This window comes from Oncorhynchus mykiss, chromosome 15, assembly GCF_013265735.2.
Source record: "Oncorhynchus mykiss isolate Arlee chromosome 15, USDA_OmykA_1.1, whole genome shotgun sequence".
Taxonomy (NCBI): domain Eukaryota; kingdom Metazoa; phylum Chordata; class Actinopteri; order Salmoniformes; family Salmonidae; genus Oncorhynchus; species Oncorhynchus mykiss.
This window is the reverse complement of record NC_048579.1, coordinates 2,417,137-2,485,663: the sequence shown is the minus strand read 5'-3', so window position 1 is coordinate 2,485,663 and position 68,527 is coordinate 2,417,137. Positions and strand designations below refer to the sequence as shown.

Here is a 68,527-nt window from a genome sequence, read left to right as displayed (position 1 = left end):
TAATTTAGCATTTCCTTCATGCATTTGTGAATGGTGGTTTATGTAGTGATGCGTAGAATCAGAGCCCTTTACACAGGCCTACGTTTCTGATTTCAGTTATTTTTGGTCAGGAATATACAGAAGGTTCTACATTAAAAATCGAATCAAATGCATTAGTCACAAACACGTGTTTAGCAGATGTTATTGTGTGTGGAGTGAAATGGTTGTGCTTCTCGCTCTGACAGCGCAGTAATATTTAACAAGTAATATCTAACAGTTCCACAACCTATACCCAAAATACACGTACATCTAAGTAAGGAATGGATTAAGCCTATATTCATATGTGTCAGAGCAGCATTGGACTAGGATACAGTGGCAAATTGATAATGCTGATACTGTTGTCTTCTAGACTGATGTGCTGGTAGAATACAGGACGCTCTAACACAAGAGTGTCAAACTCATTCCGTTGAGGGAATAGTCTCTGCGGGTTGTTGGTTGTTGCCTTCAATTAAGCCCTAGAAAACCAGGTGTGGGTTAAGAACCTTAAGTACCTTCATTCATAAATGAAGTGAAAGGGAGGAGGGAAAACCCACAGACACTCAGCCTACCGTGGAATGAGTTGGACATAAACCCACAGACACTCAGCCCACCATGGAATGAGTTGGACGCAAACCCACAGACTCTCAGCCCACCGTGGAATGAGTTGGAAGTAAACCCACAGACACTCAGCCTACCGTGGAATGAGTTGGACATAAACCCACAGACACTCAGCCCACCGTGGAATGAGTTGGACATAAACCCACAGACACTCAGCCCACCGTGGAATGAGTTGGACGCAAACCCACAGACTCTCAGCCCACCGTGGAATGAGTTGTACGTAAACCCACAGACTCTAAGCCCACTGTGGTATGAGTTGGACATAAACACACAGACTCTCAGCCCACCGTGGAATGAGTTGGACATAAACCCACAGACTCTCAGCCCACCGTGGAATGAGTTGGACGTAAACCCACAGACTCTCAGCCCACCGTGGAATGAGTAGGACGCAAACCCACAGACTCTCAGCCCACCGTGGAATGAGTTGGAAGTAAACCCACAGACACTCAGCCTACCGTGGAATGAGTTGGACATCAACCCACAGACACTCAGCCCACCGTGGAATGAGTTGGACGCAAACCCACAGACTCTCAGCCCACCGTGGAATGAGTTGGACATAAACCCACAGACACTCAGCCCACCGTGGAATGAGTTGGACGCAAACCCACAGACTCTCAGCCCACCGTGGAATGAGTTGGACGTAAACCCACAGACTCTAAGCCCACTGTGGAATGAGTTGGACATAAACACACAGACTCTCAGCCCACCGTGGAATGAGTTGGACATAAACCCACAGACTCTCAGCCCACCGTGGAATGAGTTGGACGTAAACCCACAGACTCTCAGCCCACCGTGGAATGAGTTGGACATAAACCCACAGACTCTCAGCCCACTATGGAATGAGTTGGACATAAACCCACAGACTCTCAGCCCACTATGGAATGAGTTGGACATAAACCCACAGACTCTCAGCCCACGTGGAATGAGTTGGACGTAAACCCACAGACTCTCAGCCCACTATGGAATGAGTTGGACGAAAACCCACAGAGTCTCAGCCCACTGTGGAATGAGTTGGACGTAAACCCACAGACTCTCACCCTAACGTGGAATGAGTTGGACGTAAACCCACAGACTTTCAGCCCACTATGGAATGAGTTGGACAGCTGTGCTCCAACAGAAAAGTCACTTTCACACAAACTAACACACACTCAAGCATCTTATGGTTGGTGATAGGAAGAAACAGGAGATGGATCTGAACTCTGACCCTTTGTGTTACACAAGGAAAAGGAGAGTTAACTTATTTAAAATACTTAGTAATGATGGGCACACGTCTCCCTTTACCCTGCCCAACCAGCCTTCCCCTTTACACTGCCCAACCAGCCTTCCCCTTTACACTGCCCAACCAGCCTTCCCCTTTACACTGCCCAACCAGCCTTCCCCTTTACACTGCCCAACCATCCTTCCCCTTTCCACTGCCCAACCAGCCTTCCCCTTTACACTGCCCAACCAGCCTTCCCCTTTACACTGCCCAACCATCCTTCCCCTTTACACTGCCCAACCAGCCTTCCTTTACACTGCCCAACCAGCCTTCCACTTTACACTGCCCAACCATCCTTCCCCTTTACACTGCCCAACCAGCCTTCCTTTACACTGCCCAACCAGCCTTCCCCTTTCCACTGCCCAACCAGCCTTCCCCTTTACACTGCCCAACCAGCCTTTCTTTACACTGCCCAACCAGCCTTTCCCTTTACACTGCCCAACCATCCTTCCCCTTTACACTGCCCAACCATCCTTCCCCTTTACACTGCCCAACCAGCCTTCCTTTACACTGCCCAACCAGCCTTCCCCTTTCCACTGCCCAACCAGCCTTCCCCTTTACACTGCCCAACCATCCTTCCCCTTTACACTGCCCAACCATCCTTCCCCTTTACACTGCCCAACCAGCCTTCCTTTACACTGCCCAACGAGCCTTCCCCTTTACACTGCCCAACCAGCCTTCCCCTTTACACTGCCCAACCATCCTTCCCCTTTCCACTGCCCAACCAGCCTTCCTTTACACTGCCCAACCGGCCTTCACCTTTCCACTGCCCAACCAGCCTACCCCTTTACACTGCCAAACCAGCCTTCCCCTTTACACTGCCCAACCAGCATTCATTTTCCACTGCCCAACCAGCCTTCCCCTTTACACTGCCCAACCAGCCTTCCCCTTTACACTGCCCAACCAGCCTTCCCCTTTACACTGCCCAACCAGCCTTCCCCTTTACACTGCCCAACCAGCCTTCCCCATCATACTGCACAACCAGCCTTCCCAACCAGCATTCCCCATCAGGTTGCCCAACCAGCCTCCCAACTAGCCTTCCCCATCCGGTTGCACAACCAGCCTTCCCTGTCAGGTTGCCCAACCAACCTTCCAACCAGCCTTCCCCATCAGGTTGCCCAAACAGCTATCCCAAACATAATTTCTCAACCAGCCTTCCTAATTAGTCTTTCCAACCATCCTTCCCAACCAGCCTTCCCAACCAGCCTTCCCAACCAGCCTTCCCAACCTGCCTTCCCAACCAGCCTTCCCAATCAGCCTCCCCTGTACTATTCACTAGTATCATCTATATCCTCCATATGCCCAACTACTATCATATCATTGAGTCTTTGAATATGCCCCAAGTTGCACCCTATTCCCTCTAATTGCACCCTATTCCCTCTAATTGCACCCTATTCCCTCTAAAGGAACGCTTAAAGTGCACATTTTATTTTTTCCAGGGGCATAGAGCTCTGGTCAAAAGTAGCGCACTGTGTAGGAAATAGAGTGACATTAGAGACACAGCCTTTATGTTGACTTTAGTCAACTACTACTACTAAAATCCTCATGAAGCTATAAAGGTGCTGACTTACGGTCCTCATGAAGCTATAGAGGTGCTGACGGTCCTCATGAAGGTATAGAGACGCTGACGGTCCTCATGAAGCTATAGAGGAGCTGACTTACGGTCCTCATGAAGCTATAGAGATGCTGACTTACGGTCCTCATGAAGCTATAGAGGTGCTGACGGTCCTCATGAAGCTATAGAGATGCTGACGTACGGTCCTCATGAAGCTATAGAGGTGCTGACGGTCCTCATGAAGCTATAGAGGTGCAGACGGTCCTCATGAAGCTATAGAGGTGCTGACGGTCCTCATGAAGCTATAGAGATGCTGACAGTCCTCATGAAGCGATAGAGATGCTGACGTTCCTCATGAAGCTATAGAGGTGCTGACGGTCCTCATGAAGCTATAGAGATGCTGACGGTCCTCATGAAGCTATAGAGATGCTGACGGTCCTCATGAAGCTATAGAGGTGCTGACTTACGGTACTCATGAAGCTATAGAGGTGCTGACGGTCCTCATGAAGCTATAGAGGTGCAGACGGTCCTCATGAAGCTATAGAGGTGCTGACGGTCCTCATGAAACTATAGAGGTGCTGACGGTCCTCATGAAGCTATAGAGGTGCTGACGGTCCTCATGAAGCTATAGAGGTGCTGACGGTCCTCATGAAGCTATAGAGGTGCTGTCTTACGGTCCTCGTGAAGTTATAGAGGTGCTGACGGTCCTCATGAAGCTATAGAGGTGCTGTCTTACGGTCCTCGTGAAGCTATAGAGGTGCTGACGGTCCTCATGAAGCGATAGAGATACTGACGGTTCTCATGAAGCGCTAGAGACACTGACGGTCCTTATGAAGCTATAGAGGTGCTGACGGTTCTCATGAAGGTACAGAGATGCTGACGGTCCTCATGAAGGTATAGAGATGCTGACTTACGGTCCTCATGAAGCTATAGAGGTGCTGACGGTCCTCATGAAGCTATAGAGGTGCTGACTTACGGTCCTCATGAAGCTATAGAGGTGCTGACGGTCCTCATGAAGCTATAGAGGTGCTGACGGTCCTCATGATGCTATACAGGTGCTGACCGTCCTCATGAAGCTATAGAGATGCTGACGGTCCTCATGAAGCTATAGAGATGCTGACTTACGGTCCTCATGAAGCTATAGAGGTGCTGACGGTCCTCATGAAGCTATAGAGGTGCTGACTTACGGTCCTCATGAAGCTAGAGAGGTGCTGACGGTCCTCATGAAGCTATAGAGGTGCTGACGGTCCTCATGAAGCTATAGAGATGCTGACTGTAGAGTTATTGACCCCAGGGCGTGGCTGTGTCTTTGTACTAGTTATATTGGCCTATAGTTGCGACTGAGGGGTGATCAATATATGGTTGTAACTGTTTCTCATGTTTTGGGCTCCCCTAGTCTAAGGTAGTAACAGACATGTATGACTTAAGTACATGCTTGCGGCTTCCCTAGTATAATGTAATAACAGACCATTTGCAGGGTACAGGGCTGAGCTGCAAAGTTTGCAGAATTTGATGAAAACGGCAATCTACTTTATTTCAATTCAACCATGCGTTATAGTTTGTTCTCTTACTACTTCTCTTTATTTCGCTCTCTCTCTCTCTCTCGTTCTCTCTCTCTCTCTCTCTCTCACACACACGCGCACACACACACACGCACACACACACACACGCACACACACACACACACACACACACACACACACACGTGTATTGGCGTACACCCTCTCCAAACATGCACGGTCAATGTTGTTTTTTCATGCAGTGCAGAAACGGTGTATTCTCACCAATAAGTATTAGTGTTGAATAATTAGTCTTTTTTATAAACCATTCTGTTAGCCCTTGTCTCCCCTTTTTGACGGCTGGATCTTAAAGCGCTGTAAGGCGCAACAGAGACGAGTCGAACACATCGGTGACAAAAGAAGGCTTTCCGTGTCATCGGCGTCGTTCGGACGACGTGGAAGAATTGCTCAGATAATAAAGCCCTGCTTCAAAGACTCCTCGCTTCAATTGGAGACCGAACTATCTTTTACCTCTTTGCAGGCACAAGAGCTGGTGCTGAGGAGAGGATTGTTTGGTTCTTTTTTGGTGTTGTAGTGTTCTTTTCTGTGGGGCACTTGGACAGAGTAAACGGCAATACGAGCACCAAAGGAACCCTAAACGTATGAGACAGTGGGGACTCCCGCCTTGTTCGTGCCTCAGAATGGCTAATGTTCTGCGGCGGGTTCCGCATACTCTCAGCCTCTAGAAAACAAGTGTACGCCTCAGATCCTAGTAAAAGCATGTATGTACCTACTTAATTAGTGTATAACATTTCCCGGTGTGTGTTTGACACGATGGAATAAATTAAGACACAAACCCATTTATAGGCTATTGTTGTATTTTATTTTATTTTAAAATACATTTTCATTAATTTTGAAATAACGTTACATTTTAGCTACCCTAAACGCCCATGTGCTCTACCGTCAGCTCAGTCGCATAGGGAAGGTTGTTTCCCAATAGGCTACCTGTTCCAAACTTCACATCTTTTGAGCGGCTTTCGACCATCTCTTCAATCACTAGAGATCACTAGAGCTTGTGCTTATCCCCCTCAGTCCAAAACACGAGGATATACCATACTGGTTTTGAAGAAAGCAGATCCCGCTAACTACAGCCTCCGTTCACAGAACCCACTAACTACAGCCTCCATTCACTTGAACCAACTAACTACAGCCTCCGTTCACAGAACCCACTAACTACAGCCTCCGTTCACAGAACCCCCCAACTACAGCCTCCGTTCACAGAACCCACTAACTACAGCCTCTGTTCACAGAACCGACTAACTACAGACTCCATTCACAGAACCCCCCAACTACAGCCTCCGTTCACAGAACCCGCTAACTACAGCCTCCGTTCACAGAACCAACTAACTACAGCCTCCGTTCACAGAACCCACTAACTACAGCCTCCGTTCACAGAACCCACTAACTACAGACTCCGTTCACAGAACCCGCTAACTACAGCCTCCGTTCACAGAACCTGCTAACTACAGCCTCCGTTCACAGAACCCACTAACTACAGACTCCATTCACAGAACCCACTAACTACAATCTCCGTTCACAGAACCCACTAACTACAGCCTCCATTCACAGAACCCACTAACTACAGCCTCCATTCACAGAACCCACTAACAACAGCCTCCTTTCACAGATCCGCTAACTACAGCCTCCGTTCACAGAACCCGCTAACTACAGCCTCCGTTCACAGAACCCGCTAATTCCAGCCTCCGTTCACAGAACCCGCTAACTCCAGCCTCCGTTCACAGAACCCGCTAACTCCAGCCTCCGTTCACCGAACCCGCTAATTCCAGCCTCCATTCACAGGACCCGCTAACTACAGCCTCCGTTCACAGAACCAGCTAATTCCAGCCTCCATTCACAGAACCCGCTAATTCCAGCCTCCGTTCACAGGACCCGCTAACTCAAGCCTCCGTTCACAGAACCCGCTAACTCAAGCCTCCGTTCACAGAACCCGCTAACTCAAGCCTCCGTTCACAGAACCCGCTAACTCAAGCCTCCGTTCACAGGACCCGCTAACTCAAGCCTCCATTCACAGAACCCGCTAATTCCAGCCTCCGTTCACAGGACCCGCTAACTCCAGCCTCCGTTCACAGGACACATACAAGAAGCTTTGCAATGCAAGTCTATTATTGTGGGAATAAGTGCGTAATTCTAGCGGCTTCTCTTTTGATAGTTCTAAAAAATATAGCAAAAGAATATTTTATCCTTATATTGGATCGAAAGACCATAGATGACCGTTTCCTACCCCATGGGCAGCAAATATTACATTCTTTTGAAGAGGCGCTGAAGTCCTCGGCCATGGCCCCATAGTATTCGAGTTTGACTCGGCTATTGCTATAGAAATCTTAATTCACCGTGAGGACTCACCGTCATGAAGAAATGGCTCTTTGTGTTAAAAGATCTTTGAAGTCTGGATGAGAATATATAGCCTTTCATCAAATGCTGCCCTCATCTTCCCTGCATAAAATCACACTTTATCTAAGAGAGAAATAGAGCCGCACAAACAAGACATGGACATGTGAATAAATATATATATTTAAAAAATAAATAAATATGGATTTTCTTTTAAAGAATTGCTTTGTATTTTTTCCACTATTCAGGGGTGAGGAAAGTTTAGAGTAAGCGAATTGTAAATATAATACCTAGGAGGTGGGATCTTTTCAATGTGTCTTTATGCGGATTTAAATGTTGAAATGTCTACACGTTGGCAAGAAGCTGTAGCAGTAGAAACGACAGCAAAAAAAACAACATCGTTCAAACGTAACAAAAATCTCCTACTGACCGTTAGGTTTGAAGGGCTCCGGGTACAACATGTTTTGTTCCTTATGGGCTCTACCTTATAGACGGTACATGAGACATAATAAGTCACCAATGGCAATAAGGCTCGCTGTTGAATATAGTGATAGAACAATCTCTCTGTATTTTGTCTCACGATTCCTTTTTTTAAAAAAGGATCGGTGATAATCTGCTCTGCTGCGTTATAAAGTTATGCACGAGTCGTCTAAACCGTGAGACTGAAAGCGTTTTACAGAACCTGTGATATATTCGTTTTTAACTGTACCCTCGTAGTATATGCATTTAAATAAATCATTGTAAATATCAATGTTAAAAAGTAAAGACCCAGAAAAGTAAAATAGCAATTTTATCATACAGGATTTATTCAAAATACTGACAAATTACAACGCAGTTGGTAACACATTTCGAGTGTCTTTTCTCGGTAGGACAACATTTTTATGAAAATGCATCAATAACAAATAATGACAAGAATGACCAAATCACAAAATGACCACGTTGACCAAACATTTATGAATGTAATATCAAATAGACTATCTGAAAACAATCAATAGGAAAAAATATGTCTGTATGAAACTCAAAACTTCTCAATTATTTAATTTATACAAATAAGAGTAGCAAACAATTAAAATAGCTGAAAGATCAAAGCTTACAACATTACTGTTATTAACACATTGAATTTTAGCAATTTTACAAATGTACATTCACTTATTTTTCATATTGAAAACACTTTGGTTCGAAAATACAAAAATGTTCATGTCAGATTCAAAAAATAAATTAAAAAGATATTGAATTCAAAACTCGATTTACAAAATAATACAACAACATACAAACATACAATTAACCAGCACGAGACATTTGAACAAATTTACAGAATATTTGTTCATACTCATCCACATGGGGAAATAAGAAAGCGATCACAAAACTACAATTTGGCAGTTTCTTATTTTGTCGATATGCCAGTGCATTGAATGATTTGGGCCTTAGAAAATAGACCTTCTCGAGATGTTTATTTTCTGAGTCCATGGGCGTATTAGAAAATAGACCTTCTCGAGATGTTTATTTTCTGAGTCCATGGGCGTATTAGAAAATAGACCTTCTCGAGATGTTTATTTTCTGAGTCCATGGGCGTATTAGAAAATAGACCTTCTCGAGATGTTTATTTTCTGAGTCCATGGGCGTATTAGAAAATAGACCTTCTCGAGATGTTTATTTTCTGAGTCCATGGGCGTATTAGAAAATAGACCTTCTCGAGATGTTTATTTTCTGAGTCCATGGGCGTATTAGAAAATAGACCTTCTCGAGATGTTTATTTTCTGAGTCCATGGGCGTATTAGAAAATAGCTTGGATATATTTTTTATTATTTTCAGGGACAATTTTGGTTAGAACGCGTCCCTTGGCTCTGGGTGTCTGTAGAGGGCCTCATCCTCGGAATCAGGGCTTGAGGAGCCGCTGGGGGGTGTCTGAATGCCGCTGGCACCAGAACTATGACAGACGTACCACTCTCTTAAATTGGCGGGCTGGGACGAGGCTGCTGGTTCCGAGAGCGACGAAGACCCTGGCTCTCGGCCTAAGTCCAATGATGGGGACACCAATGACGGGGTTGATGACTCGTAGCCAGAGCTCGGTGGCGGAGACTTGCAGTGGACTTTCATGTGTTTTCGGAGCGAGCTGGGGTGTGTGTAGGATTTGTCACAGCCTCTCACTTTGCAGTTGTAGGGCTTATCGCTGGTGTGCACGTGGGAGTGCTTCTTCCGGTCACTGCTGTTGGCGAAACGTCGGTCGCAGCCGTCAAACTCACATTTGAAGGGTTTCTCACCTGAAATAAGGGAACATAAGTTAGGCTTCAGAAAACCCAAAGGCATAAACTAAAACCGCTTCTCTATTTTTGGTGGTGACGCAAAGTCATATAATACCATACTGGCTTATAGTGTATTGCCTATTGTATGAACCAGCTGAGTTCCTTTAGGACAGCCCAAATGAACCAGCTGAGTTCCTTTAGGACAGCCCACTGAACCAGCCGAGTTCCTTCAGGACAGCCCAATGAACCAGCTGAGTTCCTTTAGGACAGCCCACTGAACCAGCTGAGTTCCTTTAGGACAGCCCAATGAACCAGCTGAGATCCTTTAGGACAGCCCAATGAACCAGCTGAGATCCTTTAGGACAGCCCAATGAACCAGCTGTGTTCCTTTAGGACAGCCGAATGAACCAGCTGAGATCCTTTAGGACAGCCCAAATGAACCAGCTGAGTTCCTTTAGGACAGCCCAATGAACCAGCTGAGATCCTTTAGGACAGCCCACTGAACCAGCTGAGATCCTTTAGGACAGCCCAATGAACCAGCTGAGATCCTTTAGGACAGCCCAATGAACCAGCTGAGATCCTTCAGGACAGCCCAATGAACCAGCTGAGTTCCTTTAGGACAGCCCAATGAACCAGCTGAGTTCCTTTAGGACAGCCCACTGAACCAGCTGAGTTCCTTTAGGACAGCCCACTGAACCAGCTGAGATCCTTTAGGACAGCCCAATGAACCAGCTGAGTTCCTTTAGGACAGCCCACTGAACCAGCTGAGTTCCTTTAGGACAGCCCAATGAACCAGCTGAGTTCCTTCAGGACAGCCCAATGAACCAGCTGAGTTCCTTTAGGACAGCCCACTGAACCAGCTGAGTTCCTTTAGGACAGCCCAATGAACCAGCTGAGTTCCTTTAGGACAGCCCAATGAACCAGCTGAGATCCTTTAGGACAGCCCACTGAACCAGCTGAGTTCCTTTAGGACAGCCCACTGAACCAGCTGAGATCCTTTAGGACAGCCCAATGAACCAGCTGAGATCCTTCAGGACAGCCCAATGAACCAGCTGAGTTCCTTTAGGACAGCCCACTGAACCAGCTGAGTTCCTTTAGGACAGCCCACTGAACCAGCTGAGTTCCTTTAGGACAGCCCACTGAACCAGCTGAGATCCTTTAGGACAGCCCAATGAACCAGCTGAGTTCCTTTAGGACAGCCCACTGAATCAGCTGAGTTCCTTTAGGACAGCCCAATGAACCAGCTGAGTTCCTTCAGGACAGCCCAATGAACCAGCTGAGTTCCTTTAGGACAGCCCACTGAACCAGCTGAGTTCCTTTAGGACAGCCCAATGAACCAGCTGAGTTCCTTTAGGACAGCCCAATGAACCAGCTGAGATCCTTTAGGACAGCCCACTGAACCAGCTGAGTTCCTTTAGGACAGCCCACTGAACCAGCTGAGATCCTTTAGGACAGCCCAATGAACCAGCTGAGTTCCTTTAGGACAGCCCACTGAACCAGCTGAGTTCCTTTAGGACAGCCCAATGAACCAGCTGAGTTCCTTCAGGACAGCCCAATGAACCAGCTGAGTTCCTTTAGGACAGCCCACTGAACCAGCTGAGTTCCTTTAGGACAGCCCAATGAACCAGCTGAGTTCCTTTAGGACAGCCCAATGAACCAGCTGAGATCCTTTAGGACAGCCCACTGAACCAGCTGAGTTCCTTTAGGACAGCCCACTGAACCAGCTGAGATCCTTTAGGACAGCCCAATGAACCAGCTGCGATCCTTTAGGACAGCCCAATGAACCAGCTGAGTTCCTTTAGGACAGCCCACTGAACCAGCTGAATTCCTTTAGGACAGCCCACTGAACCAGCTGAGTTCCTTTATGACAGCCCACTGAACCAGCTGAGATCCTTTAGGACAGCCCAATGAACCAGCTGAGTTCCTTTAGGACAGCCCACTGAACCAGCTGAGTTCCTTTAGGACAGCCCAATGAACCAGCTGAGTTCCTTCAGGACAGCCCAATGAACCAGCTGAGATCCTTTAGGACAGCCCAATGAACCAGCTGAGTTCCTTCAGGACAGCCCAATGAACCAGCTGAGATCCTTCAGGACAGCCCAATGAACCAGCTGAGATCCTTTAGGACAGCCCAATGAACCAGCTGAGATCCTTTAGGACAGCCCAATGAACCAGCTGAGATCCTATAGGACAGCCCACTGAACCAGCTGAGTTCCTTTAGGACAGCTCTACTGTTGTATGCAATAGTTTAAAGTGTTACATTGAATAAAAAGATAATGGATGATAATTTGCAGGATTTTAGTGGCTTGGTTATGGTTTTGTTGAGAATGTAGGTCCCTGTAGGTTAAGACACAAGCTGTCCTCTACCTGTAGTTATTATCATACTTGACATGTACTTGTTTATATTGCAAAGTAATGGAAAACTGTCATATATAATCAACAGTAAAACAAAACAGAAGTGTTACTGGAGCTTATTGTAAATGTTGGTGCATTGTGGGAAAATCGCTGTATTTCGGGATGGTAGGCCTACTGTAATTCCACCCCGCAGAATGAAAGCCCCGAAAATATTTTCACCACTAGTGAGTTCATGCTGATGCTGTTTCTTCGTCATTAACATATTTTCAGGCGTGTCTTATAACAGGCTGCATATGTTGTAGCCGTGAGTGAGAACTTCGTATCAATTGAATTCCTATGTGGTTACAATATCCCAGTAAGTTTAAATATTTATTGGGGACAGATTGGAGTGACAACAAGTCTTTCAAACATAAATGGGTTATCACTTTCCTTGGCCTTTTGTGTCTGTGTTGCCCTGACCTGTGTTGCCCTGTCTTTTTGGTCTGTGTTGCGCTGACCTGTGTTGCCCTGACCTGTGTTGCCCTGACCTGTGTTGCCCTGTCGTCCTGGTCTGTTGCCTTGTCCTTCTGGTCTGTGTTGCGCTGACCTGTGTTGCCCTGACCTGTGTTGCCCTGTCGTCCTGGTCTGTTGCCTTGTCCTTTTGGTCTGTGTTGCCCTGACCTGTGTTGCCCTGTCGTCCTGGTCTGTTGCCCTGTCGTCCTGGTCTGTTGCCTTGTCCTTCTGGTCTGTTTTGCCCTGTAGTCGCTGCCAGTTTGGGTGCCTTTGTTAAGGCCTCTAGAAGTGTATGTGATATTAAAATACCAAATATTCATTAATATACTGTAAGGTGTGAATGCTTTGCCTAGCAACCAACCTGTGTACACCAATCCCTTGTAAATTACAGTATAATACTGTGTAATACAAACCCTTCCTCTCGACAGATTTTATTCATTCATTCAATTCCGATTACTTTTTATTATAGTATAATGCAGTCAATTCTACGATATTTTACTGTATGTCATTACACAATACTTGCTTTGATACAATAGTTGTAATTTATATTACAGTGCGTGTATTGTAAATTACACCTTCCTAAATAACGATACCAAAGCATTTACTGTGTAATGAAATACAGCATTTTACTCTCCACAGAGCTGCAGCTTGATTGGCCTGTAATGTCTAGCTTCTATGCCTGTACAGCATAACCTGGCAAAACCATAATGGTTGAATTAATTACTCTGAAATCATCCTATGCGGATCTCTCTCCGATGCAAGGCGGCGTTGTCAGGCAGCTAGGCTCTTAGCTACAGAGAATATATAATTGCTCAGTCTAATTACACATGCACGTTGAATATCAATTTGACCTTCAGCTGTTGGGCTGAGAGAGCAAATCAGGGACATTAGTGTAGTACAAGAGCATGTCTCGGGAACACACCCCAGGGGAAGCCCAGTCATAACCACAGATCCGGGTAGGTTTTAAACATGATACCCTGGACCAGAGGCCCTTGGGAATCAACACACGCACAAATCATTTAACAGATTTCTACTTAAGTAATGTGAGCAAACGATATGAATAATACATGTGGAGGAAGGAAAGAGGCAGCAGAGGCAAATTGTTCATTCACATTAAAGGAATCAGAGTCATATTCACCATAAAGGAATCAGAGTCATATTCACCATAAAGGAATCAGAGTCATATTCACCATAAAGGAATCCGAGTCACATTCACCATAAAGGAATCAGAGTCATATTCACCATAAAGGAATCAGTCATATTCACCATAAAGGAATCAGAGTCATATTCACCATAAAGGAATCAGAGTCATATTCACCATAAAGGAATCAGAGTCATATTCACCATAAAGGAATCAGAGTCATATTCACCATAAAGGAATCCGAGTCACATTCACCATAAAGGAATCAGAGTCATATTCACCATAAAGGAATCAGTCATATTCACCATAAAGGAATCAGAGTCATATTCACCATAAAGGAATCCGAGTCACATTCACCATAAAGGAATCTGAGTCATATTCACCATAAAGGAATCAGAGTCATATTCACCATAAAGGAATCAGAGTCATAGTCACCATAAAGGAATCAGAGTCATATTCACCATAAAGGAATCCGAGTCATAAAGGAATCAGAGTCATATTATGTGCAGTTCTGACTCATCAAGGCCCTAAGGAAGGCTTTTCATTTGGGTCGCTGGCCCAACCAGGAGACACGCGGCCATATTTGTTCAGGAAAAAATGACTCTCTTCATGTCATTATCTCTAGTGGAATGAAACTACAATGGCACTAAGCTACATTACACGTGTCCATCAAGTAATAGTGTAGGCATGCTGGATAAGCGGGTCAGTGTGATTGCCCTGCCTCTTACACTGCTATATGGCTCCTCCTCCTCTCCTGCTGCCCTGGCTGTTACACTGCTATATGGCTCCTCCTCCTCTCCTGCTTCCCTGGCTGTTACACTGCTATATGGCTCCTCCTCTCCTGATGCCCTGGCTGTTTATCGACTTCTTGCTGAGGGTACTACAACCCTGATCTGAGCAATACTACAACACTTTCCTTAGCAACAACCTTTCCCTTAGTAGTAATAGATCCCTTTCCTTAACAACAACCCTGCTCTGAGCAATACTACAACCCTTTCCTTAGCAACAACCCTGCTCTGAGCAATACTACAACACTTTCTTTAGCAACAACCTTTCCCTAAGTAATAATAGAACCCTTTCCATAGCAACAACCCTGCTCTGAGCAATACTACAACACTTTCCTTAGCAACAACCTTTCCCTTAGTAATAATAGAACCCTTTCCTTAGCAACAACCCTGCTCTGAGCAATACTACAACACTTTCCTTAGCAACAACCTTTCCCTTAGTAATAATAGAACCCTTTCCTTAGCAACAACCCTGCTCTGAGCAATACTACAACACTTTCCTTAGCAACAACCCTGCTCTGAGCAATACTACAACACTTTCCTTAGCAACAACCTTTCCCTTAGTAATAATAGAACCCTTTCCTTAGCAACAACCCTGCTCTGAGCAATACTACAACACTTTCCTTAGCAACAACCCTGCTCTGAGCAATACTACAACACTTTCCTTAGCAACAACCTTTCCCTAAGTAATAATAGAACCCTTTCCTTAGCAACAACCTTTTCCTAAGTAATAATAGAACCCTTTCCTTAGCAACAACCCTTTTCTGACTAATAATACAAGCAGAGGGGTTTCCAATATAAATACATTAATACAAATAAATGTTTATGAACATGACAACTTTGCCATGATTTCATATTGTGTGTTTTATAGTGTATTACTGCTTTGTATATACTACTACTACTACTTCCACTACTGCTACTACTACTGCTACTACTACTGCTGCTGCTGCTACTACTAATACTACTGCTACTGCTACTGCTACTTCTAATAATACTGCTACTACTAGTACTACTAATGCTACTACTACTGCTACTACTACTGCTACTACTACTACTACTACTACTACTGCTACTACTACTGCTACTACTACCCCTACTGCTACTACTACTGCTACTACTACTACTAATATGATGACTACTACTACTACTACTACTACTACTAGTACTACTACTACTACTACTACCACTACTACTACTACTAGTACTACCACTACTACTACTGCTACTATTACTACTAATATGATGACTACTACTACTACTACTACTACTACTGCTACTACTACTACTAATATGATGACTACTACTACTACTACTACTACTACTACTACTACTACTGTTGCTGCTACTACTACTACTAATATGATGACTACTACTACTACTACTACTACTACTACTACTACTACTACTACTACTTCTACTACTACTACTACTACTACTACTGTTGCTGCTACTACTGCTACTACTACTACTAATATGATGACTACTACTACTACTACTACTACTACTACTACTACTACTACTACTACTAATAATAATAATAATAATACTAATAAGATATGAATCATAACCATTAAATAGCATACAAATGAAATATGACATCAACCTATGTTGTTATGTTTTCTTAGCTTGCCTGACTTATATAATAATATTAATAATAATCCTCAATTCCATTGAGCAGATGCTTTTATCCACACTGACTGAGTCATGCTTGCATACATTTTGCATAAGGTTGGCCGGGGAATCGAACCCAAAACCTTGGCAGCGCATGCGCCATGCTTTACTATCCGAGCCATGTAGCTTAAATTATTAGTAGCATTATTCTACGTGACCATTCAGTTCTAGTCTCAACAGAAGACCAAACATTATACAGAGAGTCTCGTTGACAAATCACAGTATTAAAAGACACATCCAGGGGTTGTTCACGGCGGTGGAAGCAGAAAGGGTCTCCACTACAAAAACAAACAAAAAAAGTCCATTACAACATCGGAATTTATTTCCGCTCCAAGGCTAACTTACTCCCAACTGCATTCTGAAACCAGTAGGCTTCTAGTACTTCATAGGGCGATACACAACACTTCAGAAAAGTAAGTAACAACGTTCTATCTGATATGCTTGGTTCCATGTGCCTGAAGCAGCGTGGTTTTGAGAGTACAGTTTATGCCTTTTCGTAGCAGGTTAGGAACATGTACGCAGCAGATTAGGATAATTCGAAGTTAATGTTAGGAAGAGGGTTAGCTAAAAATGCAAAAAAAAATTCTACTTTCGTCGTCAATTTGCCACGAACTGTGTAACATCTAGACTTGACCCTGCTGCAGGCAACGCAACAGTTGGACAGACCGTGTGGGCCATAGTCTCTCTTCGGACGGCATGTTTTGGCACACATCAAATCGCTGAGGGAGAGAGAACTGTTTTACCATAATCCCCCTAGCATTATCTCTGTAGAGCGCTGGCGCACTGGAGCAATTCACAACAAACACATCGGAAATGTGTTTGTCCAACAATACACTATTGCCTAATGTTTAGGCTAATCAGGCTCAGTGTCATGCCAACGTTTTGGTAGCTTAAAAATTGTTTATTTGAAATGCCATGATCCAAATATCACATTTAGAAAGAATAAAACAAACATTTATATAAACATATATATATATATATATATATATATATATATATATATATATATATATATATATATATATATATATATATATATCGAAATAATTCTGAAATAAATACTGCTTTCAGGGATTTGGCAATTGGTTCAATGTCATTTTAAATATTTTTTTTTCTCCCTTTTTGTTTTACGCCGCGGCTGCTGTACAGCATATATTCTCAAAATAACTACATTTAATTTATATGCAATTTAAAATAGAAATGTTATGCAATTTCAAATAGAAATGTGAACCGAGCTCTAGTGTTGAATGGGGTTCAATCCATAAATTCAAATCGTAACCTTCCTCAATGCTGGAGGAGGATGTAACCTTTACCGATGTCTCTGAAACGGAAATAAAGTCACTGACCTGTGTGAGTCCTCTTGTGGATCTTCAGGTTTTCCGATCGAGCAAATACTTTTCCACAGCCGGGGAAAGGACATGGGAATGGTTTCTCTCCGGTGTGCACTCTGATATGATTTACCAGTTTGTACTTGGCTTTAAATGGCTTTCCTTCTCTGGGACACTCTTCCCAGAAGCAGATATGGTTAGCCATCTCCGGGCCACCGACATGCTCCACCGTCACATGAGTTACCAGCTCGTGCATCGTGCTGTAAGTTTTTGAGCAGAGTTTCTTCGGCGACAGTTCCGGTTCATGCCACTTGCAGATGAGTTCTTGCTTTATTGGCTGCCTCATGTAGCGGAAGAATGCACCGGCTCCGTGATGCTGAGCGCCGAGGTTCATGTTCAGATGGTTCAGACCGCCGTAGCCATGTAATGTCGAGGCGGAGAACGGATCAGCCCTGGAGCTCGCCACTTGACTCAAGTGATCAGACCTAACGTACATTTCGCTAGGTATTCCTAACCGTATTTGTCCATTCATGGCTTGGCCACCTGGTGCTCCGCTAGATGACTGCTCATGGTGGAGTCCGGAGAAGAGGGCATGGCTACCAGCATCAGGGTGATGACCGTAGTGTCCAGGATAGCTACCTGTTGTTGAGACAAACATTCCGTGATGAGAGGTTGAACCGGGGCTCTGGTCGGTCAGTACCGGCATGGCTTGAGCTGTCAGATCCCTCCGAATGAGGAAATCCCTACCTGCGGCTGCGGATAACGCCTGGGCCGTGTGGGACATGGAATAAGGGACGGTCGCCGCCTGCACCGGGCCAAAAGCTCCCGTTTGACTGGAGACCACTTCACTGTGGCCTGCCATATGATGATTGTGGTGGTGATGGTGGTGTGGGTAATGATGGGCTGGGCTGATTTTGAGGGCCGCGGAGTGCCCCATGTGTTCTGGCCCAAATGGACTCGGCCCCAGGCGGGGTTTCGCAGTAATCTCCCCAGGGTGCGAGTGAGCCATTGAGTGTGGATGGCTGCTGAACCCCGGGAAGCCTGTCACGCTCTGAGGGGTATGGTGGTGATGATGGTGATGGTGGTGCGCCCCTACCAAGTCAACTAATCTCAGCGCCGTGTTCCGTTTGGAAATCGTAGGGTCCATCATAGGGCTTCCCAAAGCATTCATGTTCATTACTCCTAATTCTAGAATAACTTGACAGCAGGCAAAATAACAATGATGACAAATATATTTTAATTGCAATGAAAAATATAGAAAAACAAACTAAAACATATATTAAAAAAGTTGAAAAGTTGTGATTCTATCTCAGTGGCTGCATGGAATCCCATTCGGTTGGCCGGCAGCAGCAGGACGCTTTGATAGTGAATAGAGATTCATGGTAGGCGCTGCAGCCCGTGGAGCTAAACAATCACCCCGACTTCTAATTGGTCAGAGCCCCGTGATTGACGTCACTTGTGACAAGTCTCCAATGTGAACAAAAATGTTTTAGCGACAGCAAGCAGGCAGAGCGCCTGCGCAGAGCCTCAGGCAAAAAAAAATAAAATAATGTAGTTGTTATGCAAAGGTTATTGTACTTTAAACTGATCTCCAAAAGTTAAACCGTTACACCAAAACTATAACTGTCATATTTTACTACTGAGTGACAAATAGTTATGGAAGTGCAATATACCTAATGTAGCCTAAATTAACACCTAGCCTACAGTACACATTAAAATAATGCAGTAGAGCCTCTAAGGTTATAGTTGATAATCAATAGAGAGATATCTTCATTTCGGTACATATTTTACGAAAATATGTCATTGAAATGCATGAAATGTGTGCAGAAAAGTACCGGATATCTTTTCGAACATAGACTAGACTAGTCCTTTTCTCAAAAGCAATTTTCCGCGGTTCGGAGTTTTTCCGCGGTTCGGAGTTCACTCAATGGCCCAAAATGATCCGGTAAGATAAATAAACATTTTTTACACGTTTTCCCAGGCGCTCGCTTGTTCGTCCGCACCGCACCACCACCCCTCGTCGCTCGTTGCGCTTCGTCCTCCTCCTCTTCGCGGGATCGGTTTCTGTGTATTAGTGAATAGAGACGACGCCGTCCATTGTCCCGGGAAAAAGTAATGGAACCGACCTGTTGTTATGATCCGGGGTAATTTCGCTCACGAGCCCTGTCGGATTGAGACCCAGAACTGAAGCGGATCAGGGGCACGGGAGGTGGCGCCCGATGAACGGCACAGAACGGCACAAGAGCGGTAGAGATTTAAACCAAAATAAAACTTGCTAAAATATGAGTTTATACTTTAGAATGATACCCTGAGAGGGAAAGGGATGTCTGCTGTTGAAGGAAAACGTTGTCGAAAACATAAAAGTTAATCTTGTTGATGATTCCCTGCTATCAAACCAACACCGCTAGACAATACCATAAATCACAAAACATATTTTGCATTTATTTTGTCTTTGGACTTATGTTAGACGATGAGATTTAATTGTTAATAACGTTTTTTCCTCTCCTCTTTTATTAAGACATTGATTCAGAAACCAACGCGTATTGGAGCACCTGAAGCTGCTGCATATGTTATATAAAATATATATATTTGAAAAACATTCCGCTCATCTCTACTGTTTGTGATGCTATAGTGTGTCGTCATTATGTTCGGCCTAATATAATCAACTACATAATGAAGACATTGAGCTGCGATATGATATCATTAACATTTTTTGATCAACTTTATTTTGCGGTTCACATCTATATTAAGGGGACTATTTATTGTTGTAACCTAATTCTAGCCTATAAAACTGTTGTCATGGGTCCTCCTAGCTAAGGCCTTGAATATGTTTTTTTTTCATTCAACTTTAACATTTGGTAAACGCATGTATATTAATCGACATATACTTAAATATTCTTACCTCAATCTACATTGGGCCCTTTTATCTTAATCAAACAGTCGGAGACAAATAGGAATTGTTCTGTGAATTGACCCAAAAGGAGGTCAAACCGTTGCCATTAGATCCATGTCAAATATAGCATGTAGAATGCGTTTAACATTTGGTCGGATTATAACGTGCCCACAGTAGTCAATCATTGGGCTGTTGTCTCAGAGAGCCATGGGTAGGTTCCAGAGGCAGTAAAGCCGTCATTTATTTTGACAGTGTGTCTTGCCAATATTTGACTACTTTGTGACCATCGCCTCAATAGGTATTTGAGAGACCCAGGTTGAGTTATATTCATGCATCGGTCTCATTATGTTGAACAAACGTAATGTCCATTCTCAACGTAGAATGAATTTGTTCATCAGTTAACAAAACATTAAAAACAAGTATAAAATATTCCGTTAGTATGTCAATAACGTGGTCATTTTACAACCACAATCTATTGCAAAATAAAAAATAAAAAAAACGTTTTGGGCTAAATTTAATTTTAGGCATTTCTAAAACACAACTAGCGTACTGCACTGCACACTGCTGAACACGCTGGACACCAAACATTTCCCACCTATCTATGTGAGTACAACTCCTGCACACTCGATCAGTTACCGAAACAACATAATGATGCAGCATTCTAAAACGAGACATTTCTATATGTAGGTGAATGGGTCACATATTTATTTATGTTAGTATTTGTGACTCGATGTTATTCGGTCCACAGTAATTCAATTGATATGAACTGGCCATGTGTAGTAGGCCATGTGCTTTGTTCTTAACACCAAAAACGTAAAACCGAAATGTATTATTTTTAGGGGGATAAAGTTGGCATATTACGCACAGGCTACCATTGTAAATACTGATAGAGATAGCCCGACGGCAGTGATTGAACGTCTCTGGAGAATCATATCCAGGATTGACTTGTCAAAGTCATTTGGTGACAAAGCCACGTTAAACACGTCATGAATAAGTAAATATAATGTGAAATATGTGTGATCCTGGGAATGTTTATGAAATGGCCTCTGCTCCAGGTGCCTAGTGCAGGGTCGCAGCTGTAGTCTGCAGAGAGAGAGAGAGAGAGAGAGAGAGAGAGAGAGAGAGAGAGAGAGTGAGAGAGAGAGAGACAGAGAGAGAGAGAGAGAGAGAGAGAGAGAGAGAGAGAGAGAGAGAGAGAGAGAGAGACAGAGAGAGAGAGAGAGAGAGGGAGAGAGAGAGAGAGAGAGAGAGAGAGAGAGAGAGAGAGAGAGACAGAGAGAGAGAGAGAGAGAGAGAGAGAGAGAGAGAGAGAGAGAGAGAGAGAGAGAGAGAGAGAGAGAGTGAGAGAGAGAGACAGAGAGAGAGAGAGAGAGACAGAGAGAGAGAGAGAGAGAGAGAGAGTGAGAGAGAGAGAGAGAGAGAGAGAGAGAGAGAGAGAGACAGAGAGAGAGAGAGAGAGAGAGAGAGAGAGAGAGAGAGAGAGAGAGAGAGAGAGAGAGAGAGAGAGAGAGAGAGAGAGAGAGAGAGAGAGAGAGAGAGACAGAGAGAGAGAGAGAGAGAGAGAGAGAGAGAGAGAGAGAGAGAGAGAGAGAGAGAGAGAGAGAGTGAGAGAGAGAGAGACAGAGAGAGAGAGAGAGAGAGACAGAGAGAGAGAGAGAGAGAGAGAGAGTGAGAGAGAGAGAGAGACAGAGAGAGAGAGAGAGAGAGGGAGAGAGAGAGAGAGAGAGAGAGAGAGAGAGAGAGAGAGAGAGAGAGAGAGGCAGCTCAGGAACACACTGCAGTAATGCATATGCCGAGGAAGAGCTTTTTCTGCTCCAAGCTGCGCCCTCTTGTAAACCACAAGAAATAATGCAAATGGGTCGGGACCAAAACCAGACCATATTGAAGCAATTCACAGATAGAGACCAAGACCAGACCATATTGCAGCAATTGACAAAACGCGTAATCGCTTGGCTAATTGAGTTGTTTTGTATATGTAAAGACACAAATATGTATAAAGGGAAATAATATAATAATAATATATAATATATAATAATATAATATACTGTATATATATCTATGCTATATGCATAAACTGGACATATTTTTCGTTACAAACAACAGGGTGTATATGCCTTTCGCCAATCAGAATTAGATTGTCTATCCAAACTCAATGTATTTCAGAAAAGGCCTATTTTAAGGCATTTAATGTCAGCTGTAAGACACCGCTTACTAACATCCTGATTACGTTATGTTACATCACTATTACGTTATGTTACATCACTAATATGTTACATCACTATTACGTTACATCACTATCATGTTACATCACTAATATGTTACATCCATATTACGTTACATTACATCAATATTATGTTACATCACTAATATGTTACATCATTATTACGTTACAATACATCACTATTATGTTACATTACATCAATATTATGTTACATCACTATTATGTTACATCACTATTATGTTACGTCACTATTATGTTACGTCACTATTACGTTATGTTACATCACCATTATGTTACATTACATCAATATTATGTTACATCACTATTATGTTACATCACTATTATGTTACATCACTATTATGTTACATCACTATTACGTTATGTTACATCACTAATATGTTACATCACTATTACGTTACATTACATCAATATTATGTTACATCACTATTATGATACATCACTATTATGTTACGTCACTATTACGTTATGTTACATCACTATTACGTTATGTTACATCACTAATATGTTACATCACTATTACCTTATGTTACATCACTATTATGTTACTTCACTATTACGTTATGTTACATCACTAATATGTTACATCACTATTACCTTATGTTACATCACTATTATGTTACATCACTATTACGTTATGTTACATCACTAATATGTTACATCACTATTACGTTATGTTACATCACTAATATGTTACATCACTATTACGTTATGTTACATCACTATTACCTTATGTTACATCACTATTATGTTACATCACTATTACATTACATCACTATTACGTTACATCACTATTACGTTGTTACATCACTATTATGTTACTTCACTATTACGTTATGTTACATCACTAATATGTTACATCACTAATATGTTACATCACTATTATGTTACATCACTATTATGTTATGTTACATCACTATTATGTTACATCACTATTATGTTATGTTACATCACTATTATGTTACATCACTATTATGTTACATCACTAATATGTTACTTCACTATTACGTTATGTTACATCACTAATATGTTACATCACTATTACCTTATGTTACATCACTATTATGTTACATCACTAATATGTTACTTCACTATTACGTTATGTTACATCACTAATATGTTACATCACTATTACCTTATGTTACATCACTATTATGTTACATCACTATTACGCTATGTTACATCACTATTATATTACATCACTATTACGTTACGTTTATAACAAAATAAATGCCCTGTAGCCTGTCCTATCGACCATAATATTAATTAAATTAGCGGCTTCCACCCATAATGGATATATTATTATCTATATCATTGGTCACCTTGATGTAAAGTTCTCCATTCCCAATAAATCAGTCAGCAATGCCAATCACCGGATACTTCTGATAAATCAGTGCAAAAATAAACATGCAGATTCAACTACAAAGATGTTTTGCCTTCTGTTGTTGTATTTGATGATTCCCAGACCCCTGTTGAACCCCAAAGGTATTTATTTCTTCCCTGTTTGAAGTCACGTGGACACACGTTCCATCATGACCGTTTTCCACCTGTTGAAGCCAAGGGTCTTCCAGATTTGTATGTGAGTTGTGGTAGTCTACTTTAAAACTTGATACAACTTGTATGGAAAAAGAGAACCATGGATAATGTTCTCTTCCCTTTGGCCTGTCTGGAAGGAGTTGGAGAAGGTACGGAGCAGAAACGTGCAGTCAAAATGATATTTTAATGGTTCGTATGGCAAGTCTGTTCATGCGGCTTTGAACCAGCGAGAGCCGCAAATCCCACTTGATAACTTCGGTAACCCACAACGTTGTACACATATATACAGTCTGGCTATGGTAATGCAGTAAGTTTTTACTAGTCGGCCGACATACAACGTGACCAGTGTTTTGTTTTCAACAATCACCCGTGTGTGAGTTATCATCATAAATGTCCTTCAAGATGACTGCTTATTAACCGTCTTTGTGATGATAACTTTTTGTGTGATTTTTGGGAAAGAATTTAGGTTGAGAATGATCATGGCAGAAGGGAGTCCTGACTGCTGATGTTCCCTTTACGAGGCTGCTGCAAAAACGGACATGGAATTGAGAGAGAGACAGAGAAAGAGGGATGGGGGGGGGGGGGGGGGGGGGCGCAGAACAGAGTTCACAGATAACTACAGCCTAGGCCCTACATATGTAGGATCCTCATTTGAGACAGGTTGCTACAGCAGGAAATTTAATTCTGCAGCAAAAGGAAATGTGAATTATTATATGAATTAGAATTAATGGACATTTATGTAGGGGTTGATACATTTTACATAAGGGAAAATCAAGTCTGAATTTTTAAGTGGAAATTAGAAGCTTCAGAAGCCTGTTTAAACCTCAAACAGACTACAAGATTTAAAACTTCTTCATTGCAAGAAAGTTCTCCTGTAACAGAGTGATCAGATTAAGATCCTCCATCTGTAGATGTTCTCCTGTAACAGAGTGATCAGATTAAGATCCTCCATATGTAGAAGTTCTCCTGTAACAGAGTGATCAGATTAAAATCCTCCATCTGTAGAAGTTCCCCTGTAACAGAGTGATCAGATTAAGATCCTCCATCTGTAGACGTTCTCCTGTAACAGAGTGATCAGATTAAGATCCTCCATCTGTAAATGTTTCCATGGTCACACCTGATGTGTAAATGGCAACACATGAAGTGTAAAACTCGAGGATAGCTTTATAAAAGAGGTGCTGTGTGCACAGGAAGTGGTGAGTAAAGCCTACCTGGGATTGTGAGGCCACTTGCAGTGTTTTTCAACACTGACAATGGATTGTTATTTCGAGATAGACCTATAGCCTATTTGAACTGACAAATAAAAAATAAAATAACTTAATCGTGGCACTTGTAGGATAATTCGTATATTATTAGTCCTATTATAATGTGTTTGTGACAGTCACATATTGACGTTTTGGCTGTTTTGTAGTGAAACGTAATATTCCCTTGTGGTATGTATCCATGCAGCCTCTACTCCCTAAACTACTTGAATAGAGACGGGGAAATGGAGTCGAGTCGTCTTTTCCGTTCCCTTTCATCCTCCGGAAATTTGACTGGATCCAAAGATTGCCATGGAAATCAACAAAGACATCGCCATGCCCTCAACGTGTGTCCTATGAAATCAAACAAATATCCCGGATCAACAACAAAGAGTGTGTGGTATACTGCCTCCCCAGTCTCTTTGCTGAGCAACAACATTCAGCGACACATTGACTTCTTGGTATGCAACCGAATAGCCATGCTCTACATCAGCATTTGCCCCCCCCCCCTTCCCTAACAAAAAGTGTGTTTTAGTATGGAAAGTTGTTGCTATGCATTAGTAATAGAGGAACATGCATGCATTTGACTTTTAGCAGTGTATAGTGTGACTGAATAGCCGACGACTGTCTACATTTTCACACCGTCTATTGTTGCTTTTATTTCTCTCAACTTTCTTTCTTGTGTTATTCAGCCGTTTAACCAAAACCACAGTCAGCAATCTCACAATACCTGGGATTGATGATGCACGCGGACCAATAGGAGAGGGGCCTCGGCACGCGGATTGTTATTTGATGGGTGCATGTTAGTAGGGGGATAGGGCCTCCTCCAATGATCGTCTGAGTACCGGGTCACATGTTTGGTCCCCCCTTCCTCTCCATTCATCAGGGGTGGACTATGTTGTCTTTTCAATTCATTTATCTGCAGGAATGATTGCGACTATCAGTCTGAAGCTCACCGCCTGACTGGGGAGGTGAAAGTTTCGCCACAGGAAGATAAACCGCAAAAGACAATATTGTACATGATTTGCGTGTGCATCGGATGAGAATTAGTGTGGGGGAAAATTCCACTCTTGTTTTAGGTAAATAGAAAACCGGTGGATTGGAGTTTCTACTCCTCTGTAAGGTCTGAGAGAGACTTTTGCAGAAAGAGAGAAGGCGAGAGAGGTATAGGAGTGAGAGAATAACTGTTCGTGATTTTTTATTTCTGCTCTCAGTCGCCTCATTGAGTTGTAGACTGCCGGAAGATGCTTCTGGATGCAGGACCCCAGTACCCCACCATAGGAGTCACTACGTTCGGCTCCTCAAGGCATCACTCAACAGGCGAAGTTACAGAAAGAGAAGTGGCTTTGGGGATAAATCCGTTCGCAGACGGGATGGGAGCTTTTAAAATCAACCACAGCTCCCACGACCTGGGCTCCGGCCAGACGGCGTTCTCCTCCCAGGCTCCCGGCTACGCTGCTGCCGCCCTGGGTCACCACCACCACCCGACACACGTCAGCTCCTACTCCACCGCAGCCTTCAACTCCACCCGGGACTTTCTCTTCAGAAACCGGGGCTTCGGGGATGCCACCAGCGCGCAGCACAGCCTGTTTGCCTCGGCAGCGGGAAGTTTTGCAGGGCCACATGGACACTCCGATGCCGCGGGGCACCTGCTCTTCCCGGGACTCCACGAGCAAGCCGCAAGTCATGCATCATCAAATGTCGTCAACAGCCAGATGCGGCTTGGCTTTACCGGGGACATGTACGGCCGGGCTGACCAGTACGGCCATGTTACGAGCCCCCGCTCCGACCACTACGCCTCCTCCCAGCTGCACGGCTATGGCCCCATGAACATGAACATGGCGGCTCACCACGGGGCAGGGGCCTTCTTCCGATACATGAGGCAGCCCATCAAACAAGAGCTCATCTGTAAGTGGGTCGAGCCCGAACAGTTGTCGAACCCCAAAAAGGCTTGCAACAAAACGTTCAGCACGATGCACGAGCTCGTGACCCACCTGACAGTGGAGCATGTGGGGGGACCGGAGCAGTCTAACCATATCTGCTTCTGGGAAGAGTGCGTCCGAGAAGGAAAGCCATTTAAAGCCAAATACAAACTGGTAAATCATATCAGAGTGCACACCGGAGAGAAACCATTCCCATGTCCCTTCCCCGGCTGTGGAAAAGTGTTTGCTCGATCGGAAAACCTGAAAATCCACAAAAGGACTCACACTGGTAAGAAATGTAACACGTTTTTGTTATTCCCGACTCAAAAGCATGATCGCAATTTCCGCTCCAAAACCGATGAACTGTTATTAAATGTAAGACGTGTAAGACATATTTGACTGTGTAACAGGCTAGAGTAGCCTATCAACCTGAACGTTTTTGTTACGTTTTTACACAAACACATATTGAATATTGCATGAATTATTTAAATTGTATATACAGTATAACTTTATTATTCGTATTTTGAAACTTTCAAAAAAATGAATATAATGCAATAGGTTTGTGAAATATGTGGCATGCTGTTGCGAATTGTTTATCTTAGTGGTCCAAGTAAAACATGCGAACACAACAAAATGTGTGTGTCAATATATCAATATATAGGCCTACAAACAAATCATTAATAAGGTTATCTTTATACAATGTGCTTGAACCACGTGACAACTGAAACTCTGAAATGTTCATGTTAAATGGAAAAATGTATCATGGTTCATATTCTCCGTGTGTAAAATGTTTATTTCGTGTCATTTTTTTTTTTTTTAAGGTGAAAAACCTTTCAAGTGTGAGTTTGAGGGCTGCGACAGACGGTTTGCCAACAGCAGCGACCGGAAGAAACACATGCACGTCCATACATCTGACAAGCCTTATCTCTGCAAGCAATGCGACAAGTCCTACACACATCCAAGCTCTCTGCGGAAACACATGAAGGTACATATTAACTTACACTTTTATTTTAATCCGTGGCTACTTAACATTGTTCTGAATATTTAGCGTGCTATAAATAAGTCCATATATTGGATATTGTTGAGAAGGAAAATGCTGTGTATACATTCCAGCAAATATGAACGTATGATGCAGTAGAACTAGCTGTTGTGTTTTCATAAAACCTTTCACGCTGTAATCATTTCCAAAATATTGCATCATGCATTTTAATTTAGGATCTTGGTTTATTTATTAAAAATGTATTATCATTAGCATGTATATAATTAGCCGATGTATGTTCTTCTCACTATGGAGAATCGAACTTTAAGCCTTCATAATACCATAAAGCATGGCAGCGTATGAGTAATACACAGACACACTGTCAAGCGTAAAAATGTCCTGTTGTTAATTTTTATTTTTTCGCTCTGTCTCATAGGTTCACGAGGCTACCACGCAAGGACCCCAACCGTCACCAGCGGCCAGTTCCGGGTACGAATCGTCCACGCCGCCCACCATCGTGTCCCCGTCCACAGAGAACCATAATTCCAGTTCCATATCACCGGCAACCTCGACAGTACACCACACGACCAGCCACCACACCACGCTGTCGTCAAATTTTAATGAATGGTACGTGTAAAATATTTTCACAAAGACTGCAGAAATAGGACTGCTTGGAATCAAAGACTTTGAAAGTCAGTCTATAATGCGTGGACAGAGAAAAATACGAGGAAGCCAAAATGGTTGGTTAATGGCTACAGAGAGAGAGAGACAGAGTGATGCATGGACAAGGTGCACGACCAGCTACCAAGTTAAAGTTTTTTTTAAACATTCCCCCCCCCCCCCCCCCCCCCCCCCCCCCCCCCCCCCCCCCCTCGGCTCTTTTTTGAAAGACTGCACGCAAGATATCTCAATGCATGCTATCTGCGGTTCGTGGCCTGATTTTCTTTGTACATAAAGATTCACAGTTCAAACATGTTCTATTTTATTTTGTAAATAGTTATATCACAGTTTAAGGGCATTTGTGAAAATGTGGTCCCTAGATATATGGAAAATGAGATGGTTTTTAACAATAATATTGCGATGACTAGTGTCGGATTGACAACAGAATGTTGTAGTTGATGTGTACCCAATGTGAATTACTCAGTATAACTTCCGTCGCCACTATGACGTCGACCTTACCGACTATTAGTCTATTTATGTGCTTTTGTATTTGGTGCCACATTCCGTCTACGGTCCAGTTGGAGTAGCACAGTACTTACCATTGCTGTTATTCAATGTCATGTCGATAAGTCGTGTAGTGAAAGCCTGAAACTCCGTGTCAATCTGTTTATGTACGTGATAAAAGATTTTAAAAAAAACTATTTGTCCATTACCTTGATAATGTCAAGGCAGTATTACCTACATGTATATAGCTCAATTTTCCATATTTATCCGCATGTAAAAGGGTAACGTTAGAAATGATCGGGATTTATGGAGAAATACGCTCTTATGTAGAATTTAGTCTACACAAAATGTTTGGTTACATTTCGTACTATATTAAAGCATAAAAAAATACAACCAACTATTGTCTTCCAATATTTTTTGTTTCTCATAGCCTACTGTCTAAATATGACTGGACATCAAAATGACTGCTTGATTACCTATGTATACCATTATCATTAACAACACAGTTAAATAGAGAACCAGGCATTTAGCAAAGCATGATAAGCCTATATGAGGTATTATATTGAAATAACTATCATACTAAAAGTAACAGTTTTAAATGACATGTTCAGAGGGGCACAAATCAAATAGGTGGTGCACATTTCATAACACCTAGACTATCAATAAAGGGACATGATAGGTGGACCGTCTTATCAGGCTAGGCTAAGCTACTGCTCTATCACCCGCTTATCAAAGGACACCACCTAAATCACATCATGCTAGCCTTTTTAGGCTTGCAGAATCCAATTCGGTAATACGAATTAATGTTAAGTAATTTGATTATTCCTGTCCTTGTCTCCTGTTAATCCATAATTAACATACCAGTCCTTGCCCTCGAGTAATTCGAGAATGTAAACGGTTAATCGTGACGGATATAATTATCAGTCTGTGTAAACGAAATTGTTTATGTTTTTACTTAATTGTTCTCGATGTAATTCAGTTTCCCCAAAGCTAGCTTTGTCAGATGGATGTCATAGTGCCGAGGAAGTGTTGGGACTTCTGGAGTCAGTGTTGTAGTCTTTGTTCCGTGGTGTAGCCAGCCTGGTTGACCGGACCATTAGGCAGGGTTCACGTCAACAGACAGACGCCAGTGATCACCAGCCTGGCCTGCGTCGTTAACACTGCCAGTGCGCTAAGGCGACACAGAATAGAATCATATAATCCCCGATCTGTCAGTCTACAGCTGACAACATGACACGTTGGACAGGCCGAAAAATGACGAAACGATACTAACAGAAAAGACGAAGACAAATGGCCTGCACACAATGTTCAATTGATCAGTCATCAGTAACAATCCTCACGCAGTGTGTTTATGTGTTTTATTTTTTTTACATATAGTTTACAGTAATACTACGGGCCTAAACATTTTCTCTGAAATAAGATTTGAAATAAGATCTGTTTTTTTTTTTAATTAAAATGATTTGCAATCGTACAGGATGGAACTAAGAGTTGAAACGTGATCTGTTTTTATGATGGTCCAGGATGAAATAGAATAATTACTATGTGTTTTTCCAAGTCCATATAAAACATTTGATTTAAAATGTAAGTGTGTGCTTGTGCGTTCGTGTGTGTGTAATTTAAATGGCGGAAATTCATGATATCTGAGGTGATTTGTTTGAAATGTATTCCTATTATTTTAGCGTGCCAGGCTATTCATTTATTTTCCTGATAAATGAATGGCGGTACTAAAATGACTTTTCCGACTCTATTTAAGACTATCTATTTAGATTCTAGTGCCAATACGTTTTCATTCATGCATCATTAGACCAGCAATAGAAAGTGCTGTGTATACCATATACCCATAAATATGTTTTGGATTATAGAATGACATTGGTTTTGTTTGAAAAGACCGGTCGTTCTCCAACAAAGCTAGAAAGCTTTGCTTATATCGACTCTGGTCTTGAATGTCCTTAACATTTGTTTTGAACTAAAATATCACTAGGCCTCAAATGTAACTTTATAATATTATTAGATGTTACCAGATCATATTTTTGGAAAAAGCAACAAATGCATGTCGAGGCTGAATTCAACTGCAAAGTGTCTTGAACTACGAGACAACCATGGTCTCCTCATGCCAATATTAGCGCTACACAGACCGACACTACTAAAGCATGTATATGCAGAGATTCCATTAGGTTACTCAAGTTCAAGACGATTGTGTTCAACTAGTAATAACTCTGTCCATGCAGGGGGGGCTTTAGAACCACACACTGTGGGTCGTAGTGATAGGCTAAAAAGTAACCCAATAGTCCTATAATTAATTACCAATGTCCTACATTTGTTCTCAGTCTTTTCAAATGTTAATAGTTTACTTTTATTCTGTAATACCACATGACGATGTCTGTTTTTTTAATGTAAAATGTCAATTACATTGTTTATGTGTGTTTATGACTCATTTAATGACATTTGTTTTACATTTTGGAATGTAAACGAAATATATATATATATATATATATCTGGTAGAATCAATATTTGAGATTCTTCCTTTACAAAAATAGCTGACATGGAAATCTTCCCGTATCCATACGAAGATGTCTGAATGACAGGCGGTGTAGCCAACACGGCGTGCATGGGCTCTTATGAACCGGATAATCGACGGGATAAGGAAATCTCATCCTTTCAGTTTTGTTCACACTAACTTAATTTGTTCAGTTGACTGTATTGCGACGTTTCTTAACGGTCACAACAAGCTGAAAACAGCAGAGTCGCGTTTAAAGCTCTTGAACAGCGCAGGCGCCAGCACTCAGTGCGCCTAGCTTGTCAATGAATATTTATGACTTGCGCTAGCAGCCAGTTAAACCCAGGCCGAGCTGTGTGTGTTGTTTTCAATGATAGAAATGAATGCGAACTTGCACGTTCCAACTATGAATTATATTCAAACCTTCAGGAAAAGATTTGACCCATGAAAACAGACATGTGTCACTTTATAACTTTAACACGCAGGTTACTGCGAAGTAAAATATCCTGTTCCAAGTATGATAGTCAGATTATAGCATAGTATGGTCCAATTATAATATAGACGTCAAATATTCAATTAAGATGTTAATGGAAATCAACGTTTTATTATTTGACTAACAGACCTACAAAACGGGTAATACTTACTATCGAACAAAGCCGTTAGCTACCAAATAGCTGCTTACTTTCTCCAATAATATAAGACAATATGTTTCATAATTTCAGAGTTATTTCAAGTTCTGAACAAAGTTTAGAAGACATTCTGTATGATTATGTTCGTTATTGTTATACCCTAACCTTTTTTTCTGATTGGGTGTTGGAGTGTAAACATGGCAACTTGTTTCTAATGCGCACTTGATGTTGGCCTATACAATCCTCAAATCTGTCTTAACATAGTTGCCAGGCTGCAGGAAGGATTAGTCTGGTATCAAGTTACTGAGTTGACTAGTCTATGTACTAGAGCTGAGGTGTTGGTTGAACCCGGCAGTACATGGAGCCCCGGAGCCCCGGAGGTACACGGAGACCCAGCCGGAGAAGAGAAGGAAAGCTGTTGTGCCACTTGATGAATCATGACTGCCCGTCCACGGTTCCACATGTTCATCCCACGGTGTTAACTAAATTAATAAGATAAATATTTAGTCACAAGACTACATGCTGATATGTATAGGGTAGCGTATGTGTTCCCCCCCCCAAAAAAAAATCAATGATAGTGCAGAAATGTTTAGTGCGCAGATTTTCCCAATAGACAATTGATCTGATGATTGAACATTTGTATCTTTAGTTTGGATAGTTTAGTCCCTATTATGGTAACAGGTGAAAAAAAAAACATCGGTGTGATTACACGTTTTAAAAAAAAACCTTGGAAGAAATGTATATTTATTATAATGATTGTGATGATTCTGCTAATGTTCTGTTTGTTATCGTGCCGTTATCTCTTCCGTGTGGTTTCTTTTCATGAACCCAAGGCAAATAAAGACGTCCAGCGTTACAGATCAGAGAGCCGCTGCCAAGGGCCCTTCACATCCTTCATGTTTTCCATCCACCTACTTACGATCTTGGTTAAATGACAACGCTATTTTCTTAAATATACATAACATTTAAAGGAAACCTTTGGTGATTGGTAAACCTGTTTGTATCGATGTGTATTGTGCTATATATGTCTGAACTATGCTGTACCCTTCCCAAGGCCACTATATATCCGTTTCCAGAGATAAAGATCCTTATTCCCCAGCCGTACAGTGGACAGTGAATCATATCAACCCTACAATGAACCTCTCGGATTGCCGTCTAGCTGTTAGGCAGAGATGGATGTGAGAGGGGCAATTCCTGCCCTTTCTCCAATGTAAAGGTAGTTGGACTTTTTTCTCTCTCTCTTCCTCAATTCACATGCGCTTGCCCTTTGGCTGACTTCGAGGCTGTCTCGGCTCTGTTCAAAAGGCTCGCCTCTGATAGGTTGATCTGCCTGAGCGCTGTGTGCTGCGGAGTTGAAGTTTGAGAGGTAGTATGGAAAACTCAATTTTCATGCTCCGCGTAAAGCTGACTTGAGCGCGTCAGATGTGTATGGAATATATATATATATATATATATGTATGTATTTTCTTATATATTACTACCGTGGAAAGACATTCTAACGGGAAAGTTAATGCAACACTAACGTCGTAATAATTTGCATTGTTAGCAGCTCACTTGAAGATACCAATTGTACGCGTTAAACGTCCACAAGCATAGAAAGACATATCGTGTTAGAAATGAATAGAGTGTAATTAGTTAGTTCTGTATCAAATAGGCCCAAATTCTTAATATTAATATGTTGAGTTCTCGATTCGAGATAGGGCCTACGTTATTTTTATTCTGACTTTTCATTTTGGATCAATTAATTTAAAAAAGATGGAACGTTATAAAGCTCTTAGTAGCCAACCTCCTCGTTTACAGCCTGGGTGAGGTTGTCCGGGCTCCTGGGTCAGACATGGCGCAGTGTGGATTATATATTTGTCTATAGGTAAATGATATGAACACCTTCACTTATAATTAGAAACCATTGTATGTGTCATTAGAAATAATTGGAACTCATGTCTAGGATATTAGCACTCATATGGATAAAGGAATAATTAGTGGAGGTAGGCTCGTTAATTACCGTGTTCAGTCTGATTCAAAGGTCTTTACCGGTCTTTCATGAGTTAATAAAAACAATAGTCAAGTCTTTATATAATATCAAATGATTGGCATAATGCCTTTCAACGGACTGGTCACTTCCTGCCAGACCCAACCCAAAGTGGAATAAGGGTTGACGCGCGTTTCCTGCCATCATGCAGTATAGCTGTATGTATGTTCTACCTTTTTTTTCCCTGCGATTCGCCCGAATCGCCCAGCAGCTAAATAAAGAACGGTCATGTACCATGAGTCACGCAGCTAGCTAGCTGTCTGAGACACCAACCAGTCACTAGTGGCGCTGGACAGACACAGTGACACGCTATTAAGTTTAGACCACAGAAGATTTGTAGAGGCGCTGACATTGTCCATGTTGTCGCCTTTCCCTGACATGTTGCTAAATGGGTTCATTCCAATTAGATGTTTGCGACAGGGGTAGACCAGGGGTAGCTTTCTCCCTGGGCCGTTGTTTCCCACCATGATGCAGTGGTTTAGGGCTAGAAAAACATCACCATCCGTTACCCTACAGAAGGCATCATGTCAACTGTACAAATTAGGCCGCCAATTTAAGTTGTTCATCTTTGTTGTTTTATGACACACAACTACACAGAAGTAATGTCGGTAGGCCTGCGGTTTTTTTTGCTATGTTTTTTTTTACCTCTCCTTTTTTATGGCACAGGTCATTTGACTAGTTATCTCATGTATGCTAAACCGTTTTTAATTACACTTGTAGAAGGCAATAAAACATAAATGCTATTTCGTTGTTTTGTAAATGAAATCCTATTAGGTTAGGGTTGGTATTTTATTTCTTCTTCATAAGAGAGAGAGAGAGAGAGAGAGAGAGAGAGAAGGGGAGACAAAGAGAGAGAAAGAGAGAGAGAGAGAGAGAGTGAGAGAGAGAGAGAGAGACAGAGAGAGAGAGACAGAGAGAGAGAGAGAGAGAGAGAGAGAGAGAGAGAGACAGAGACAGAGACAGAGAGACAGAGACTTATCTATTATAAATACCGGAGCGTGCGCACTACCAACGGTTATCTATTATAAATACCGGAGCATGCGCACTACCAACGGTTATCTATTATAAATACCGGAGCATGCGCACTACCAACGGTTATCTATTATAAATACCGGAGCGTGCGCACTACCAAAGGTTATAGATTAGATATATCATATGTATAGCTGATGTGAATATTTCATTTTACTTCCATTCATTTATTTTATGTGACACTACATGCAATTCAGTTTTATGATATTCGTAATTAAATTTGGACAAAATATTTCTCACGTGGATTTATTTATTTTGTTGTAGCCTAACTAAAATCTTTGAGCTAAACCATTTTTGAATAGGCAATTTTATGAAATAACTTATCGTGTAATTCTGTTACATAATATTTTTTTTGTGTAGCCTGGTGAATCGAAGGAAATTCGAATTTATTGTTTCAAAATATTTTAAGACATCAATAGTTTTACATTAGGACGCGTTTAGGTCTTGGCATGAGTTGAATTAAAGTACCACAAATCCTAACAGATTGTCATTAAAGCTACAAAACATATTCTGTACCCTTGGGGAAGGTATCTTGTTCTCTTCTTAGATTAGAATTAGACACACAGATATGTTGTAGAGAAACGACTTCAATTAACATAATCACTGACCTCATTATTATTGTGCCCTGAACCGAGAGGGAAAGTTTTCTTCCTTTGTAATTAGGACATGATAGAGATGTCCTCAAACTGTTCAAGTTGACTTCCAGCAGGAGTCCATGGCAACCGACAACCACACCTAGTGTTCATAGGAGTTGCTTGTTCTAGGTTCATTTGATATGGTCTCCGTAACGTCACTCTCTAAATTTTTAAATCTGGGATTTAAAAAAATAGATTATTCTGTCAACTGTTGTTGTAGTGACACAATCTAACGTGTCCCAGTTTTTTTTTTTTTTTACAGAGTATTTACATTCTGAAAACGGGCTCCTATCAGTAAGGCTATACACCTAATGAAAATGGACTCCTATATAAATGGTGAATATGTTTTCTAGCCACACCTGTTTGTGTCTTCTAAAGAGAACAGAGGAAAGAGAAGCTTTGAAGTGTGTTGATGTTTCATTTCCTTTCTCTACAGGGTGACAGGGTGTATCCTAGACCTACTGCAAGCCAAGCTTTGCTTAAATGGCGCAAGCAATGGGATTGTATATTGTCATTGAGTAGCAGTAGCCTAATTATAAAGAGAATTTCAGAGCAGCCACACCCAGCGTTCTGGTGTAGTTGCACAATAAATAAACATTTAGGTTACCACAACACTACAGCTAGGACTATTTGTTTAGCTATTCTGACAGGCAGTTTTACCCCACTTCAAAACGTTTAACAACATTCCTACCTGTTTGGTGAACTTACCCATGTGTCTTTTTCCGACGTCTCAGATCCACAGTTGAGATTGTGTCATGTGCTGTGGACATTGTGTGGCCCTATGTCACGTGATAGAGAATGCAGATGTATGCAGGTGTGGTCGGAAGGAGGTAAGATACAACTGTCTTAAGATCAGTAGGCCGCAGATAGCACCATTGCTGAAAAAAATGCATGCCTTTGTTTTAACTCCTTATTTTATACTCAGTGTCATTGGTTGTTGTTGATGTATTTAATTGATAAATATTCTTCAGGATCGGTGTCCCTTTCACAGGAACTGTTGAGCTAACGTAGGCTAATGCGATTAGCATGAGGTTGTAAGTAACAAGAACATTTCCCAGAACATGGACTTATCTGATATTGGCAGGAAGCTTAAATTCTTGTTACTCTAACTGCACTGTCCACTTTACAGTAGCTTTTACAGAAAAATAATACCATGCTATTGTTTGAGGAGAGTGCACAATTTTGATCATGAAAAGTTATTAATAAACAAATTAGGCACATTTGTGCAGTTTTGATACATTTTGAACAAAAACGCAATTGTTCATTGTATCAGTCTAAAACTTTGCACATACACTTCTGCCATCTAGTGGTCAAAATCCAAATTGCACCTGGCCTGGAATAATACATTATGGCTTTTTTCTTGCACTTCAAAGATGATGGTACAAAAAAATACAAAAGAATAGTAGTTTTTTCTTTGTATTATCTTTTACCAGATCTATTGTGTTATATTCTCCAACATTTATTTCACATTTACACAAACTTCAAAGTGTTTCCTTTCAACTGGTACCAAGAATATGCATATCCTTGCTTCAGGTCCTGGCTACAGGCAGTTAGATTTGGGTATGTAATTTTAGGCGAAAATTTTACATAAAGGGGCGGATCCTTATTAATGAGGGCTCCTCACTTGCGCATGCTGATAGGAGCAATACTGGCACCAAATTAGCTTACTAGCGTTGCCTCATTTTGGGGCCAAAACAGAAGATGCTTAATTGTAAAATTGGTATCAATTTCATTATCGATTTAAATGATGGATATGAAGTATTTCTAAACTTTATAAAGCAGATCAGAGATGATGTACCTCCCTCCAGGTAAACAGCTCAATCTTGAAATAATTTGCCTTCCTCCACTTCCGGTTGTTGCCTCCCAACTCGACTCAAAGCAGTGGACATTTTATCACCAAATTCCTCACATTTATATTGAAGTCAACTGTGTAGACTCCCTGTCTAACAGATGCATTGAATTCAACTTTGTGTTGTTATTACCTTTTGGCGTCACGCTGTCCAGCCTTCTCAGATTATGGTGTTGTGTTTCTAGTACACTCTAAGACTGGCCCAGAAATACATACGGTGGGTGCTGTGACAGCCAGAGGCTGTGAATCAGACATGGTATTTCGGAAGAGAAATTACCTTCAATTCGGTGTCTCCTCCGTTCGACACCAGTGCCCCCCCCCCCCACATTGACTCTTTACCGGTACCCCCCCCCCCCCCCCCCACCCCCCCCCCCCCCCCTGTATTTCGCCCCGCTATTGTTATTGTTGTTGTTATTGTTATTTACTGCTGCTCTTCAAATATTTGTTATTCTTATCTCTTACTTTTTTGGGGTTGTATTTTCCTAAAACTGATTTGTTGGTTAAGGGCTTGTAAAGTAAGCATTTTCCTGTATTTGGCGACAAATACAATTTGATTTGACTTGATTCCTTGTGGACACGTATTGTTGTGTGAGTCTGGCTGAGAATCATATTTCAGACCCCACCACTCCTGATACGATCAACTCTCATAGGCCTAATATGGTATCTTAGTTCAATTTAAATGGCATTATAGCTCTTCCATGTCTACTCTATAAACAGTCACAACACTACGTAGTGAATGTTCTTTGAGAAGTTAACAGGTGCATCAATAAGATGCTGAATGAATGTAGCTGAATACTGTATGTACTGTGATAGACAGATTAAAACACTGACCTTCCACTTTACAACATATTTTGTCATCCTTAGAAAGGAGTTAAAATATACTGAACAAAAATATAAACGCAACATGCAACAATTTAAAAGGTTTCACTGAGTTACAGTTCATATGAGGAAAATCCGTGAATTGAAATACATTCATTAGGCCCTAGTCTATGGATTTCACATGACTGGGAATACAGATATGCATATGTTGGTCAGAGATTCCTTAATAAAATGGGCCTCAGGATCTCGTCACTGTATTTTTGAGCTTTCAAATCGCCATTGATAAAATGCAATTGTGTTTGTTGTCCTCAGTTTATGCCTGCCCATACCATAACCCCATCGCCACCATGGGGCACTCTGTTCACAACGTTGACATCAGCAAACCGCTCGCCCGCGTGACACCACACACAGGATCTGCAGTTGTAAGGCCGGTTGGAAGAATTGTGTGACAAAACCGTACATTTTAGAGGGACCTTTAACTGTCCTCAGCACAAGGTGCACCTGTGTAATGATCATGCTGTTTAATCAGCTTCTTGATATGCCACACCTGTCAGGTGGATGGATTATCTTGGAGAAATGAGAAATGGATTATCTTGGATGGATTATAAAGGAGAAATGCTCAATAACAGGGGATGTAAACAAATTTGTGCACAACATTTCAGAGAATTAAGCTTTTTGTGAATAACATTTCTGGGATCTTTTTTTATTTCAGCTCATGAAACATGGGACAAACACTTTACATGCTGCGTTTGTATTTGTGTTCAGTGTTTATTAGTCATCCAAACCGCTTGTGGGTAGCCTCGTCGAGAACCAGGCTTCCCCAATGGAGGTTAGACAACAACGTGGTGTTTGGATGCATGGCAGCGTGTGACTAGCTTGTCGGTAAGACCCTCCACTGCAGAGCTGTGTGCATTAGTTAATAGAGCTAACATACTATGTAGCGTAACGGCTAAACAAAACTCTCCTATATACTACCTTACCATTGGTTCTTGATTTATGATATAAACTACATAGGCATAACAGTTCACCCTCTCGGCTTAAATGACCCATATTACAGATCAACTGTATTCCATTTACCGAGCCATTGAGATTGTTTCCTTTGGAAATACAAGTACATCTGCGGCTATACAATCCTGACTATTTGGTTCATACACTATAATATCAGTCCGTACAACAGGCTACTTTAAATATAATCAACTTTAATCTCAACCTTGGCTCAAATGTTCATATGATTTGTCTTGTAACGTGGATGGAAGAAGCATAAAGATGCCAATAAAACACAGGTGATAATGTCTCTGTGAAGCCTGGCAGGCGCGTGTAGCATGGTTACTGTTTGAGGACATGTCCATGGCTCAGCTAATGGCTCTTATTGATCATAATCACACCAGGTGTGTTGGCCAGGTGGATGGCATTTATTACATCCCTTGTCTACTCTTTAATAAATTCATTACTAATTGGTTCTAGCACCTGCTTAGGCAAAGTGGATTTATTTATTTTTTTAGATGGAGAAGCCACATTTAACACTCTCTGTTCAGAACTCAGTGCAGGAGGAAAATAACTTGTTTTTAGTTGACCTCAGAACTAGATTTACTAGCATGTCCTGTGAGTGCTTAACACTATGTATGATAAATATGGTGCAATTTCATAAAATATAGAATATCTATTCGTGGACATAAAATAAGGGGGAAAAAAAATAATTACAAGCATGAAAGTCCACTACAGTTTATTCCCAAGCTTCACTGTCTGGGATTTATTCAAAATGTCTTGGGGCAACATTGAGTTCCTTTTTCAGTTCAACTCAATCACCATGTTGACTAACAGACAGCACTTAATCCAGAAATGGCTGGGAGGGAAAACTGTCTGGTTATTCCACTATATCAGACAGCCCAGCCATGTGCACATTCAAAAACTATTTTTAATTTTGTGAACTTGGGGAACTGAACATGCTCTTGATAGGCAGGGGCTAGTGCCAGGAATCCCTCCCAATAACCATTCCAACACTCTGTCTAGATTCTAGAATGTTAGGAAACAATCCAACGCTCTGTCTAGAATCTAGAATGTTAGGAAACAATCCAACGCTCTTTCTAGAATCTAGAATATTAGGAAACAATCCAACACTCTGTCTAGAATCTAGAATGTTAGGAAACAATCCAACGCTCTGTCTAGAATCTAGAATGTTAGGAAACAATCCAACACTGTCTAGATTCTAGAATGTTAGGAAACAATCCAACGCTCTGTCTAGAATGGTAGGAAACAATCCAACGCTCTGTCTAGATTCTAGAATGTTAGGAAACAATCCAATGCTCTGTCTAGATTCTAGAATGTTAGGAAACAATCCAACACTCTGTCTAGATTCTAGAATGTTAGGAAACAATCCAACGCTTTGTCTAGAATCTAGAATGTCAGGGGTGTAATCATTAGTCCAAAACGTTTTCTAATGGAAACAGTTTACTCCAAAGGGAAAACGTTTTGCAACGAAAACGAGTTTCTATTGTATAAATTCAGGTAGGTCGCACCCCGTTTCATTCCGTTTCGTTCCATTTGGTCCCTAGTGAATACACCCCAGGCTTCTTTTCAGTTCCTGTGAAGGACATCCTGGTCATGTGACTTAGCTGTAGATCAGAGCTCTTGTACATTACCCACCAACAGTTCAACCCATTTTTTGGGGGGAAAAATACTTCTCCACCCCGTCCGTCCTCCCCATCCACACTCATTCATACAGTATGTGGATATGAGGTGCAGCAGCACCAGAGTGTGTAGTGGTAGAGTGCTGATTGGTCCTTGGGAAGAATAGTCAGCTAAACTCTGCTTCTGTCTCCATGCTGTTGCCTTCCAGCAACTTGACCAATGGAAACGTCCACCTCAGACCACTCCGAAGGGACAGAACGCAACACATGGTGGCACAGTAATATATAGTGTTGTTATTAATTCAATCCATCAGAAGATCTAGAACTAGCTAGGTAGCTCTGTATGGCCGTTAGCCTTAAATACATCTCCAACTAGCTAGGTAGCTCTGTATGGCCGTTAGCCTTAAATACATCTCCAACTAGCTAGGTAGCTCTGTATGGCCGTTAGCCTTAAATACATCTCCAACTAGCTAGGTAGCTCTGTATGGCCGTTAGCCTTAAATACATCTCCAACTAGCTAGGTAGCTCTGTATGGCCGTTAGCCTTAAATACATCTCCAGCTAGCTAGGTAGCTCTGTATGGCCGTTAGCCTTAAATACATCTCCAGCTAGCTAGGTAGCTCTGTATGGCCGTTAGCCTTAAATACATCTCCAACTAGCTCGGTAGCTCTGTATGGCCGTTAGCCTTAAATACATCTCCAACTAGCTCGGTAGCTCTGTATGGCCGTTAGCCTTAAATAAATCTCCAACTAGCTAGGTAGCTCTGTATGGCCGTTAGCCTTAAATACATCTCCAACTAGCTAGGTAGCTCTGTATGGCCGTTAGCCTTAAAAACATCTCCAGCTAGCTAGGTAGCTCCGTATGGCCGTTAGCCTTAAATACATCTCCAACTAGCTAGGTAGCTCTGTATGGCCGTTAGCCTTAAATACATCTCCAACTAGCTAGGTAGCTCTGTATGCAACGGAGTTATTCATAATGATGTGGCACACCATTACAGTTAAGACCCTAAGACCCTGGGATCAACACACCATTACAGTAAGACCCTAACAACCTGGGATCAACACACCATGACAGTAAGACCCTAACAACCTGGGATCAACACACCATTACAGTAAGACCCTAACAACCTGGGATCAACACACCATGACAGTAAGACCCTAAGACCCTGGGATCAACACACCATTACAGTAAGACCCTGGGATCAACACATCATTACAGTAAGACCCTAAGACCCTGGGATCAACACACCATTACAGTAAGACCCTGGGATCAACACACCATTACAGTAAGACCCTAACAACCTGGGATCAACACACCATGACAGTAAGACCCTAACAACCTGGGATCAACACACCATTACAGTAAGACCCTAACAACCTGGGATCAACACACCATGACAGTAAGACCCTAAGACCCTGGGATCAACACACCATTACAGTAAGACCCTGGGATCAACACATCATTACAGTAAGACCCTAAGACCCTGGGATCAACACACCATTACAGTAAGACCCTGGGATCAACACAACATTACAGTAAGACCCTGGGATCAACACACCATTACAGTAAGACCCTGGGATCAACACACCATTACAGTAAGACCCTGGGATCAACACACCATTACAGTAAGACCCTGGGATCAACACACCATTACAGTAAGACCCTAAGACCCTGGGATCAACACACCATTACAGTAAGGCACTAAGACCCTGGGATCAACACACCATTACAGTAAGACCCTGGGATCAACACACCATTACAGTAAGACCCTGGGATCAACACACCATTACAGAAAGACCCTGATCGGTAGATGTCAACATAGGGTTTCACTCTGAACAATCTACCCCAGTGGGTTATGGGTAGATGGGTAGATGTTCTCTTCATGAAGCTGTAACACAGGGTTTCACTCTGGACACTTTACCCCAGTGGGTTATGGGTAGATGGGTAGATGTTCTCTTCATGAAGCTGTAAGGGATTTACTCTGAACACTTAACCCCAGTGGGTTATGGGTAGATGGGTAGATGTTCTCTTCATGAAGCTGTAAGGGATTTACTCTGAACACTTAACCCCAGTGGGTTATGGGTAGATGGGTAGATGTTCTCTTCATGAAGCTGTAAGGGTTTCACTCTGGACACTTTACCCCAGTGGGTTATGGGTAGATGGGTAGATGTTCTCTTCATGAAGCTGTAAGGGTTTCACTCTGGACACTTTACCCCAGTGGGTTATGGGTAGATGGGTAGTTGTTCTCTTCATGAAGCTGTAAGGGTTTCACTCTGAACACGTTACCCCAGTGGGTTATGGGTAGATGGGTAGATGGGTAGATGTTCTCTTCATGCAGGCTTAGGCCAATGATCTCTGGAACAAGGTACATACAGAGCCTTCAGAAAGTATTCATACACTTTGACTCATTCCACATTTCCATATTACAGCCTGATGTCAAAATGGATTACACATTTTTTTCTGTCTCAACCATCTACACACAAAACTCCATAATGGCAAAGTGAAAAAAATATTTATAAAAAAAAAGCACCTTTATTGAAAATGAAATACAGAAATATCGCATATACAGTATTGAGTCACACCCCTGAGTCAATACATGTTAGAATCAGTCTTTCTTGGTTAGTCTCTAAAAGCTTTGCATTCCGTGATTGTACAATACTTGCACATTATTCTTAAAGAAATTCTTCAAGCTCTGTCTAGTTCATTGATGATCATTGTTAGACAACCATTTTCAAGTCTTGCCATAGATGTTCAAGTAGATGTAAGTCAAAACTGCAACACTCAGGAACGTTCAACACTGTCTTGGTAAGCGACTCCAGGGTAGATTTGACCCTAATGTTTTAGGTTATTGTCCTGCTGAAAGGTGAATTTGTCTCTCAGTGTCTGATTGGAAAGCAGACTGAACCAGACTGAACCAGGTCTTCCTCTATTATTTTGCCTGTGCTTAGCTATATTCCGTTTCATTTTATCCTCAAAAACTCCTTTAATCCGTGTCGATTACAAGCAGACCCATAACATGATGCAGCCACCACAATGCTTTAAAAATATGAACAGTGGTACTCAGTGATGTGTTGTGTTGGATTTGCCCCAAACATAACTCTTTTTTTTCAGGACATAAAGATCATTTCTTTGTCACATTTTTTGCAGTTTTACTATAGTGTCTTGTTGCAAACAGGATGCATGTTTTGGAACATTTGTATTCTGTACAGGCTTCCTTCTTTTCACTCTGTCCTTTAGGTTAGTACTGTGGAGTAACTACAATGTTGTTGATCCATTCTCAGTTTTCTCCTGTCACAGCCATTAAACTCTGTAACTGTTTTAAAGTCATTTTTTTCCTCATGGTGAAATCCCTGAGCAGTTTCCTTCCTCTACGGCAACTGAGTTAGGAAGGACACCTGTATTTTTGTCGTGACTGGGTGTATTGATTCACCATCCAAAGCGTAATTAATAACTTCACCATGCTCAAAATTGACATTCAATGTCTACCTTTAAAAAACACTATACATAAATAATAGTTGATCATATTACACAGATTTAGACACAGCTAAACACAAATAAGCAGATTTAGACACAAATAAACAGATTTAGTTATATGTCAAATCTTAAAAAGATCAATTTAGTGGTGATAAATTCCTGTTGTTGATGGAGATTTCCTAGCAGAGAACAGGCATTTATATCCTACTAAAATCACAGAGTAATTTAGTTGGTGAATGAAAACATCAATGTCAATGGAACATGAGGATTATTAATCTAATTATAAGAAATGGAGGAAACTGTGAGATTACTGGCAGGCCTACGTTGGGGGACTGCAGGGCCTCAACGCTAGTCGCACATGTCTCTCTGTTATGAAGCCTTTAACTTGTACATGCGTTGAAAGTGATATAATTTAAGGGTTTTAAATGTGCGATTAAACCCAAACATGTAGATGATGGCTAGATGGGTCTGATTTCATTTATTAACATACAGTATTGTCCAGTATTATAAATCATTCCAGTAGTGTCTATTTTATAGAGGTCTGATTTAATTTATTAACACGATGGTACAATATTTTGTAAAAACCAAATTCTACCTCTTTGCATAAACATAAATGACATTTTAAATGAATTAACTCATGGTTTTGGCACCTTGTGTGAGCAAAGCTCCCCACAACAAACTGCCGTGCCTGAGAAACGATTACTAAACACATGTCAAGGAGATACAAAGTCATGCCGTAAATCTGCCTCAAAATTATAATGTGTTGAGAAGCAGTAAGGAGTTTCTATACGGTCCGTTGTTTCAACGGCTTCTTCTTCTCTTCTTCTACGTCAATGTACACATGGCTCTGTGAGAGAGTTGTACACATGGCTCTGGGAGAGAGTTGTACACATGGCTCTGTGAGAGAGTTGTACACATGGCTCTGGGAGAGAGTTGTACACATGGCTCTGGGAGAGAGTTGTACACATGGCTCTGGGAGAGAGTTGTACACATGGCTCTGGGAGAGAGTTGTACACATGACTCTGGGAGAGAGTTGTACACATGGCTCTGGGAGAGAGTTGTACACATGGCTCTGGGAGAGAGTTGTACACATGGCTCTGGGAGAGAGTTGTACACATGGCTCTGTGAGAGAGTTGTACACATGGCTCTGGGAGAGAGTTGTACACATGGCTCTGGGAGAGAGTTGTACACATGGCTCTGGGAGAGAGTTGTAAACATGGCTCTGTGAGAGAGTTGTACACATGGCTCTGGGAGAGAGTTGTACACATGGCTCTGTGAGAGAGTTGTACACATGGCTCTGGGAGAGAGTTGTACACATGGCTCTGGGAGAGAGTTGTACACATGGCTCTGGGAGAGAGTTGTACACATGGCTCTGGGAGAGAGTTGTACACATGGCTCTGGGAGAGAGTTGTACACATGGCTCTGGGAGAGAGTTGTACACATGGCTCTGGGAGAGAGTTGTACACATGGCTCTGGGAGAGAGTTGTACACATGGCTCTGGGAGAGAGTTGTACACATGGCTCTGGGAGAGAGTTGTACACATGGCTCTGTGAGAGAGTTGTACACATGGCTCTGGGAGAGAGTTGTACACATGGCTCTGGGAGAGAGTTGTACACATGGCTCTGGGAGAGAGTTGTAAACATGGCTCTGTGAGAGAGTTGTACACATGGCTCTGGGAGAGAGTTGTACACATGGCTCTGTGAGAGAGTTGTACACATGGCTCTGGGAGAGAGTTGTACACATGGCTCTGGGAGAGAGTTGTACACATGGCTCTGTGAGAGAGTTGTACACATGGCTCTGGGAGAGAGTTGTACACATGGCTCTGTGAGAGAGTTGTACACATCGCTCTGGGAGAGAGTTGTACACATGGCTCTGTGAGACATCAATCTCTGTCAGAAGAGCAATAAGGCAGACGGTCCATACCGGGCAGGGCCATGACCAGGGACAGGACTTTTCTAAATCAAATAAAGCCGTTGTGTTCTGGGCTCTATGACCCAGCTCCCTGCAGTGAGGATGCTGTGGGAATGAAATTATACACGCATGCTTACCCTGGTTACATTGGCTGCCTTTAATACAATAATACAATGAAATACACCCAGAGAAAAGTCCTTTCAGATCTACCGTGGCAAAATTCCATTTAATTTTATAACGTCGGTGTCTCTGAAATGTAGGCTATAGTTCGAATGTATAGCATGGGTGTAGAATCTAACAGCTGCGGTGTTTTCTGGAGAACCCGCTCTTTACCAGTTAGCTGGGAGTCAGAGAAGAAGTCAAGATGGTTTTTTTGAGGACGTATGTTTATATCAGGGTGATGAACCAACTGGGATCAGAGAGCATAACAAACGGTACCATATCTGTTTTTCTTTAGTGAATGTTTTTGGCAGAAATACACACAAATGTCCTCCAAACTGTTCTTATTTATGTTGATATATTGGGGGATTTCATCGTCCTACATAATATTAACAGCCAGCTACATGCTCGCTCACCCGTGTCAGACTGACTCGATCCTGTACGTATTGTGACCAGCAGGGATGTCAAAGACATAAAACAGTTGACAGCATGTTCTGATTGGAGCAACAGTAACTCCGTTGACTCATGTCCAGACTGTGTTGACGCCATATCTACTGAATGGTGGAGTAGACTACCTACCACACACTGGAGTAGACTACCTACCACACACTGGAGTAGACTACCTACCACACACTGGAGTAGACTACCTACCACACACTGGAGTAGACTACCTACCACACACTGGAGTAGAGTACCTAACACACACTGGAGTAGACTACCTACCACACACTGGAGTAGAGTACCTACCACACACTGGAGTAGACTGCCACACACTGGAGTAGACTACCTACCACACGCTGGAGTAGAGTACCTACCACACACTGGAGTAGACTACCACACACTGGAGTAGACTACCACACACTGAAGTAGACTACCTACCACACACTGGAGTAGACTACCACACACTGGAGTAGAATACCTACCACACACTGGAGTAGACCACCTACCACACACTGGAGTAGGCTACCACACACTGGAGTAGACTACATACCACACACTGGAGTAGACTACCTAACACACACTGGAGAAGACTACCACACACTGGAGTAGACTACCACACACTGGAGTAGACCACCTACCACACACTGGAGTAGAGTACCTACCACACACTGGAGTAGACGACCTACCACACACTGGAGGAGACTACCTACCACACACTGGAGTAGACTACCTACCACACACTGGAGTAGACTACCACACACTGGAGTAGAGTACCTACCACACACTGGAGTAGACTACCACACACTGGAGTAGACTACCACACACTGGAGTAGACTACCTACAACAAACTGGAGTAGACTACCACACACTGGAGTAGACTACCACACACTGGAGTAGACTACCACACACTGGAGTAGACTACCTACCACACACTGGAGTAGACTACCTACCACACACTGGAGTAGACTACCACACACTGGAGTAGACTACCTACCACACATTGGAGTAGACTACCACACACTGGAGTAGACTACCTACCACACGCTGGAGTAGACTACCACACACTGGAGTAGACTACCTACCACACACTGGAGTAGACTACCTACCACACACTGGAGTAGACTACCTACCACACACTGGAGTAGACTACCACACACTGGAGTAGACTACCTACCACACGCTGGAGTAGACTACCTACCACACACTGGAGTAGACTACCTACCACACACTGGAATAGACTACCACACACTGGAGTAGACTACCTACCACACACTGGAGTAGACTACCACACACTGGAGTAGACTACCTACCACACACTGGAGTAGACTACCACACACTGGAGTAGACTACCTAACACACACTGGAGTAGACTACCTACCACACACTGGAGTAGACTACCTGCCACACACTGGAGTGGACTACCTACCACACACTGGAGTAGACTACCTAACACACACTGGAGTAGACTACCACACACTGGAGTAGAGTACCTACCACACACTGGAGTAGACCACCTACCACACACTGGAGTAGAGTACCTACCACACACTGGAGTAGACTACCTACCACACACTGGAGTAGACTACCTACCACACACTGGAGTAGACTGCCACACGCTGGAGTAGACTACCTACCACACACTGGAGTAGACTACCTACCACACACTGGAGTAGACTACCTACCACACACTGGAGTAGACTACCTACCACACACTGGAGTAGACTACCTACCACACACTGGAGTAGACAACCTACCACACACTGGAGTAGACTACCTAACACACACTGGAGTAGACTACCTAACACACACTGGAGTAGACTACCACACACTGGAGTAGACTACCTACCACACACTGGAGTAGACTAACTACCACACACTGGAGTAGACTACCTACCACACACTGGAGTAGACTACCTACCACACACTGGAGTAGACTACCTACCACACACTGGAGTAGACTACCTACCACACACTGGAGTAGACCACCTACCACACACTGGAGTAGAGTACCTACCACACACTGGAGTAGACTACCTACCACACACTGGAGTAGACTACCTACCACACACTGGAGTAGACTACCTAGCACACACTGGAGTAGACTACCTACCACACACTGGAGAAGACTACCACACACTAGAGTAGACTACCACACACTGGAGTAGACTACCTACCACACACTGGAGGAGACTACCTAACACACACTGGAGTAGACTACCTACCACACACTGGATAAGACTACCACACACTGGAGTAGACCACCTACCACACACTGGAGTAGACTACCTACCACACACTGGAGTAGACTACCTACCACACACTGGAGTAGACTACCTACCACACACTGGAGTAGACTACCACACACTGAAGTAGACTACCTACCACACACTGGAGTAGACTACCACACACTGGAGTAGACTACCTACCACACACTGGAGTAGACTACCACACACTGGAGTAGACTACCTACCACACACTGTAGTAGACTACCACACACTGGAGTAGACTACCTACCACACACTGGAGTAGACTACCTACCACACACTGGAGTAGACTACCTACCACACACTGGAGTAGACTACCTACCACACACTGGAGTAGACTACCTACCACACACTGGAGTAGACTACCTACCACACACTGGAGTAGACTACCTACCACACACTGGAGAAGACTACCACACACTAGAGTAGACTACCACACACTGGAGTAGACTACCTACCACACACTGGAGGAGACTACCTAACACACACTGGAGTAGACTACCTACCACACACTGGATAAGACTACCACACACTGGAGTAGACCACCTACCACACACTGGAGTAGACTACCTACCACACACTGGAGTAGACTACCTACCACACACTGGAGTAGACTACCTACCACACACTGGAGTAGACTACCACACACTGAAGTAGACTACCTACCACACACTGGAGTAGACTACCACACACTGGAGTAGACTACCACACACTGGAGTAGACTACCTACCACACACTGGAGTAGACTGCCTAACACACACTGGAATAAACTACCTACCACACACTGGAGTAGACTACCTACCACACACTGGAGTAGACTACCTAACACACACTGGAGTAGACTACCTAACACACACTGGAGGAGACTACCTCCTCCTCTAACACAGACTAAAGTTTCCTCCTCTCACACAGACTAAAATCTCTCTCTCTGTAACACAGACTAAAATCTCTCTCTCTGTAACACAGACTAAAGTCTCTCTGTATCATAGACTAATGTCTCCTATTCTCTGTAACACAGACTAAAGTCTCCTCCTCTCTGTAAAACATATCAAATTCAATCTATACTCCCAGCATGCCCCTCTCTCACATCCCAACATCCTGGTTTAATCCAAATATCTGCATAGAGGGTTGAGATGTAGTGGATGTGACCGATGACGTTCTCTCCTTTTCTCCCTCTGTTGCCAGAGCATTCTTCCTTACAACATATTCAATAAACATCCCATGTTAAGGTTTTTGCTAAAGTAACAACTATCTCTAAAAAGCTAATTAAGCCAATTGAATTAATGCGCATCTGTAAATAGTCGCTGAGGCAATTACGGATGACTCTGTCACGTTTGACAGCTTGCTTTTACACAGCAGTTGGAGGTTCTTGGCAGAGAAGGACCTAAACAACTTACACAGACCAAAGTCTAGACTCTCCCTATCTCCTGTCTGGATACTCAATCCCTACCTTACAGAATCAGACTCTCCCTATTTCCTGTCTGGATACTCCATCCCTACCTTACAGAATCAGACTCTCCCTATTTCCTGTCTGGATTCACCATCCCTACCTTACAGAATCAGACTCTCCCTATCTCCTGTTTGGATACTCCATCCCTACCTTACCGAATCAGACTCTCCCTATTTCCTGTCTGGATTCTCCATCCCTACCTTACAGAATCAGACTCTCCCTATCTCCTGTCTGGATACTCAATCCCTACCTTACAGAATCAGACTCTCCCTATTTCCTGTCTGGATACTCCATCCCTACCTTACAGAATCAGACTCTCCCTATCTCCTGTCTGGATACTCAATCCCTACCTTACAGAATCAGACTCTCCCTATTTCCTGTCTGGATACTCCATCCCTACCTTACAGAATCAGACTCTCCCTATCTCCTGTCTGGATACTCAATCCCTACCTTACAGAATCAGACTCTCCCTATTTCCTGTCTGGATACTCCATCCCTACCTTACAGAATCAGACTCTCCCTATCTCCTGTCTGGATACTCCATCCCTACCTTACAGAATCAGACTCTACCTATCTCCTGTCTGGCTCACTAAAGGAATCCTATACCAGTAGAGCCAGTTATGTTTGAGATGGATAATAAAGTCATGTTTGAGATGGTTAATAAAGTTATGTTTGAGATGGATAATAAAGTTATGTTTGAGATGGTTAATAAAGTTATGTTTGAGATGGATAATAAAGTTATGTTTGAGATGGTTAATAAAGTTATGTTTGAGATGGATAATAAAGTTATGTTTGAGATGGTTAATAAAGTTATGTTTGAGATGGATAATAAAGTTATGTTTGAGATGGTTAATAAAGTTATGTTTGAGATGGTTAATAAAGTTATGTTTGAGATGGTTAATAAAGTTATGTTAGAGATGGTTAATAGAGTTATGTTTGAGATGGATAATAAAGTTATGTTTGAGATGGTTAATAAAGTTATGTTTGAGATGGTTAATAAAGTTATGTTTGAGATGGTTAATAAAGTTATGTTTGAGATGGTTAATAAAGTAATGTTTGAGATGGATAATAAAGTTATGTTTGAGATGGATAATAAAGTTATGTTTGAGATGGTTAATAAAGTTATGTTTGAGATGGTTAATAAAGTTATGTTTGAGATGGATAATAAAGTTATGTTTGAGATGGTTAATAAAGTTATGTTTGAGATGGTTAATAAAGTTATGTTTGAGATGGATAATAAAGTAATGTTTGAGATGGATAATAAAGTTATGTTTGAGATGGATAATAAAGTTATGTTGAGATGGTTAATAAAGTTATGTTTGAGACGGATAATAAAGTTATGTTTGAGATGGTTAATAGAGTTATGTTTGAGATGGATAATAAAGTTATGTTTGAGATGGATAATAAAGTTATGTTTGAGATGGATAATAAAGATATGTTTGAGATGGTTAATAAAGTTATGTTTGAGATGGTTAATAGAGTTATGTTTTAGATGGTTAATAAAGTTATGTTGAGATGGATAATAAAGTTATGTTGAGATGGATAATAAAGTTATGTTGAGATGGATAATAAAGTTATGTTTGAGATGGTTAATAGAGTTATGTTTGAGATGGATAATAAAGTTATGTTTGAGATGGTTAATAAAGTCATGTTTGAGATGGTTAATAAAGTTATGTTTGAGATGGATAATAAAGTTATGTTTGAGATGGATAATAAAGTTATGTTTGAGATGGTTAATAAAGTTCTGTTTGAGATGGATAATAAAGTTATGTTTGAGATGGTTAATAAAGTTATGTTTGAGATGGTTAATAAAGTTATGTTTGAGATGGATAATAAAGTTATGTTTGAGATGGATAATAAAGTTATGTTTGAGATGGTTAATAAAGTTCTGTTTGAGATGGATAATAAAGTTATGTTTGAGATGGATAATAAAGTTATGTTTGAGACGGATAATAAAGTTATGTTTGAGATGGTTAATAAAGTTATGTTTGAGATGGTTAACAAAGTTATGTTTGAGATGGTTAATAAAGTAATGTTTGAGATGGTTAATAATGTTATGTTTGAGATGGTTAATAAAGTTATGTTTGAGATGGTTAATAAAGTTATGTTTTAGATGGTTAATAAAGTCATGTTTGAGATGGATAATAAAGTTATGTTGAGATGGTTAATAAAGTTATGTTTGAGATGGTTAATAAAGTCATGTTTGAGATGGATAATAAAGTTATGTTTGAGATGGTTAATAAAGTCATGTTTGAGATGGATAATAAAGTTATTTTGAGATGGATAATAAAGATATGTTTGAGATGGTTAATAAAGTTATGTTTGAGATGGTTAATAGAGTTATGTTTTAGATGGTTAATAAAGTTATGTTTGAGATGGATAATAAAGTTATTTTGAGATGGATAATAAAGTTATGTTTGAGATGGTTAATAGAGTTATGTTTTAGATGGTTAATAAAGTCATGTTTGAGATGGATAATAAAGTTATGTTTGAGATGGTTAATAGAGTTATGTTTTAGATGGTTAATAAAGTTATGTTGAGATAGATAATAAAGTTATGTTTGAGATGGTTAATAAAGTTATGTTTGAGATGGATAATAAAGTTATTTTGAGATGGATAATAGAGTTATGTTGAGATGGATAATAAAGTTATGTTTTAGATGGTTAATAAAGTTATGTTTGAGATGGTTAATAAAGTTATGTTTGAGATGGTTTATAAAGTTATGTTTTAGATGGTTAATAAAGTTATGTTGAGATGGATAATAAAGATATGTTTTAGATGGTTAATAAAGTTATGTTGAGATGGATAATAAAGATATGTTTTAGATGGTTAATAAAGTTATGTTTGAGATGGATAATAGAGTTATGTTTGAGATGGTTAATAAAGTTATGTTTGAGATGGTTTATAGAGTTATGTTTGAGATGGATAATAAAGTTATGTTTGAGATGGTTAATAAAGTTATGTTTGAGATGGTTAATAAAGTTATGTTTGAGATGGTTAATAAAGTAATGTTTGAGATGGATAATAAAGTTATGTTTGAGATGGATAATAAAGTTATGTTTGAGATGGTTAATAGAGTTATGTTTTAGATGGTTAATAAAGTTATGTTGAGATGGATAATAAAGTTATGTTGAGATGGATAATAAAGTTATGTTGAGATGGATAATAAAGTTATGTTTGAGATGGTTAATAGAGTTATGTTTGAGATGGATAATAAAGTTATGTTTGAGATGGTTAATAAAGTCATGTTTGAGATGGTTAATAATGTTATGTTTGAGATGGTTAATAAAGTTATGTTTGAGATGGATAATAAAGTCATGTTTTAGATGGTTAATAAAGTTATGTTTGAGATGGTTAATAAAGTAATGTTGAGATGGTTAATAAAGTTATGTTTGAGATGGTTAATAAAGATATGTTTGAGATGGTTAATAAAGATATGTTTGAGATGGTTAATAAAGTTATGTTGAGATGGTTAATAAAGTTATGTTTGAGATGGTTAATAAAGTTATGTTTGAGATGGATAATAAAGTTATGTTTGAGATGGATAATAAAGTAATGTTTGAGATGGATAATAAAGATATGTTTGAGATGGTTAATAAAGTTATGTTGAGATGGATAATAAAGTTATGTTTGAGATGGATAATAAAGTTATGTTTGAGATGGATAATAAAGTAATGTTTGAGATGGATGATAAAGTTATGTTGAGATGGTTAATAAAGTTATGTTTGAGATGGTTAATAAAGATATGTTTGAGATGGTTAATAAAGTTATGTTTGAGATGGTTAATGAAGTTATGTTTGAGATGGTTAATAAAGTTATGTTTGAGACGGTTAATAAAGTTATGTTTGAGATGGTTAATAAAGTTATGTTTGAGATGGTTAATAAAGTTATGTTTGAGATGGTTAATAAAGTTATGTTTGAGATGGTTAATAAAGTTATGTTGAGATGGATAATAAAGTTATGTTTGAGATGGATAATAAAGTTATGTTTGAGATGGATAATAAAGTAATGTTTGAGATGGATGATAAAGTTATGTTGAGATGGTTAATAAAGTTATGTTTGAGATGGTTAATAAAGATATGTTTGAGATGGTTAATAAAGTTATGTTTGAGATGGTTAATGAAGTTATGTTTGAGATGGTTAATAAAGTTATGTTTGAGACGGTTAATAAAGTTATGTTTGAGATGGTTAATAAAGTTATGTTTGAGATGGTTAATAAAGTTATGTTTGAGATGGTTAATAAAGTTATGTTTGAGATGGTTAATAAAGTTATGTTTGAGATGGTTAATAAAGTTATGTTTGAGATGGATAATAAAGTTATGTTTGAGATGGATAATAAAGATATGTTGAGATGGATAATAAAGATATGTTTTAGATGGTTAATAAAGTTATGTTGAGATGGATAATAAAGATATGTTTTAGATGGTTAATAAAGTTATGTTTGAGGCGGTTTATAGAGTTATGTTTGAGATGGTTTATAGAGTTATGTTTGAGATGGTTTATAGAGTTGCTATGATTTATGTTGTAGGCTCGTGACTGTGGTCATGGTGAGGTTGGAGTCAGACACAGATACACGGCTTAACGTTTGAAATCGACATCATTTCATGCTGGATCAGAGGGTTTGAGTGAGACAGACTCCAAGGCAGATGGTTTGACTGAGAAGCACTCCGCTCCATGACGAAGGAGCTTGGTGGTTTTATCAGGTTCAGCTAAAGATTTCACGCCCTGATGTGTTTCACCTGTTCCTGTGATTGTCTCCACCTCCTCCAGGTCTTATTTTCCCCAGTGTATTTATCTCTGTGTTTCCTGTCTCTCTGTCCCAGTGTATTTATCCCTGTGTTTCCTGTCTCTCTGTCCCAGTGTATTTATCCCTGTGTTTCCTGTCTCTCTGTACCAGTGTATTTATCCCTGTGTTTCCTGTCTCTCTGTACCAGTGTATTTATCCCTGTGTTTCCTGTCTCTCTTTCCCAGTGTATTTATCCCTGTGTTTCCTGTCTCTCTGTACCAGTGTATTTATCTCTGTGTTTCCTGTCTCTCTGTCCCAGTGTATTTATCCCTGTGTTTCCTGTCTCTCTGTACCAGTGTATTTATCCCTGTGTTTCCTGTCTCTCTGTACCAGTGTATTTATCCCTGTGTTTCCAGTCTCTCTGTCCCAGTGTATTTATCTCTGTGTTTCCTGTCTCTCTGTCCCAGTGTATTTATCTCTGTGTTTCCTGTCTATCTCTACCAGTGTATTTATCCCTGTGTTTCCTGTCTCTCTGTACCAGTGTATTTATCCCTGTGTTTCCTGTCTCTCTGTACCAGTGTATTTATCCCTGTGTTTACTGTCTCTCTTTACCAGTGTATTTATCCCTGTGTTTCCTGTCTCTCTGTACCAGTGTATTTATCCCTGTGTTTCCTGTCTCTCTGTACCTGTGTATTTATCCCTGTGTTTCCTGTCTCTTTGTACCAGTGTAATTATCCCTGTGTTTCCTGTCTCTCTGTACCAGTGTATTTATCCCTGTGTTTCCTGTCTTTCTGTACCAGTGTATTTATCCCTGTGTTTCCTGTCTCTCTGTACCAGTGTATTTATCCCCGTGTTTCCTGTCTCTCTGTACCAGTGTTTTTATCACTTTCTCTCTGTACCAGTGTATTTATCCCTGTCTCTCTGTACCAGGCTATTTATCCCTGTTTCCTGTCTCTCTGTACCTGTGTATTTATCCCTGTGTTTCCTGTCTCTCTGTACCAGTGTATTTATCCCTGTGTTTCCTGTCTTTCTGTACCAGTGTATTTATCCCTGTGTTTCCTGTCTCTCTGTACCAGTGTATTTATCCCCGTGTTTCCTGTCTCTCTGTACCAGTGTTTTTATCACTTTCTCTCTGTACCAGTGTATTTATCCCTGTCTCTCTGTACCTGTGTATTTATCCCTGTGTTTCCTGTCTCTTTGTACCAGTGTAATTATCCCTGTGTTTCCTGTCTCTCTGTACCAGTGTATTTATCCCTGTGTTTCCTGTCTTTCTGTACCAGTGTATTTATCCCTGTGTTTCCTGTCTCTCTGTACCAGTGTATTTATCCCCGTGTTTCCTGTCTCTCTGTACCAGTGTTTTTATCACTTTCTCTCTGTACCAGTGTATTTATCCCTGTCTCTCTGTACCAGGCTATTTATCCCTGTTTCCTGTCTCTCTGTACCTGTGTATTTATCCCTGTGTTTCCTGTCTCTCTGTACCAGTGTGTTTATCCCTGTGTTTCCTGTCTCTCTGTACCAGTGTATTTATCTCTGTGTTTCCTGTCTCTCTGTACCAGTGTATTTATCCCTGTGTTTCCTGTCTCTCTGTACCAGTGTATTTATCTCTGTTTCCTGTCTCTCTGTACCAGTTCATCCTGTATCTTCAAGTCAACCAGCGTTTTCCCTGTACTCCTGCTTCTATTCTCTTTTGCTAGTCCTCATGATGTTTTGACTCTTGCCTCTTTCTGGACTCTGTACCCGCCTGCCTGACCATTCTGCCTGCCCTGACATCGAGCCGGTCTTCCACTCTGTACCTCCTGGACTCTGAACTGGTTTTGACCTTTTGCCTGTCCACGACCATTCTCTTGCCTTCCCCTTTGGATATAAATAAACAACTAAGACTGTAACCATCTGCCTCCTGTATCTACATCTGGGTCTTGCCTTGTGCCCTTATACAAAGAGGTGTTTATTTATGCGCTATCATGTTTCCAGAGGGGCCAGCAGGGGGGCCAGGCCAGCAGGTGGGCCAGCAGGGGGCCAGGCCAGCAGGGGGGCCAGCAGGGAGGACCAGCAGGGGGACCAGCAGAGGGGCCAGGCCAGCAGGGGGACCAGCAGGGGGGACCAGCAAGGGGACCAGTAGGGGGGACCAGGCCAGCAGGGGGGCCAGCAGGGGGACCAGCAGGGGGGCCAGCAGGGGGGACCTGCAGGGGGACCAGTAGGAGGGACCAGGCCAGCAGGGGGGACCAGGCCAGCAGGGGGGCCAGCAGGGGGGCCAACAGGGGGGACCAGGCCAGCAGGGGGGACCAGGCCATTAGGGGGGCCAGCAGGGGGGACCAGACCAGCAGGGGGACCAACAGGGGGACCAACAGGGGGACCAGCAGGGGGACCAGCAGGGGGACCAGCAGTGGGACAAGTAGGGGAGACCAGGCCAGCAGGGGGGACCAGGCCAGCAGGGGGGCCAGCAGGGGGGCCAACAGGGGGGCCAACAGGGGGGACCAGTCCAGCAGGGGGGACCAGGCCATTAGGGGGGCCAGCAGGGGGGACCAGGCCAGCAGGGGGGCCAGCAGGGGGGCCAGCACGGGGGACCAGCAGGGGGACCAGTAGGGAGGACCAGGCCAGCAAGGGGGCCAGCAGGGGGGACCTGCAGGGGGACCAGTAGGAGGGACCAGGCCAGCAGGGGGGACCAGGCCAGCAGGGGGGCCAGCAGGGGGGCCAACAGGGGGGACCAGGCCAGCAGGGGGGACCAGGCCATTAGGGGGGCCAGCAGGGGGGACCAGGCCAGCAGGGGGGCCAGCAGTGGGGACCAGACCAGCAGGGGGACAAACAGGGGGACCAGCAGGGGGACCAGCAGGGGGGACCAGCAGGGGAGCCTGCAGGGGGGACCAGTAGGGAGACCAGTAGGGGGACCAGGCCAGCAGGGGGGCCAGCAGGGGGACCAGCAGGGGGGCCAGCAGGGGGGCCAGCAGGGGGGACCTGCAGGGGGACAAGTAGGGGAGACCAGGCCAGCAGGGGGGACCAGGCCAGCAGGGGGGGCAGCAGGGGGGCCAACAGGGGGGCCAACAGGGGGGACCAGTCCAGCAGGGGGAACCAGGCCATTAGGGGGGCCAACATGGGGGACCAGGCCAGCAGGGGGGCCAGCAGGGGGGCCAGCAGGGGGGACCAGGCCAGCAGGGGGGACCAGGCCAGCAGGGGGGCCAGCAGGGGGGGTCAGTAGGGGGGCCAGCAGGGGGGCCAGCAGCATAAGGTGCTCGCTCAGGTCTGAGCTGTGCCAGATGCAACCTCTCTAATCATACCCCCCCCCCCCCCAGCAGTAGTGACAAGAAGAAGACTATTCTACCCTCTACCCCGTTGTCTACAGACACTGGCTGTTCCAAACAGATTTCACAGATGCATTTATCCTGCCCCCCCATCTCCTCTGTCTGCCTTTCCCCACCTTTATTTGGTCTCTACCAGCCTCCTCCTCCTGTTCCCTTGTCTTATGATTGGCTCGATTCCACGCTCATTAGCATGGAGCATTATTCGTCAGAATATTCAGGGTGCCATTTTCCAAATGCTGCCATTCCAATTTATTATAATAGACAACATGCTTTATGACTTTCAACTTTCTGGAAGAGTTTCAGCTTTTATTCAAGGTCCTCAGTCACATGTTCCAAGAGCATCTGGTCCACGTCGACCCAGAAGAGAGACGGGGAGACGGGAAGACAGAGAGAGAGACAGGGAGACAGAGAGAGAGACAGGGAGACAGAGAGAGAGACAGGGAGACAGAGAGCGAGAGAGACAGGGCGACAGAGAGAGACGGGAGCCAGAGAGAGAGACGGGAGACAGAGAGACGCGAGACAGAGAGAGAGACAGGGACACAGAGAGAGACGGGAGACAGAGAGAGACGGGAAAGACAGGGAGACAGAGAGAGATGGGAGACAGAGAGAAAGACATGGAGACAGAGAGAGATGGGAGACAGAGAGATAGATGGGAGACAGAGAGAGACGGGAGACAGAGAGAGACGGGAGACAGAGAGAGACGGGAGACAGAGAGAGACGGGAGACAGAGAGAGAGACAGGGAGACAGAGAGAGACGGGAGACAGAGAGAGACAGAGAGAGACAGGGAGACAGAGAGAGACAGGGAGACAGAAAGAGAGATAGGGAGACAGAGAGAGACGGGAGACAGAGAGAGAGACAGGGAGAGAGAGAGACAGGGATACAGAGAGAGACAGGGAGACAGAGAGAGACAGGGAGACAGACAGAGACAGGGAGACAGATGGAAATATATTAGATACTGAGAGACAGGTAGAGAAAAAGAGAGAGAGACAGGGAGCAAGAGAGAGACAGGGAGACAGAGAGAGACAGGGAGACAGACAGAGACAGGGAGACAGATGGAAATATATTAGATACTGAGAGACAGGTAGAACAAAAGAGAGAGAGACAGGGAGACAGACACAGGGAGAGAGACACAGAGAGAGGGAGACAGCTGAGATACAGAGAGAGGGAGACTGAGGGATACAGACACAGGGAGAGAGACACAGAGAGAGGGAGACTGAGGGATACAGAAGATTGACGGGGGGACAGAGGGGGACAGAAGGAGACAAAGAGACAGAGGGAGACAGAGGGAGACAGATTGAGACAGAGGGAGTCAGATTGAGACAGAGGGAGACAGAAAAGAGACAGAGGGAGACAGATTGAGATAGAAAAGAGACAGAGGGAGACAGAGGGAGACAGATTGAGACAGAGGGAGACAGAAAAGAGACAGAGGGACAGAGGGAGACAGAAGGAGACAGAGGGAGGCAGATTGAGACAGAGGGAGACAGAGGGAGACAGATTGAGACAGAGGGAGACAGAAAAGAGAAAGAGTGAGACAGAGGGAGACAGAGGGAGACAGATTGAGACAGAGGGAGACAGAGGGAGACAGATTGAGACAGATTGAGACAGAGGGAGACAGAGGGAGAAAGATTGAGACAGATTGAGACAGAGGGAGACAGATTGAGACAGAGGGAGACACAAAAGAGACAGAGGGAGACAGAGGGAGAAAGGGAGACAGGTTGAGACAGAGGGAGAAAGGGAGACATAGGGAGAAAGAGGGAGACAGAAAAGAGACAGAGGGAGACAGAGGGAGACAGATGGAGACAGATTGAGACAGAGGGAGACAGAAGGAGAAAGGGAGACAGATTGAGACAGAGGGAGAAATGGAGACAGAGGGAGACAGAGGGAGACAGAGGGAGACAGAAAAGAGACAGAGGGAGACAGAGGGAGACAGATTGAGACAAGGTAGAAAGGAAGACAGAGGGAGACAGAGGGAGACAGAGGGAGACAGAGGGAAAAAGGGAGACAGAGGGAGACAGAAAAAAGAGACAGAGGGAGACAGAGGGAGAAAGAGGGAGACAGATTGAGACAGAGGGAGAAAGGGAGACATAGGGAGAAAGAGGGAGACAGAAAAGAGACAGAGGGAGACAGAGGGAGACAGAGGGAGACAGATTGAGAAAGAGAAAGACAGAGCGAGAAAGGGAGACAGATTGAGACAGATTGAGACAGAGGGAGACAGAGGGAGAAATGGAGACAGAGGGAGACAGAGGGAGACAGAGGGAGAAAGAAAAGAGACAGAGGGAGACAGATGGAGACAGATTGAGACAAGGTAGAAAGGAAGACAGAGGAAGACAGAGGGAGACAGAGGGAGAAAGGGATACAGAGGGAGAAAGGGAGACAGAGGGAGACAGAAAAGAGACAGAGGGAGAAAGGGATACAGAGGGACGAAGGGAGACAGAGGGAGACAGAGGGAGACAGATTGAGACAGAGGGAGAAAGGGAGACAGAGGGAGACAGAGGGAGACAGAGGGAGAAAGGGCGACAGAGGGAGACAGAGGGAGACAGAGGGAGAAAGGGCGACAGAGGGAGACAGAGGGAGAAAGGGCGACAGAGGAAGACAGAGGGAGACAGAAAAGAGACAGAGGGAGACAGATGGAGACAGATTGAGACAGAGGGAGACAGAGGGAGAAATGGAGACAGAGGGAGACAGAGGGAGACAGAGGGAGAAAGAAAAGAGACAGAGGGAGACAGATGGAGACAGATTGAGACAAGGTAGAAAGGAAGACAGAGGAAGACAGAGGGAGACAGAGGGAGAAAGGGATACAGAGGGAGAAAGGGAGACAGAGGGAGACAGAAAAGAGACAGAGGGAGAAAGGGATACAGAGGGACGAAGGGAGACAGAGGGAGACAGAGGGAGACAGATTGAGACAGAGGGAGAAAGGGAGACAGAGGGAGACAGAGGGAGACAGAGGGAGAAAGGGCGACAGAGGGAGACAGAGGGAGACAGAGGGAGAAAGGGCGACAGAGGGAGACAGAGGGAGAAAGGGCGACAGAGGAAGACAGAGGGAGACAGAAAAGAGACAGAGGGAGACAGATGGAGAAAGGGAGACAGAGGGAGAAAGGGAGACAGATGGAGACAGAGGGAGACACAGGGAGACAGAGGGAGACAGAGGGAGAAAGAGGGAGACAGAAGTGGGGCCGAGCTGGAAGGATCCACTAAGAATTTCTTGAATCAAATTCCTGCACCTGGATATAATGGTTGTGCAGCTGTGCTGGGAAGTTCCCCTGCTTCACAGAGAGTAAATTAATGCTAAGGAAAATAGATACACAGCCCTCACCTGGTGTCATATTTTACCCAGAGAAACTGCTTCCTGTGCGCTGTCTGTCCACTAATGATTATGATGTTTTGTACGGCGTACAGTTTGTATAAATACAGCCTTCTGATCTGTGGAGAGGAGGAGAGAGGAGGAGGAGAGAGGAGGAGAGAGGAGGAGGAGAGAGGAGGAGATAGGAGGAGAGAGGAGGATAGAGGAGGAGAGAGGAGGAGAGTGGAGGAGAGAGGAGGAGAGAGGAGGATAGAGGAGGAGAGAGGAGGATAGAGGAGGAGATAGGAGGAGATAAGAGGAGAGAGGAGGAGAGAGGAAGAGAGAGGAAGAGAGAGGAGGAGAGAGGAGGAGGTTAGAGGAGGAGAGAGGAAGAGAGAGGAGGAGAGAGGAGGAGGAGAGAGGAGGAGAGAGGAGGAGTAGAGAGGAGGAGGAGAGGAGGAGGAGAGAGGAGGAGGAGAGAGGAGGAGAGATTAGGAGGAGAGAGGAGATAGGAGGAGATAAGAGGAGAGAGGAGGAGAGAGGAGGAGAGAGGAAGAGAGAGGAGGAGAGAGGAGGAGGAGAGAGGAGGAGGAGAGAGGAGGAGAGAGGAGGAGGAGAGAGGAGGAGAGAGGAGGATAGAGGAGGAGAGAGGAGGAGAGAGTAGGAGAGAGGAGGAGAGAGGAGTATAGAGGAAGAGGAGAGAGGAGGAGAGAGGAGGAGGAGAGGAGGAGGGGAGAGGAGGAGAGAGGAGGAGAGAGTAGGAGAGAGGAGGAGAGAGGAGGATAGAGGAGGAGAGAGGAGGATAGAGGAGGAGAGAGGAGGAGAGAGGAGGAGGAGAGGAGGAGGAGAGAGGAGGAGGAGAGAGGAGGATAGAGGAGGATAGAGGAGGATAGAGGAGGAGAGAGGAGGAGAGTGGAGGAGAGAGGAGGAGAGAGGAGGAGATAGGAGGAGATAAGAGGAGAGAGGAGGGGAGAGGAGGAGAGAGGAGGAGAGAGGAGGAGGAGAGAGGAGGATAGAGGAGGTGGAGAGAGGAGGAGAGAGGAGGAGGAGAGGAGGAAGAGAGAGAAGGAGGAGAGAGGAGGAGAGAGGAGGAGAGAGGAGGAGAGAGGAGGAGAGAGTAGGAGAGAGTAGGAGAGAGGAGGACAGAGGAGGATAGAGGAGGAGAGAGGAGGAGAGAGGAGGAGAGAGGAGGAGAGGGTAGGAGAGAGTAGGAGAGAGGATGACATAGGAGGATAGAGGAGGAGAGAGGAGGAGAGAGGAGGAGATAAGAGGAGAGAGGAGGAGAGAGGAGGAGGAGAGAGGAGGAGAGAGGAGGAGGAGAGAGGAGGAGGAGAGGAGGAGGAGAGAGGAGGAGAGAGGAGGATAGAGGAGTATAGAGGAGGAGAGAGGAGGAGAGAGGAGGAGAGAGGAGGAGATAAGAGGAGAGAGGAGGAGAGAGGAGGAGAGAGGAGGAGGAGAGAGGAGGAGAGAGGAGGAGGAGAGAGGAGGAGAGAGGAGGAGGAGAGAGGAGGAGATAGGAGGAGAGAGGAGGATAGAGGAGGAGAGAGGAGGTGAGTGGAGGAGAGAGGAGGAGAGAGGAGGATAGAGGAGGAGAGAGGAGGATAGAGGAGGAGATAGGAGGAGATAAGAGGAGAGAGGAGGAGAGAGGAAGAGAGAGGAAGAGAGAGGAGGAGAGAGGAGGAGGTTAGAGGAGGAGAGAGGAAGAGAGAGGAGGAGAGAGGAGGAGGAGAGAGGAGGAGAGAGGAGGAGGAGAGAGGAGGAGGAGGAGAGAGGAGGAGAGAGGAGGAGAGAGGAGGAGAGAGTAGGAGGAGAGAGGAGGAGATAGGAGGAGATAAGAGGAGAGAGGAGAGAGGAGGAGAGAGGAAGAGAGAGGAGGAGAGAGGAGGAGGAGAGAGTAGGAGAGAGGAGGAGAGAGGAGGATGGAGGAAGAGGAGAGAGGAGGAGAGAGGAGGAGGAGAGGAGGAGGGGAGAGGAGGAGAGAGGAGGAGAGAGGAGGAGAGAGGAGGATAGAGGAGGAGAGAGGAGGATAGAGGAGGAGAGAGGAGGAGAGAGGAGGAGGAGAGAGGAGGAGGAGAGGAGGAGGAGAGTGGAGGAGGAGAGAGGAGGATAGAGGAGGATAGAGGAGGATAGAGGAGGAGAGAGGAGGAGAGTGGAGGAGAGAGGAGGAGAGAGGAGGAGATAGGAGGAGATAAGAGGAGAGAGGAGGGGAGAGGAGGAGAGAGGAGGAGAGAGGAGGAGGAGAGAGGAGGATAGAGGAGGTGGAGAGAGGAGGAGAGAGGAGGAGGAGAGGAGGAGGAGAGAGAAGGAGGAGAGAGGAGGAGAGAGGAGGATAGAGGAGGAGAGAGTAGGAGAGAGGAGGAGAGAGGAGGATAGAGGAGGAGAGAGGAGCAGAGAGAAGGAGAGAGGAGGAGAGAGTAGGAGAGAGTTAGGAGAGAGGATGAGATAGGAGGATAGAGGAGGAGAGAGGAGGAGAGAGGAGGAGAGAGGAGGAGATAAGAGGAGAGAGGACGAGAGAGGAGGAGGAGAGAGGAGGAGAGAGGAGGAGGAGAGAGGAGGAGGAGAGGAGGAGGAGAGAGGAGGAGGAGAGAGGAGGATAGAGGAGTATAGAGGAGGAGAGAGGAGGAGAGAGGAGGAGAGAGGAGGAGATAAGAGGAGAGAGGAGGAGAGAGGAGGAGAGAGGAGGAGGAGAGAGGAGGAGAGAGGAGGAGGAGAGATGAGGAGGAGAGGAGGAGGAGAGAGGAGGAGGAGAGAGGAGGAGAGAGGAGGAGAGAGTAGGAGAGAGGAGGAGAGAGGAGGATAGAGGAGGAGAGAGGAGGATAGAGGAGGAGAGAGGGGGATAGAGGAGGATAGTGGAGGAGAGAGGAGGAGGGAGGAGGAGAGAGGAGGAGAGATGAGGAGAGAGGAGGAGAGTGCTGGTTAAATAATGCTTCACAGTATTAAACACTATAACACAATCTGCCAATAAGCTCTAGCAAAAAAATATACATACTCTGGAACGGCAATTTCTATAATTCTTCTCCTGCTGAGTTTCTGTGAAAGACGCTGACAGACGACTTGAGAGTGAGTGTAAATGACGTATGGAAATACATTCTACTGAGAAGATCCTCTACTTCCTGTGTAAGTGGGGCTTTTACTTACTTACTAGGATCCCCGTTAGCCGACGCCAACGACAACAGCTAGCGTAAAGCAAATTGACATTCAATCAATTAAAATGTCAAAGGTAAATCAACAGATAGATTGGTATAACCGCTACGCCTGTTTATGACAGTAGTTAACATGAGGAGAATTGCTATCAGGGATTGCTGTGTTTGCGGAGTCTCTGTAGTTAATAACCACATCCTGTAAATGTGAAGATTCATCATCAGTTTGAGTTTTATAGCTGTAACCTTCTCTGGTGTTTTATTCATCTTATGAATATACACAAGCCTTCACGTGCACCAAATCACTCCCATAGAGGTTGGTGTGCTTGTGTGTTTGCTTGCGTGCGTGCGTGTGTGCAGTTTAGTCTGGTGGCTAACTGGTTGCTTGTGGAAAACGTTTCACAGCCTTTTTAACTAAACTAAACTAACTGTTTAGTGAGATGACAAGGAGGAAGGACTAGATCTATGGGGGTCTGGACAATGTTCACCAAAGCTGATGAATATCAGGCAACATTGTACAACACCACCACAGACCTCTTCCTCATTCATTACAGACCTCTTCATCATTCACTACAGACCTCTTCATCATTCACTACAGACCTCTTCCTCATTCATTACAGACCTCTTCATCATTCACTACAGACCTCTTCATCATTCACTACAAACCTCTTCATCATTCACTACAGACCTCTTCATCATTTACTACAGACCTCGTCATCATTCACTACAGACCTCTTCATCATTTACTACAGACCTCTTCATCATTCATTACAGACCTCGTCATCATTCACTACAGACCTCTTCATCATTTACTACAGACCTCTTCATCATTCATTACAGACCTCTTCATCATTCACTACAGACCTCTTCATCATTCACTACAAACCTCTTCATCATTCACTACAGACCTCTTCATCATTTACTACAGACCTCGTCATCATTCACTACAGACCTCTTCATCATTCACTACAGACCTCTTCATCATTCATTACAGACCTCGTCATCATTCACTACAGACCTCTTCATCATTCACTACAGACTTCTTCATCATTCATTACAGACCTCTTCATCATTTAATACAGACATCTTCATCATTCATTACAGACCTCTTCATCATTCACTACAGACCTCTTCATCATTCATTACAGACCTCTTCATCATTCACTACAGACCTCGTCATCATTCATTACAGACCTCTTCATCATTCACTACAGACCTCTTCATCATTCATTACAATACCTCTTCATCATTCACTACAGACCTCTTCATCATTCATTACAGACCTCTTCATCATTTACTACAGACCTCTTCATCATTCATTACAGACCTCTTCATCATTCACTACAGACCTCTTCATCATTCATTACAGACCTCTTCATCATTTACTACAGACCTCTTCATCATTCACTACAGACCTCTTCCTCTTATCTTGAATAACATTTGTTTTCTCTGCTTATTAAATAACTTCAGGCAAGGTTGATGTGTTGTGAGTTTCCTTGTAAAGAGATTAGAGTCCATGGTTTTGATCTGTCTCTTTAGTGCCATATTGTCCAGACCGTATTGTTCTAGTATCCCCACTTACCTTCTGATTGAGGTGTTTTACCGTATTCACAACACGCAGAGGGACAGAGGTCAGAAACAAAATAAAACTTTTCCCAATAGTTTTTATTAATGTGGCTAAATAAACAATTCAGACTTTAGTTCCAACATCTGTTCTATTCCAAGTCAGACTTTAGTTCCAACATCTGTTCTGTTCCAAGTCAGACTTTAGTTCCAACATCTGTTCTATTCCAAGTCAGACTTTAGTTCCAACATCTGTTCTATTCCAAGTCAGACTTTAGTTCCAACATCTGTTCTATTCCAAGTCAGACTTTAGTTCCAACATCTGTTCTGTTCCAAGTCAGACTTTAGTTCATACATCTGTTCTGTTCCAAGTCAGATTTAGTTCCAACATCTGTTCTATTCCAGGTCAGACTTTAGTTCCAACATCTGTTCTATTCTAAGTCAGACTTTAGTTCATACATCTGTTCTGTTCCAAGTCAGACTTTAGTTCATACATCTGTTCTGTTCCAAGTCAGACTTTAGTTCCAACATCTGTTCTGTTCCAAGTCAGACTTTAGTTCCAACATCTGTTCTGTTCCAAGTCAGACTTTAGTTCCAACATCTGTTCTATTCCAAGTCAGACTTTAGTTCCAACATCTGTTCTGTTCCAAGTCAGACTTTAGTTCATACATCTGTTCTGTTCCAAGTCAGACTTTAGTTCCAACATCTGTTCTGTTCCAAGTCAGACTTTAGTTCATACATCTGTTCTGTTCCAAGTCAGACTTTAGTTCCAACATCTGTTCTGTTCCAAGTCAGACTTTAGTTCCAACATCTGTTCTGTTCCAAGTCAGACTTTAGTTCCAACATCTGTTCTATTCCAAGTCAGACTTTAGTTCCAACATCTGTTCTGTTCCAAGTCAGACTTTAGTTCATACATCTGTTCTGTTCCAAGTCAGACTTTAGTTCCAACATCTGTTCTGTTCCAAGTCAGACTTTAGTTCATACATCTGTTCTGTTCCAAGTCAGACTTTAGTTCCAACATCTGTTCTATTCTAAGTCAGACTTTAGTTCCAACATCTGTTCTATTCTAAGTCAGACTTTAGTTCATACATCTGTTCTGTTCCAAGTCAGACTTTAGTTCATACATCTGTTCTGTTCCAAGTCAGACTTTAGTTCATACATCTGTTCTGTTCCAAGTCAGACTTTAGTTCATACATCTGTTCTGTTCCAAGTCAGACTTTAGTTCCAACATCTGTTCTGTTCCAAGTCAGACTTTAGTTCATACATCTGTTCTGTTCCAAGTCAGACTTTAGTTCCAACATCTGTTCTATTCTAAGTCAGACTTTAGTTCATACATCTGTTCTGTTCCAAGTCAGACTTTAGTTCA

At 43.1% G+C, this 68,527-nt stretch overlaps 2 protein-coding genes across 5 annotated transcripts; one reads left to right on the top strand and one right to left on the bottom strand.

The window, feature by feature from the left end:
• Positions 1 to 8,139: 8,139 nt before the first annotated feature.
• Positions 8,140 to 19,940, bottom strand: zic4 (zic family member 4). Of its 3 annotated transcripts, none has more exons than XR_005036340.1 (3): positions 17,388 to 19,940; positions 9,112 to 9,618; positions 8,140 to 9,061 (listed from the first exon to the last, which is right to left on the bottom strand). XR_005036340.1 is itself a non-coding variant. In XM_021620026.2 (2 exons), the coding sequence occupies exons 1-2, from the start codon at positions 18,544 to 18,546 to the stop codon at positions 9,182 to 9,184; spliced, it is 1,596 nt and encodes a 531-aa protein (XP_021475701.2). In that variant the 5' UTR covers positions 18,547 to 19,939; the 3' UTR covers positions 8,140 to 9,181. The 3 variants fall into 3 exon arrangements, 1 of the variants encoding a protein (XP_021475701.2); XR_005036339.1 differs by having other exon boundaries at positions 8,140 to 8,794; positions 8,845 to 9,618; positions 17,388 to 19,939; XM_021620026.2 differs by having other exon boundaries at positions 8,140 to 9,618; positions 17,388 to 19,939.
• Positions 19,941 to 24,682: 4,742 nt separating this feature from the next.
• On the top strand, positions 24,683 to 29,741 carry zic1 (zic family member 1 (odd-paired homolog, Drosophila)). Of its 2 annotated transcripts, XM_036945648.1 has the most exons (4): positions 24,683 to 25,739; positions 25,971 to 27,489; positions 28,022 to 28,185; positions 28,616 to 29,741. In XM_036945648.1, the coding sequence occupies exons 2-4, from the start codon at positions 26,523 to 26,525 to the stop codon at positions 28,814 to 28,816; spliced, it is 1,332 nt and encodes a 443-aa protein (XP_036801543.1). In that variant the 5' UTR covers positions 24,683 to 25,739; positions 25,971 to 26,522; the 3' UTR covers positions 28,817 to 29,741. The 2 variants fall into 2 exon arrangements, with proteins under 2 accessions (XP_036801543.1, XP_036801544.1); XM_036945649.1 differs by lacking the exon at positions 24,683 to 25,739 and having other exon boundaries at positions 25,807 to 27,489.
• The last annotated feature ends 38,786 nt before the right edge of the window (positions 29,742 to 68,527 follow it).

Bases quoted from the DNA above. Each gene is read 5' to 3' on its own strand.
- zic1 (XM_036945648.1), top strand. From the start codon at position 26,523: ATGCTTCTGGATGCAGGACCCCAGTACCCCACCATAGGAGTCACTACG. The intron at 27,490-28,021 runs GTAAGAAATGTA...TTTTTTTTTAAG, and splicing joins CCACAAAAGGACTCACACTG to GTGAAAAACCTTTCAAGTGT. The intron at 28,186-28,615 runs GTACATATTAAC...TCTGTCTCATAG, and splicing joins CTCTGCGGAAACACATGAAG to GTTCACGAGGCTACCACGCA.
- zic4 (XM_021620026.2), bottom strand. From the start codon at position 18,546: ATGAACATGAATGCTTTGGGAAGCCCTATGATGGACCCTACGATTTCC. The intron at 9,619-17,387 runs GTCAGTGACTTT...CCCTTATTTCAG, and splicing joins CCACAAGAGGACTCACACAG to GTGAGAAACCCTTCAAATGT.